This window comes from Pezoporus wallicus, unplaced genomic scaffold (genome assembly GCF_028554395.1).
Source record: "Pezoporus wallicus isolate ANWC-B61680 ecotype Strahan unplaced genomic scaffold, APGP_CSIRO_Pwel_v1 contig_10389, whole genome shotgun sequence".
Classification (NCBI taxonomy): Eukaryota; Metazoa; Chordata; class Aves; order Psittaciformes; family Psittacidae; genus Pezoporus; species Pezoporus wallicus.
Window position 1 is genome coordinate 328278 of NW_026637666.1, and position 70937 is coordinate 399214.

Genomic DNA, 70937 nt, shown 5'->3' on the forward strand with positions numbered 1-70937 from the left:
GTCTGACTGGTCAGGGCACGATGGGAGCCCAGCACATTTTTCTTTGTGAAAGCATTTCTCCTTGAAGTAAATTTCCAAATCAAAGTCCTTTTAACTCCAAAGCCTTTCCAGACTTCTTCCTGGCAAGTGCAATTTGTTCTAAGGGGAGCTTTAAAAGAGATGTTACCCAGGAGAGTGAGATCTCCCTGCTGCTGGCTTTCACTGCCATCTGTGAAGAAAGTAACCCTGAATTTCCATTACACTGTAATGAGAACTGAGGTCTCAACTCCAACCAGTGCCCTGAAAAACACCTAGGATGCAGCCTGAAGTCCCTTTTCCTGGTTGCAACTCTTCACCTCCTCAAATAGGGCTGCTTCTGTGACAGAAATCATCCCCAGCCCCGTGTAAGCCTGGCTTTCTCTTGGGGCTGGTGCTTCCCTGCAGCTCAGCAGATGCAGTAGAAGAGTTGGAGAAAGGCCTGCATTGAACTTGGTAGTGGCACAAGCCATAAAGGAAAACTGATTGCTCACACCAGGAGCTGCACCCTTTCTCATGCACAGCTGATGCAGCACACACAGCCACGTGTGTGACTCAAAGAGAAGCACTCTGTGCCACGTTTAGAGGCCAAAACAGTCTCCACTGATGCACAGTTACAGGTGCTGGGCTCATGGCAGGGGCGAACCCAGCACCAACCAAGAGCCTCAGAGATGCCACCAAGCTCCCACATACGCAAACAAAGAAAGCAAGGGACATTTCTCTCCCATTGCCTACAGGAGCCATTGACAGCATTGAATATCCTGACCACTACCACCAAGGGGAAAATCCAGGGGGTTCTGCCTATTTTCTTAAGACCAGAAATCAGTGGCAAAACTGGGGAGCAGGGGAGAGGTGACTTTGCCCCAGAGGGCCGTGGTGGTGTGGGGTTGGCGGGTCTCAGCAGTTGCCATTGTTGATGGAACTTAGAACCGGTGTCCGGGTACCCTGGTTACCCCAGCACATCTTGGTGCAAACATGGTTCTCCTTCTACGTGGCACAAGTGAGGTCCCAGGGAAGGGAGAGGAGGTCTGCGTGCCATGGAGGAGACAGGCTTTAAGGATGAAGTGGATGGAGCCATGGCCAGGGACTGCAGCAGGGACAGCACAGCTGGCCAGGTGAGCAGGGGCATGGAGACTGGCACATAGTGGGAGCAAAGCAGAGCCCAGCTTCAGTCTCACCTCTGAAATGTGGTTTGGGATGCAAGTTGCAGAGAAGTAATCTTCCAGTGGAGCAGAGCATGTCAGAGAGGAAAGGACTTACCTTCATACACACTTCAGCATGTTTTATAAGGCAACGCAAACTTGTGTTTAAGTCAGTTATGTAGGAGTTGCTTTCCAAAAGATGAGTGGAGGAGCTACCTACACAAATGGTGACACAAAGGAAACAGCCATCGCCCCTTGCAAGAGAAAATATCCCCCTTCCCAGACTGGGAGATGCAAGTTCAGTGGCTGAGGACTTTTGTTTCCAGTCTGGCTTTGCAGCAGGTTGGCCACAGTACCTTTGCCATCAATACAGCTGTGCTTGGAGCAGTGTGGCATTTCAATGAGCCCATTGTAACCACGTATTTCCACTTAACAAGTGGCTCTCAGCCCATGTTTGATTAATGCCATTAGAAACCAGTGGCCATTGTTTACCTTGTAATTTATCAGAGGTAGGATTTCCAAAAGGGATTTCAAGTAGGCACCTTGAAAAGTCTTACGGACTTTTAATTACAATAGAATACCTAGCTTCATTAAGCACCTTTGAAAACCCAATCTGAAATGATCTGGCAGGAAGAGAAATGCTTCTGAGTCCTAGGACAGGGGTTGTCCTTGGCAGCTTTCAGAGAGAGGATGCAAGATGTGTATGAACTGGAAAACTAACCTATGCCTTTGGCAATTTGCAGACCGCAGAGGAGGACCTGTGTGGCGCAGCGAAGGAGGCAGCCCTTGGAACAGGCAGCGAGAGTGCCCCACCACTCAAGGCCCCGCTCATCTGTTGCGCAGAGGGCCTTGATAAGGACACCTTTAAAGTTGTGAGATACTGGGTAGCTTTAGCTGTAGAAAAAGTCAGTGGAATCCCAGGGTTTTGAGAGGGAGGGAGCAAGTGGAACGCAGGAGCCTGGCAGAGGGAGATAAAAAAGAACACGAGACTTCATTCCGTAGCTTTCTTCCATGTCTAAAACCTTTTACCTCCTCATTGTTTTCCAGTCTTGGGCACACTGCAGCACTTTTAGTTTAAAAACAAAAAAACAAACCCCAAACACACAACCTCCCCCCAGAAAACCCCAACCAACCAACAAATAATCCCATTTCACAAACACAGCTTGGTTTATGGGAACAAGTACTGCTATGTTATCACTTCTCATGACACCATGTGCTTCCTTGGCTAAAGTGGTTTGGTTCCTCTGCATCACTTACACTGCAGCTACCAAAGCTCCATCCCATCCCATCCTCCCCCAGCATGGCAGATAACCTTCCTGTTCCTGGTATATGGCATAACCACACATGGCCCCATTCATGGTCTAGTGCATACAACAGACAAAAAGACACACAAAAGGGAGGGCATCCAGGCACAGGGTTTGCTCTTGCATCATGTGTGAATGTTTGCACCAGGTCCCAGGTTTGGCCACAGGAAGGAGCAGCATGAGAAGAAGCAGGAAAGCAGTTTCCTTTCCCCCTCCTTGCAGAACAGCAGCTAGTTTGTAGCCTGAAATTTATACCTTTCACCCCACAATGTTAAAAAGGAATTCCCAGTCTTGGAAATCACTCAATTCGCTTTCGCATCACCTTTGGCATGCTTTGCCTATGGCATCACCAACCTTGGGATGTGCAGGAGCAACTCCTGCAGAGCAGTGGGAGTGCTTGACGGAGGTCCTGCTGAAGACCCACGTCAGGTCCCCCATGTCTATACAGGAGACACTTAAACACAACACTCCTTCAGGGCTTCCTGCCCAGCTATTTAATCAGTTTATTTAGTGAAACGGAACGCCTGACACCTGCATTTGAAGTGCTGAACACCTATGCCAACAATTTATATAGAGTGTTTTTTTGCAGTGCAAGGAGGTTTTGAGACCCTTTAAGTCATCCCTTCGGAAACTGAATTTGTCCCAGCACCACCTCATGAAGAAAAGACTGAAGCACGTCCAGGAAAGTTTGGCCATAACTGGGAACTGCATCGATCAGTTTCTCCACAAGTTCTGCAGAGCCTCAGAAGTCGCACGCTGGCAGAAGTAAGGGTCTCCTCTTACCTGGCATGGTGGTACCCCACTGCGATGCTCCCACCGTGGTCGGCTCCTGCCCCTGCTGCTCCCTGCGGGCGTTTAGAGGCTTGCTTTGACCATGTATTTGCAGGCACTGGAAATCAGGTTGGGTGTCTACAGGATGCTTGTAGAGCTGCTCCAACTGCCAAATACTCACAGATCTAGCAGGTGATTTTAGCACAGGCCATGTGGTACCTAGTCCTGCCCAGCACAAGGCCAATTTTAATGTGCTGCCCATCAGCAACATCCCTTTGCAAGTAAAGGGGCTCCTACGTAGCCACCTGAGTTAGTAGGTAACCCTTCCCATGCTTAGGGAAGCAGTTCTTTGAAAGTTTATATGCTTGTGGGGGGGAAGGAAATAGGGCAAAAATCTGTGCAAAGGGTATGTCAGTGGCTACACTTGCCAAGCCAGAACTAGGGAGCAGGCGAGGAAGAGGATGAAGTTTGTACTCACACAGTCCACATGTCTTTCTTTTCCCAAGGAAGTTATGGCAGTTTGTCTCCCTCTTCTCAGAGCTGGAAGCAGATCAGTTGGAGAAGATGTACGTGTGCATCAAGAAAAACCAAATGGATAAGTTTCAAGTAAGCAAATAGAAAAGTTAATACAGCCATAAGGTGTTCCTGCTGTGATAACTTTAAGGGATAACTTCCATGCAGCTTACACAGATTGATCCATGTCAAAGGAGAAGGCCACAGATCCTGAAGATATTGCCAGTTCCTAGCATAACACACGCACTGAGCTATCACAGGCACCAGTTGCCTTCCCTGGCTGGCACTGGGAAGCAGAGCTGGTGGCCTCAGCACAGTGGATTACAATTTTGGGAGCTGTTTCTGATGCCACGTTTCTAGTCAGGCTTTACAGACCAGATTTGATCCATAGTTTTATCTAATGGTGTAATAGTTAAACTTTGAAACAAGCGACTAGTTCAGGTGCAGCCTGTGTTAGCCAAAGCTGATTTCTGTGTCTGAGCCTCAGCTATAAAGGGAAACTGCAACCAGTGGCTTCCCGAGAGCACTGACTCCAAAGGGTTAACCCATGTGAGCAGTCTCATAACCAACCATAAACATATCTGCTGAGCAAAGGCTGAGTACACCAGGAGGTTCAAAGGTCCACGAGAAACACACACTTTCAGAAATTCATTAAGAAATAATGAAGACCAGATCTACAATGAGGAACAGAAAGAGAGGAATCAACTGGGAAATTGCTCCGAGTAAATCAGAAACGAGCAGCAGGCGAGAGCTTGTTGGGTCACCAGGACACTGCTTGCTTCGTGTTAAAAAGGGAGCTGTGGTCATCTGATAGCTGGCAGTGATAAGGCCATAAATAAGTTTGAGGCCACAGGTAAACAGCTCTCTCCTGCAGTCAGAGAGCAAGGAGGAAGCCAGCCATGCAGGTTTTGCTTTTAGTTTACGGGGAAACAGAACTATTTATTTATTTCTAAGGCTCCATAAAGATGTTCCAACGCTGAGGAAATCAAACCGATCATAAAGAAACAAAAATGCCCAACAAATGCCTGTTGCTGGCACAAGACGCAAGAGATTAATTGGGAGATATTAAAAAAGCAACTGGCAGTCCCAGGAGGGAACAGGCATTCCTGCTCCCTTCCACTTGTGAGTGCTGGGGAGGGGGAAATTGAGCTCCATTTCCAGCACGGCCCTTCTCAGAGGCCTGGCTAAGGACAAGCCCCACTGCTCCTGCAGCACACAGAACTGATGGTAGCTCCCCACTGCCACCTTGGAACAAGTATTAAAGAGCCAGGACCACCCCCCCCCAACACCTTCCCATCCTTTTTGCTCCCCTAAATAAAAACCACAACCAAATGACACATCTTAGTGTCCAAGGAGGAGGGGGGGAAGAAAAACCCAAACAGTGGGTGACAAGCATTAGTCACGCTGCATTGTGCGCTATTGGGACGCTCCGGCGTGTACCGAGGAGCCATGGCTGTGCCACGCTGGGGACCAGGCTGCCTCCTAAAAGAAGTGACAAATCCTGCCGTTATGTAAGGGTTGACAAATGCCTTTTGTTATGCAAGACAAGTGGGAGAAAAATAAGCATCTTTCGCCCTTTGTGGGAAGGGAACAGCAGTCGGCTCCCTGCTAGAGCATAAACAACAGGCTGTGGATCCAGGGGGGATCGGCATGCTCGGCACAACAGAAATAGGTTGTTTGGAAATGCCTCGTTCTTTAGATGAGTGAGCATAAGAATGCAGAAACAATATTTAATTAGCAAGCGATTGAGGTTGTCAGTGTGGTGATTTGACAACGTTGTGAGGTTTGGTCCAGGAGAGAGGCAAGCGAGCAGCCATCTGTTAGTCTTGCTCACCCGTCCTCTTGAAATTAGGGAGCTGAGTCCCCTTGCCTCACATTTGGGCTTTTAGGCTTCTGTTTGTTTGCTTGTTTTTAATTAGAACCAAACCAATCAACCACGTCTGAATTCAAACACTGGTCCCAAGTCCCTGCCTTCAGACTTGGTGAAAATACCAGGGCTGCTTCTCAGAGCTAGAAGAGAGCATCGTTTCCCTTTGCAACCCGCTGGTGCCTGTGCGCTGCTCAAAGCTGTAGAAATCAGCCCCATGTCTCAGCCTAAGAGAGTAAAGAACGAAGTCTTGTGGGCTCTCTGAGGCTTTGGAAGCATTGCTTGTTTTTTTAAAGCAAGTCAAACAGCACGAACACTGGCAATGCAAAACCCCTTCTCTCTGGGATTGCCTCTGGGAAGGAGGCGCAGCGCAGCAGCTGCTCTGCACCCAGCTCCATGCTACCCTCCCGCCACCCTTAGGATGCCCAGGGCAGGGACCCATCGCCGCCCGTCTGCCGCCCTCCCAGCATACAGTGCCATAAAGCGACAGTGACATCCAGCGGCAGCGCACACCCGTCCGCAGCAGCCCCCGCCCGGGCTGAGCGGGGCTGAGCAGCGCCCGTGTCCCATCGCACACACTCGAGCCTTTGTTCAGATGCAGCCACCCAGGAGCGCTCGCAGCCACTGACGAGCCGCCCGAAGCGCCTGAAGAAGGACAGTGCTGTCCCTACCGTGTGAGAAGGGCTCTTGTGTCGAAACACACATCTTTAGGTGCTTGGGTAGCCTGGGCTGTGTGAGCCAAGCTGCAAAGAGAGCTGAGCTGAGCTGAGCTGGGCACCAACGCAGGGGACCAGCGACAGCACAGAGAACACAGCTCTGCAGTGGCTACACCAGCACTGGCTGCTGGGTCGGATGGGGTCTCAGATCTCAACTGCAAGGAACAAACCCTGTCAGGTGAGGATTTGTGCGGTCAGTACAGTCATTTCTCAGCTGGCCACGCAACAGGACCACGGTTAAGCAAGAGTTATTGCCCAAGCATGAGTCAGTGTGTGGTGGTTGCTCATATAAATATCTTTTAAAGTGTTCTTTGTGGTTGCTCCCTTCTTGTTTTTAAGCAATTATGCTGCCCTTCGGAAACCCCATATTCAGAAGAGGAACTGAATTGGCTTTACACCAGACGGGGTCTCCAAGGAGGGACAGAGAGACCTGCAGGAGCAGCCAGGTCAAAGAGACAGTCACCATCAGCACAACTGCCAAGTCAACGCCCAGCGGCAGGAATGGCAGGTGAGCTCAGGCAGTGGCATCGGCACCAAGCAGGGAAAGCATCTTCCTGCCCCAGGAGAGGCATTGAAACTTGGCATTTTTGCCAGAGGCCCAGGAGGTGAAGAGCAGTCAGTGGTGGAGCTGGAGGAGCCGGGCAGGTTGAACTGCTACTCAGAGAAGAGACATGGGAGTAGGGAAGACAGCAGTAAGAGAAGCTACTATAGCACAAGGCAGTAGTAAGGAAGAAGATGCCTCTTTGTTGGCGCATGTCAGTCGGCATTCATTAGCGTGTCTTTACATAGCAGTCTGGATGCTCAGAGCATAGTTGTGGTTTGCCTTTGGGCCCACCCAGCAAAGCCACACACTTTGTCTTCCAGAGCAAAAATGCAGACCAACCTGTAGGAAGGGTGTTTGCAAAGCAGTCACTGGGAGCCTGTTGACTCCAGCCAGGACTCCACCACACGCAAACCCTCAAGGGGGGATGGAGAAAGGGACATTAGAAGCAATTGCTGACAAGATCAGCTTTGCCACAAACAGGTGCCACGGTCTGCCTGTGGAAGGAGGATTTGTCCCACATAAGCCTATTTTCAAGCTGCTAAAATGCAATCACATGTCCTGTGGGAGTTCTCATGCACTCATAAGCATCTTGCTTTTCATCTCTTTCCTCCCCAGTCTATTTACTTCTAAAAAGAGTCCAATCTGGTGTGTAACAGCTCTGAGGGAGCACTTCACATCCAAACTCATAAACCAAGTCAGAAAAGCAAGAGCTAGACGGCCTGATGCAGGAGGCTGAGTAGGAGTCCCACAGTAACCTGCTGGCTGTGTGACTCCAGGCAATCCTCCTCTGCTTGTCTGCTCCACTGTAGGGATGGAGAAAATACCACCCCACCGACCCCTACGCTGGTGAATGCATCGCGGACACACAGCGCGTGGAACACCAGAAATTAGCACAGCTGAAGCGCAACGACCACAGCAAGGGTTTGGGGCTGGGGGCTGCTCGCCAGCAGGAGCAGCCCAGTGGGATTGAAGGGATTGGGATTGAAGCACGTGCAGGCTCCAAGCAGTAAAGCCCCAGGGGACGGCCGGGGCACAGCCGAACCAGCTCCTGTGGGAGACAAGGCTGCCCAGAGGAATTACACCTTCCATTTACTTTGTGTCTTTTCTGTTGTTTTTAAGGTTCCCAGAGCACTGCAGAGGGAAGGGGAGCACAGGAGCTGGTTACTGCAGCCTCAGCACCGGAATAAAGAGCAGGGAATAAAAACAGTCTCCATGGTTCCCTGAATCCACCAAATACTGAAACACCCGCAGCGTCGTAGCAACAAGCCTGGACCCAAGCGCAATGAAAACCAGGTTGTTTTAAACCATGTGATCTTATTTATTCTTATCCTGGAGGTTCCTAACAGTGCATCAGCACTGAGGCTCAACAGGGGATGTGTGAAGTATCAGATCTACCTTTCCTACATCGTTCTTTTTGCATAAACCCCAGTAATGGAAGAGCAGTGCTTGTCAGGAAGCAAACAGCTGCTTCTTTCCTTACTATGGCAGAAACCCTTTCCTGAGGAGAGCAGGATCTGTTCCCTGCTCATTTCTGCTCACACACACACACAAACCCTACACATGGTCAGCAGTCACTGACTGGGGAGCAGGGAATGAAAGAGGGAAAGAGACCAGTATGGAAAATACCCTGGTTAAAAGAAGTTTCATAACTGCTCCACACACACTTGCCATTTGTAACTGTTCTGGGCAAACAACAGCCACGCGTTTGGCCTGTACTCACACCGGTGTCCTTGGCACATCTGCAGCTGGCACCCATTGATCCACACTGGGGTGGCTGTACCCCTGTTTGCCTGCTGCCGCTGCTGCAGAGACTCATCTGAGAGCTGATGCTTCAGGACAGGAATAGCGAGAAAATAGCAACAGAACTGGTTGGTTGGGGCTTCAGGGTTGGCTAGGTTTGATTTACAGCGGAACCCAGGACTTAAGGAAGCATCTGAGAGATCAACAGCTTGGCATAGAAATCCTACAGTGTGACCAGTCAAAAACCCCAGAGATCCTTCCTTCCTGCGTGCCAAAGCAGGGATGGGTGGGCAGGGGCTTAGTTACTGGCCTCAACTCTGAGCCCAAGCAAGAAGAATCCCCCCTAGCTCCCAGTGGAAGGGCAGACGACGCAGGCCATTTTTAGAACCAAAACAACAGATTTCCTTCTGAAAAGGCATCTTGGCTCGCACCCACAGGCCTTGGCAGGAGCTCTGCCACGGAGGCACCGCTGCCAAGGGCGCGCTTGAGGCTGGGAAGGAGGATGGCACAGGGCGCCTTCACCGGGCAGCGGGTTCAGCTTCTCCCAGACCTGGCTCAGCAGCAGCACACGAGGAGTCTCCTTCAGGTAATGGAATGCTTCTTCCAGCTGCAGGTTGTGACCTTCCTCCGGAGCACACGCAGTGACCCAAACACAGAGGTGCACGTGGCCGCTTCAGAAACATACTGCGTGCCCTCGAAGTGCCACCGTGGGTTAAGACAGAGCTGAGCAAGATTAAAGCCTGCTCAGGACTTGGATGTGTAACGTTTCCAGTAGGACTTGAGGTGACTTAGACACGATGGGAAAGCTCTCACGGAAAACTGAGCTCTGCCAGCAATGACCTCAGTTTCCTGACCAGATGACAGAGGGAAAGGGAAAAGGTTTCACCTTCGGAGCTCCCTGCTCTAAGTGCACGGTAAGAAAACCTTTGGTGTCAACTAAAGGATGCACCAGTGCTACTCACGGATACTACAGGGATTGCTTTTTCCTGCTGTTTAATCGTGGAAGTCGGCAGCAGGGGTGCTACCAAGGCAGTAGTCCTCCATGCACGTTTCCTAACTCGGGCTGCTTGCTCTCTTCCATTGAAACGGAGCACCGGGGAATTCAAGGAAGCGTTGCACAACCCTGGCTCAAAGAGTAACGCAGAACCAAGGGAAAAGAGACACAAACCCCCCCCCCCCCAAACCACAGCCTGAAGAGATGCCAGCAGAGGCCACGGCTGGCAGTTAAATCCGGAACAGTAAAGCCCACATTTTGTGCCATAGGAAGCTCTGTTCAGTGGGGAACCAGAGCTATCAGGCACAAGCAGAAGCCCGCAGCCGTGGCGCCTGGTGGCAGGCTGTCACCCTGCAGGGACACCCCCGGAACAGGAGCTGCTCCTGTCCGGGATGCACCAGACCTTCTGCCAGCCAGGAGGAGCTTCCTGTGCTTTGGGACAGCCAAGGGAGCATAACCCCAAGGCCACCCCACCTGCAAGCAGCCAGCCTGCCCCAGCGGCTCGCTGCAGCCTGGCTTAGGGGGAATTATGGTGAATTCTGTTGGCACGCGGAAGAGCCTGATCCTTGCCCATGGCAGGGTTTGGGACTCTGCTCCAACTGACCCAGGGAACAAAGTCATTGCTGGGAGGCAGCTTCGCTTAACTCCACAGGCAGCAGTAGGACGGCCTCGTACCTCCATGTGTTCAACACCAGGTCCCTTGTGCCTGGGCAGAAGCAGTTTTGGGGTTGCTGTTGTTGATTCTTCCTTCTTAGTGGCTGAAGCAAAGACGCTTTTGTTGTCTGCTTTTGTTGGTTTGTGCCGGGCAGTTTGGCTTCAGCACTCCCCAAATATCAGCGTTTCCCTGGGGAAGAGGGAAAGCGTTGAGGAAGCTGCAGGAACACACGGAGATGCCCCAGGCCTGGCATCCTTCACCCATTTCCATTTGCATGGACCCTACAGACGGGCTGCACAGCCGCAAAGGGCAAGGCCACAGCCCTGAGGATGTCAGCACGGCTGCCTCTGGAGCCAGCCTTGCTTCACAAGAGCTGAACCTGGCACAGACCTCACCTGGGCTCCTCAGGGTGCAGCATCTCTGGGCTGCACTCGGGCTGGGTGTTCGGAGGCGTTTTTGGAATGGAAATGGCAGACCTGTGCCAGGAGCCCCCGCACGGCTGGGGGGTTACCGCTCATTTACCACCAACACACACCTCTCACACCTGAGGGGTTCACAACAAAAGCTCCAGAAACGCTGCCTCCAACCCGTCCTGTGCTCAGGCAGACACAGAAAATGCTTTTGCCCTGTGCCTGCTCACCTGGATGAAAGACTCCGCATCCCCGTGGCCACCTCAGGGGAAAGCATTAGTACCAGAAGGTCCTCGGTGACAAGGCAGTCACGTTTACAACTCAGTATAAAGGGTATCAAACACAAAACAAAGGGGACAGCTACAATGGAAGTACCCCCAAAGCTGCGTGGTCAGAGAGCTATGGAAACCCAGACATCTTGCTCAAGAAAGCTTGGCCAGCACAGCCACAGGCCAGGACAAAGCTAACGTGGGCAACAGAGCCCAAAGGAGACAACAAAGGCAGCCCCAGGAGCTGGATCAGCTCAACTCAACTCCTAACCTCGCTCTGGCTTACTGTGACAAGGCAGAAACAGCCAAACACCCACTCTTAGACACGTTGCGGCAAGGGGCAGCTGTTTGTTGGAAGCAAAGTTTTAAGCAGATTCAATGCAGATACTTGGAGATGCGGGAAACACTCCATTTATTAGGTCAATATTTCATTTTAGCAATACAGTTACAGAATATCACAATGCTGGTTACAAACATAGTGTGGTTTGATGGGTACAAAGAATGCTGGGCACTGCAGTCCAGGAGGAGGAGGATACGGAACGTTAAGTCTTGACACGACAAGTAAGGTGGTCTCCAAGGTCTAGTAATGATGGAGATACTTTCCTATCAATGAATGTGGCACTACAGGCAGAGATGGTGGTTTAGAGGAGGGGGTTGTATAAGTAGTTTGATTTATTCAATGATACAGTTCAAGCAACATCTTTTTTTTAAAATGCTATTAAATTAAAATCCCCTGTAGTTCAATAAGGTATAAAAATAGTACTGAACCCGGTAATATTCAATCAAATGTAGAGTTCATTCACATCGTTGAGTCATAAAGAAATTGTAAAGTTGTAGTTACCATGGCAACATCGCTTCCCATCACGGGATATACATCAAAGAAAGGAAGTTACACATATGGTACCTGCGACAATTACTGAGCGATCCAACACTGAACTTGTGCACCACAAACCAAGTCTCTAAATAGCTCTATATATTTATATAGTATATATCTTTGTCATCTTTAAACTTTACTTCTGAAGAAAGGAAAACAAAAATGTGCACTTCAACAAACTCACTAAGGCCACTCATGCTATAGATACTGAGGATTGCAAGGACAGATTGGTACACAAGACCCTAGAGCACGCGCCTTTCCATCACAGAAGGGAAACCGGTTTCACTGCCTAAAACATTCCTGAGATTTAGGGACAAAAGCGTTACCAGTGCTGCCAATTCCTCACACGCAGTTTGAGTTTGTTTCCAGGTCAAGGAAGTTTCCTCCCTGCTACTCAAGAGGGGTCCTTGCAGGGCCACGACAAACAGCGCGCCACGGGCCAGTTGCGGTGAATGGGGAGAGACCCACACCGAGGAGTCGGATCCGCAACTGGCGTTTGGGCAGTCACTGGTGTTATAGAACAGAAAGGAAAAGAGAAGGGGGAACCACAACCTTTAGAGGAAATAAAGTGTTTTCTGCACAGGCAGCAGAGGGGAGAATCTCTGCTTAAAGACTGGTAATGGCAACATCTCCACTGGGCTACCCGCTGCTGGCCTGCGGCCTCAAACCCCACCAGATCAAGTGAAGGTTTTGTCAACAGCTTCAATCATGTTTTAGGCACGATGCATTCTCCTGTCTGCACTCTCCCCATATGTAGGACTACAAAAAGGAAACCAAGTTAAATGTGCATTTGTTGTACCATGAGAAGCAGCGCAACGGCACCTGGAGCAAACTTCACACTGCAGCGCATTGAGAGAAAAACTTCATTCTTTCAACTTACAAAAGAACATCTTTGTCCTATAAATCAGAACTCGACAACAAAACCCTTTCAACATTACTTAACAAGAACTGTGTGCAAAAGGAAGAGTCCCAAACAGCACGTACCGCTGCAGGGCGCCTGTGCGGGCAGGGACACTGTGGCAGACACTTTGCAGGTTGTTATTTGGAGGCTGGGGAGGGACTCTTCATCAGGGACTGTAGTGACAGGACAAGAGGTGACGGGGTTCAAACTGAAACGGGAAGTTCAGGCTGGATATAAGGAAGAAGTTCTTTACTGTGAGGATGGCGAGGCCCTGGAACAGGTTGCCCAAGGAAGTGGTAAATGCTCCATCCCTGGCAGTGTTCAAGGCCAGGCTGCACAGCGCCTTGGGTGAAATGGTTTAGTGTGAGGCGTCCCTGCCCATGGCAGGGGTTTGAAACTAGATGACCTTAAGGTCCCTTCCAACCCAAACCATTCTATGACTCTATAATACTGTGCCATCAAAGTGACCAAACACCCGTTAGGGACCAACGGTCACAGTTGTTTTACTTCAAGTAGCTGAGGGATACACTGATTTTCAAATCTTCCTGCAACTTTTGTCAGCTCTTAAAGCCTTCGTGTACTTCTTCCCTTCCCCAAACCACACACAGCAGCCCCAGTCCCAAGAACAGTGGAGAAACCCTGATACCAGCTTCCTCCCTCCCTCCAACTGCAGCGTCTGCGTAAAGGAGCATAGAGATCATTCACTCAAATGACACTGTACTGAAAACGAAATGTTGTTTAATTTAAACAACAGTTACAATCATTTACTTTAGGTGACCCCTGTCCTCACCACTTGCATCCCATGACTCTGGTGTGATTACATGACTTACCTTCAAGATGCATGCCCCTGGATTTCCACTCTCGGCTCTCCCCTGTCAATGCAACCCCAACCAGCCTCTGTGCAATGCCAACAGCTCATTAACTTCCTCTAGCACCTGGAGTCGCAGGGGCAGGAGCTCTGGGGGCTGTCACACAGCTCCCTCCCCAGTACTCACTCGGATGTACATGGAAAGCCTGCTCTGGGGCACGGTAGGAGGGGAACGCCCCAGCTCTGCTCCCAAGGGAAAGCATGGGGATTGCACCCTCTGCTCCCATACTCTGCCTGGTGCCCGTGCCATGGAATCCTGCAGTAACACCAGATCTACTCCAACCACACTGGCACGGAAGGACAGGCATTTACCTTCCTCTGAAGTCACCCAGCTGGACTCCTACTTTCTTAAAGGTATCAAACTGTAACAGCAGATACAGCAATCACTGACCAACGGCACCACGTTTCAGTCACCAGATGCTGATACAAACGTGTTCACAGACCTCAATTTCGGAGGCACAGAACCAAGAACTAGAAAGGTTGCATTTAGGTTATTACATGGAGAAATAGCACACCCGCAGCAAGGACAGCATCAGGGGAAGGTTCCATGCTCTGCAGAGCAGCAACAGAGCATTTTGGAGGCAACTGCAAAGTTGTTCCACAAACCCACGCTTGAACAGCTTTAGCTACTGGCCACTGCCACCCTTCTGCATCATTTACATGCCTTGGTGTGACTGGAGTTGTGGACATGCTACAATGAGGTCAACTCAAGAGTCCAGTCAGGATTTAATGCAGCCCCACGAAGAGCATGCTACAGGTCTTACAAGGATTGCTGCCAGCTACTCTTGACCAAGTCACGTCTCTTAGAGTCTGCTACCAAGGAGATCCTGGGTGACATTTAGGACCTTAGCTCCTTCCAGACAAGCCAACGCACCAAGGTATTAATGTGCTGGTGAAGGAGCTCAGGGAAAGAAAGAGAAGTCTACCAAACCCAGCAAGGCTGGAGAGCAAAGCTACAGTTAAACCAACTGAACTGAGGCGTTTGGTTGTCAGAGACAAGCACGACACCTCCCTGTCCTGCCCCGTGCTGGACACTGTCCTGGCTGCCTTAACTTGAAGGCAAACAGTGAAAGGCAAACACAAAGCAGAGGTGAAACAACAGCAGTGGTTCATGTAGGCCACTGCCACTGGTGTCAGGCAAGCAACACCCCTCACCCCAAACACAGAACCTTGAGGTCTTTGAGATCCCTCAGTCAATAGCTGGAAATGGAGAGCCAGGACTGGAAACCCCAAGCAAAGAAACAGTCTGCAGATAAAGGAAGCACAAATCCACGCACCCAGCCTGAAGCTTTTGAACACTTCTGCAGTACAGGAGATACAACACAGCTCCTTGAGGACAATTCTAGGCACGCCGTCCCTGCCCAAGTTCTGACACCAGTCATACACGCTTCATCCAAGCAGTTTTAATAGGACATAGGAATTTGTAAGAACTTTGTAATTCATCATTCAGGGATAAAAACATTCTGCCTTGAAGACAGCTGCATGTTTGTAGCACCTCACACAGTCATAAACAAAATTCCTAGAAATACATTAGAGGTTAAATCCACACATAACTAAGTTGGATTTTCACTGAAGAGCCACTGAGGTTATACTGCAGTCTTAATACCGTGGGGATGTTTTGTAATGCAAATACTTCTTTTCACATCAGTGAAGATATTCCAAGCATTCAATAATCCTTAACTCTGCATTCCCTAATCACGTAACTGCATTTTAAAGATGGTATTATTCAGCCTTTTCCCACAAAAATATACTTGAAGGCACCAGGATATGAACCATCGGTCTGTTCAAGTTCAGTTCTTAAGAGTCATGGCTGAGATTCCTATTTCTGCTCTGCACTCTGCCTTGAAGGCCACCACACAGCTTCCCCTGTCCCAGACTTCATAAGGGAATTAAAAGCCAGACCCCAAAGATGCTGCTCGGACCAAGCCCTGGAGGAAGCGTGCTCAGAGCCCCAGCACAGACTGGCCTTTGACAGCCCGGACACAAACCCCTGAAAATAGGGGCTGTGGGGAAGGAGAAAACCCAGAACTGACAGAATGTGAACTACAGGAGCATGGTTTGTGCTGCTCTGAGAGGAACTGAGGTAACAGCAGTGAGTTGTTCCTAGTTAGCTACGTTACACAGACCTTCAAATGAGATTTACCTCAACATTAAAAAGAACAAAGAAAGCCAAACCCAACACCCAAACCAAAAAGCCACACAACCAAGCACCCCCCCCCCCCCAACAGCAGAAAAATTAAGACAAGCTAGTGAGATAGGCATTATAAGAGGATCTTTACAGCTCTTTATAGCTCTTCTGCTTTTTCAATTAATATAAAGGAATCGGTTTCTGGTTGTACTCTTGTTTAATGTAGAAATGAAGCATCACAAGAAAATAAAAAGAAAAGACCTGTTTGTGCTTTTTGGCATTTTCCACTGACCCCTGCGGACTGTACAAGGAGTTGTGTTCTCCAGAAACACAGGTTGAACTGGATTGGAATACAAAACTATTAACTGGTATAAACAAGTTACTGCCTCAATTATTAGAGTAAGCCCATTCAAAAAGGAGAGAAAGAAAAGAGATGGCTGCAGGAAATAGTTAAAGCATTTCTAGTTTTTGCTTGTGGCATCGACATTAATATTTGTATAAGCTCACTAGGTAAAGACATGCCATCGCAACCGCTAAAGAACGTTCACTTCCTAGGTTTGTATCTATTACATGAATATAATTTTGCACTGATCATACATCTAAATGAAATAATCCTACTGTAAAAGTGAATGCAGGGGCAGAAATATTAAATTAAAGCCACTGGTCCAAAAACTGTTTCTAGCAGGCTGGTCCACTTTCAATTTTCCTGGTCCTGTTCAGAAGATGAGCACTCTCGGTTGGTACCAAAGAAAACTACGACTGCTGGTCTACTGGATCCTCTATCACTGACCGATGAACACTGGTCCAGTTCAGGGTGTTCACAACAACACATGGTGGTGACTGGCTTAACCCCCTGGCATGGTTCACAAAGAGTGTGTTGCTCTCCAGAGTGGTTCTTTGCCACTTTTCTTCATAAGGCAGACCCAAGGCTAGGGCATCCTTCCCTTCTCTTGATATTTACGATTAACTTTGCTATGTGTACAGTAGAAAGACCCTTCTCCTGTAACTTCTTATCGTACAGCGTTTATTCTTTCTATGTAACAGCAGAAAGCTCTTGATGAAACCTTCCATTCATAATAAGAATGCAACTCTTTTGAGCTCAAACAGTTTTATTTAAGGTTTTCTTGCAGACTTTCTGCAAAGTAGCTTCTTTTGAAAGAAGAGAGAAAGAAGGGGTTTTCTGGAATACCAAGTTCAAAATGTGAGCCGAACTAAACATGCCATACACATGCTGATAAGAATTTAACACACATTCATCCGTATGGGCACTCTTCAGTAGACTGGACCAGTGTTTCAATGCAAATTCCAGCCCCCAGAGAACTACATGGTTTAGATTTCACAGTATGACTTTTCCCCCTGTAACCTGGGGGGAAAAAACCTTAACTGGTTTATTGACCAAGTTCTTAACTACTCTGTCCATCAACGTTCTGAGACATCAGAAAAGACTGGACCACTTCTTCAGTGGATTGAGGGCTGGTGCTTACGTCCTCCAGAGCATCTGTAACCGAGAACTGCCGATCCCGCAACCGGTTCCAATTGGCCAAAATATTGTGGTATTCAAAGACTTTCTCGTAATTGCCAATGGAATTGTACAGTTTAATGAGACCTCTGTAATCGTATTCAAGTCCACTGTATCCTTCCCCAAAAAGCTTCTTTCCTAAAGAAATCCAAAAGAAAACAAAATTAAAAGGTTTCATCTTATTTCTGGTGTCATTTTTTAACCGACACCACAAACCTTTGTTATGGTCAATCAAGAACCCCAATAACATGCAAGCTTCCTGGAGGATGCTTTGAATTCTATCTATCTCCTACTTTCAGGATATTGGAACTTGTCCTCAGGGACTCTGTGACTGGATCATTAATTGCGCTGTAGCTTTACATGCACAGTCACATAAAGGCTCTTCTGTAACGCACTGTACAGAACTGTACAAAGACAGACAGTCTCCAAGCTGAGCCACAGCATGGCCTAAAAATGCATTTGATTTGGAATTATAAGTTTACTGCAAATGATAACAGGCAACAAAAATATTGAATGAGAACACAGGCTGATGGGCACAATAGAATAGCTCTCCATTCCTTTCACAATTTAACTACATTCTGCACTTCCAGCCACAGCTCCAAAATGTAACCTAAAGACAAACATCCAAGCTTCTGATTACTCTGTTTCCAGATGCTTTCAAGAACAAATTCTGATGAAGCACTGAAAATAATACAATTCCAGAATTCAATCCCTGGGAGAACATTCAAGAAAAAGCATTATATTTAGATTGCAACCACATACAAAATAAACCAGGCTGCATTGCAGTTAAGTTGTACTAAACACTTGAATACATGACTTAACAATGTTTCCTGCAGTACTAAACCTTCTATACAGTCATACATTTTAAGAATCACCTACCAATTGCTATGGACCTCAAATAGAGCTTTTCAGCATTTTCATACTGGTTCATATCATAGTTATAGAGAGAAGCTAGATGGCCCACTGACAGGGCAACTTCATAATCTTCTTGACCTAGAAGCTGCTCCTTAATCTGAATTGCCTTGATGTGCATTTCTTCTGCTTCCTATGAGGATCAAATTCACAGAGGTCAGTCAGACACCACACAGCACCATAACAGAGGAGGAAAACAAGGCAGGTTCAAAGAAATGTAACTATGGAGAAGCTAAATAGTCGGTAAGTATTTTATAAAAGGAAAGAAGCAAGAAAGCCAAAACTTCTTCAAGCTCTTAGTCAAGTGGATCAGCAAGCAGTACTGCTATTTCTGTCATAAAGATTGCTGTCACCCTGTCTCTGAAGGCATCATGCATCTCAGTGGATTCTTTTTGTGCAAAGCTTTAGGGAGATGAATTATAAAGCACAAGTTTTCCAGTTGTAAAGCTACCAACTGACGTTATGAATCATGGACACTGAAAATCATCATTTGTTGTGACAGATTTATAGATGTCTGCAGATTTTAAGACCTTAAGGTCAGTATAATCTTACCTTAAACTTTCTCATGGACTGATACAGTCTTCCAAGGTTGCCATAGTGTTTTGCTGTTTGTACATTAAACTCCCCAAAGGCTTTTTTAGCTAACTGGAGTGAGGACAGATGTAAGTCATGAGCTTCCTGAAGTAACCTCTGCTCAGTTTCCTTGTTGTGACAGTCTATTGCAATCTCCTCCAAGATAAGTGCTGAATGTGGGAGAGGAAAACCAACGTTACTGTGGCCCAAACACAAAGAGGTGTTAACTGTAGGCAGCAGGAAGCCTTCTATCCAAGACATCTCATCAGACTTTGTGTTTATTACAAACTGTTTTCAAACAGGTTACACCAGATATCAAGCTCCCAACACATTTTTATACTCTCTGGTCCCTCAAAGGTGAAGTTTTAAAGAAAGGATTTATGTATTTTACAAGTGTGTTGGCAGAGGACACTGAGGGCTACAAATATTCCAGAATGACATCCATTTGAGGAAAAAACAACTCAAGTGACATTGCCTCTGTTTGGGAACCAAATAAACACACCTGAGCAAGTGATTTCAAATCATCCCTGTAACACAGTGAAGGGTCCTACCTTTAACTCGCTTTGAAGATGCCAAGAGAAGATGGTCTTCTGGAAGAATGTGAGTTATAATGCCAATAGCACGTTCAGCATGGAATCTGAAAGGTCAAGTAACTCATTCAAGATACATATATACAAGTTAACAGCTGACTGATAAAATATTAGAACACTAATGCAATTAACTGAAGCAGTTAAGTTCTAACGGGACAGTCCGTATCATTTAAGAACATTTTTCTCCCCTTACAGGACTAACTTTGCTGCCAGTGCCTCAAACACTTGTACTCACAGTGCATTGTCAAATTTTCCAGAGCTGTACTGGTGAACATATGAAGAGTAAGCCAAGTCTTCATGAGCTGTAGCTACATGGATGTTTTTACCTCCAAATACCGACTGCCGGATATCAAGAGCTGTCTGAAAGAGTTACAAGAAAAGCATTTAATCTGTCAACACACAACAAACCCCCTCAAATCAATCTCACTTGTTAAAAAGGGGGGAAAATAATCAACTGGTTCTGAAATTCTGTGGGCCTATGTACTTGAGACACTGCATATATAAAAGCCACTTTAGAGTCAGGGGGGTAAAAAGCAATACCCCCCATTTGAGGGTACTTTGGTGTTTTGTTTTTAAAGAACAAGTATTGCAGTCACTTAATCAACTACTATTTATCTCCACAAATTAATGCATGTGAATTTCAGCAGAAACATTTCAGAGACTATGAGGATTAAGGGAAACTGAAGACACACACTTAGTCCTGCTGCATACCTGATAGATGGCAACAGACTGGCATATATTGTCTACATTGAGCAGGTAAAATCCGTAGTCTAGTAGCGTATCGGAGTATTTGGGGTGCTTGGCTCCGAAATGCTCCCTGTAGGAATATATTTCTATTACAAGCTGAAGCAAGAGAAAAGTAAGTTTGAAAGGTTTGGGTTTTTTTTGGAATGCCACTTACCTGGCAAGGTATACTGCATGCTTTATCAGCTGCTCAGCCTTCTTAAATTCACGTTTTACAACACAAGCCTAAACAGGTTGAAATGAAGCGTGTGAAGAGCTGCACACTCCCAACTCATCTCCTCCAGACACTGGTGCAGTTCCTAACTACTATTTGTAATTTCAAAATATGGTTACTAAAAGACTTCTCAGTTATTGATGAAAAGGTTGACAGATAACATTCATAAACTTCAATGTTATCCTGACTAAAGGGCTGGTGATGTACCTAGTCTAGATCAAAGAGGGAACGGAGCACCTTTCCAGGGAATGCTCTCAGATTAACTTTGTCATGATGTTCATTTGAAGAGCTGAAGCTCAAAACCAACCCTCCCCCAGGTCTGAGACAGAGGTGGACCAATGAAACACAACTAACAAGCCCTAAGGCTCATGAAATGAACCTGGTTACCCAGCTATATTGGAGGTACCTATGCTCACCCATTCTTGGTAGCAATTTAGTTACAAAAGAAACATGGAAGAGTTTTAATTCACCTTTGAAGCTTGTCGTAAAACATCCACTACTACTTTTACAGGCAGGCCAACTGTGATCTCCTTCATGGCTTCTATGCACCATTTATAAGCCTGTTGAACAAAGTTATCAGCAAAATGAAGCTGGAACTTCACACGGTTGCAATATTAAGAAAAAACATTACTTGGCTGTGAACAGTACAATGGTCATTTACAGCACAAAAGGTAAATACTGTTGATTACTTCTATGTAACGAAACTTGTTCAGAGATGTGTTACAGGACGGACTTAAAAAGCACTCTTACGGTTAATACTGAATGCTTAAGTATTTTATGCTAGCCTAAGGCATGTATTATAACAACTTGCACTGACAAAATGGGGTATTTTATAAACTTCCAAGTAATCCTCATGATTCCTATTGTGTAGGACAACTTCCTGGTCAGTGTACTTAAGAGCTAAAGGAAAACCACAGTTTATACAGCGGTTACACTTCAGGCAGTTTTTATAAGATAGGTGCAAAGAATTGTTAGCTGTGTTCAGCTATTCAGTTTTACCTATTAAAATCAGCTTTTTAATGTAGTATTTCCTTTACAGATGGCCAACACATACCACTAATTATCACACATCATTTCTTAATGTTGGTCAAAGTACTCAGAACAGCACATAGAAAAACGTCAATACATCAAGTATTCCTCAGGCACTGCCACACAGGGACCAAAAACAAGGCTCAGGAGCTCCAGCTAGAGAGATTAAGTGAATACTGAGCCAGTCATGGAACATCCAAGCAGATTTCATGACCAGTTTTCTGAAGCAAAACAAAACCAAAATCCCACTCACCTCATCGTAGTGGCTCTTGGCAAAGAGCAGTGCACACAGCTCCCCGTAGAGCGCCGCTTTGTTCGCCTGCTGACCATGCTTTGCAAGCTTGTCCATGTAAGACTGAGCCAGTTTGAATGTTTCCTCTCCCAAGTGATATTTACAGTTACCATTTCGAACGTGCAGCAACCTTGGGGATATGTAAAAAGATCATCTAAATGGTGTCTGAATAAACCACCTCAATGTACAGTAGTGCCACGGAGCTGCAATTTGTACTATACATACCATAGAACCAGGCTGTCATCCCAACAAAGCTGCAGAGAGTTCAGTACAGCAGAACTATTTACTGTGTAACATTTCAGTACTCCCCAGGCTTTGTCTCTTGCATGGCAAGAGCTGCTACTGCAGGAGATGTCAACCGATTTTACATATTGATGCACTTCTACATATTCAGAGCTTTAATCACTTTGGTGTGGTGGGTTTGTGTTTTATTTCTCCTAAAACAGTCTTCTCAACACTGATAAAATTCCACTTCCAAACCCCTGTAATATACAGTATTAAAACCCTTCTACCTCCTTTCCACAGTAAACTGAAACAGACACTGGGTAAGCACAGACACTGCCAGCTCTTACCCGTCTCTGCACTTCTCCCTCCGACCTCAAGTAGCCCAGCACTTCACAAGGGGGCATTTGTTGTTTAGGGGGGTGTCTTCACAACAGGTTCAGTCACATCTATTTAAGACGATGTCCAGCACTGGCTCAGCACCACCAGAGAAGACTATTTTATTGAACCAGGTCACAGCAACTCTAAAACCCCTCTCCCCCACCTTGGCCCATCTTCCAGCCTGCTGCCTTCCCATTTGAAGGATTAACAGAAGCTTCATGAAAAGCAACAGCCAAATGCACACAATAAAACACAGCACTACTGAAACACACTCTTGTTTCTGGAGAGAAATAACAACTTCAGCTTCTGGCACTGATTTAAAGCAAAAGTAAAGACTTTTTTCTTCTCCCTTAGTGTAGGCTGATGCTTATTTACTTTAAAGAGATACATTCAAAATGTGTGTGTTATCATATTCCAAGCCTAAAGGGCAGAACTCTATTCCCACCCATTGCAGGCTAAGAAGAGACAGCTGTTCCTTCTCCATTGCAAATGCCTGCCATTTAGCACACATGAAATGTTGGTAAATTAACCTCCATTGTCCCTCCTGCAAATCTGTTATTAGACAATGAGTAATAGAGACTGAAAAACATCAGGCAGGCCCTCACAGACTGAAGACAACAGGACACAGGGAGAGAAATAGAGAGTGAAGCAGACCTAAAGCCGTACTGCAGAGGCTACAACTCAAAGTGGGAGCTCATACATAGGTACAGCATTTTTTTTCCTTTTATGATACATTATGATAGATCTTCCAACAAACTGGTAAGGGAGAAGAAGGAACAGTGAGGTTTTTGATCAAATGTTTCTCTTCTCTAAACCCATTTCCTGTTAGCATTTGCTCCAAGCAGAGATTTAAGCTATTGTAGCCGAGCCTCCTGCAGTAGCAAAACAACACATTGAAGCTTGCCTTCTGAGTTCAGCCTGCCTCTAACTTAGTCTCTCCCTACACCTTCCTAAGGAAACATATCATGAAACTCAACCGCTAACAGGAGAGGAAATCAAGTTCATGTTTTCACAAGAAGGGAGCACACAGCAGATGTGTGAGCCATGCAAGAGAACATCAAAAGAAATGACAAGACCTTCAAAACCCCCCTGAAACAAGCTACATAAACACCAGCTTTTCAATGAGAAATGCAGCAACACAGCTCAAAAACAGGAAAAAAGCAAGAGCCACATTTTTCCTTAAGTTAGGTCTGAGAACTAAACACGATGTAGAAGTGCACCATGTTCTGAGTCACAGGCAGCAGAACACTGTCTAGCATTCATGCAATGAGAAAGGAATATGAAAAGAACTTGAGAGCAAAACTAAGCAATTACAGTTTCCCTAAAGAAGGAAACTATTTTGTCTACAGCATTCAGTTGGGAGCTGCTATGCAACGTCAAAAATAAGCAGCCCAAATCCCATGTAATGGTATAAGCCAGTAGGGATGGTGCTGCAATTTCAATAAGCGCCTTCGAAAGATAATATCCAGTATCTGGATGCTGCAGTGATAGGGTCTAAAAACAAAGAAATCAACCAAGAAAACCAGGCTAAGCCTAACCCAATCCTCTAGGATAAGCAGAGTTTATGTGATCCAGTTTAGAGTCACAAGAAATCCTTTATTAATCCAAAGGAATTTTAGAAGATAAAGCCAAGAGGAAGAAAAAAATGCCTTAGGACATTTATGCTAATAGCCATGAATCATTTTGCTGTCTGCCATAATAGGTTTTGGGGAATAGCTCCCCCCCTCCCTTCTCTAAGAGCATACAAACATAGCAAACAATGTTACACAGCAGTTTAGAGAGCCACATATTTGTAATATATATTTTACCCTCTCGTTTAACATCTAATAATGAGGGAAAGGAAACCAAAAGGAGCACACACATGCAGGGAAGTAGTATACAGGCTCATAGAAATCTCAGACCTTCACATTTTCTCAAGTTTCTCCATACAATTTACTACTGCTAGTACAAACAAGCACCAAATTCCATATACATAACACTAAACTTTGCATGTTTCTAAACTTCATTCTATCATTAATGCAATGCATTCGTTTCCCAGAGATCAGACTTTCGAGCTTTTAGAGTAAGAGCAGCCACTTGTTTTTTTAAAGAGTGTCATATTTTTAAAAGCTGGACTTGGACTTATTCTCTGGAAATTCCACCTACCTCTGGTGCAAGCACAGTGGTAAGGACAAGATATTCCACAGCAAGGATTAGACAGCAACAACAAAAAGATTATCTTACTGCCTCATGACTTCAAAGCTGAGTATAATGACCGTGCTCTCCCACAAGAAGAGTGTTCTAAATTCCTTCTATTATCATTTCCAAATAAATGATGCTGTTATTTGACTGTTTGGGAGAGGCCTGAAAATAAAGCAGTGTCTCCTCATTCACAGTGCTGCCCAGAGGGACTTGACATTACAAGGCCAGCCATCAGCTGCTCAAACTGAATTAGCATCCCCAGTTCATCCTAATATCAGATGGTTTTTCCTAGCACAAAGTGAAAATCATCACCCCACAGCCGGGTGGGCTGTACACAGCTGTCCAACAGAGTCACCTTTTTGACTTCATTTACCTTCTCCTCATTCCCCCCGCCCCATTTGGAGAAAGGGAGGGAGTTCATTTTTCAGGCACCTTCTCCAGCTTGTCAAGCAGCCTGATACAACTTTTAGATTAATTAGAGAATGAAAGACTGAGTACTAACAGTGCTACTATATATATCATCCCCCAGCTCTAGGAAGGTGTGCATGTGCCCAGTCTTTCCCTGGCATCATCTTATTTCTGGAAGAAGACCCAGTGGTAGCTGGCAGGGCAGAACAAGGCAGAGCAGCAGCCACTGTCAAGGCCCTCTGGTTGGCACATAAAATAAGTAGCTACTGGCAAAGCCTATTTATCCTTCATATTTGTCCAATCATAACACGATGCATGGATTTTCTTTTTGAGCAGCTTCCCAAAACAAGCTTTGCCCTATATTCAGATAAATACAGTACATACTTTGTTGCTCATTACAACAGCTAAAAAGAAATAATCCTATTTTAACTAGGCTCACTAGCACACACCTATTCAAACATATACCTGGAGCATGCAAAAGAGGTCAGTCATGGTGTTAGCAACAAAAACAAGCCAGCTACTTACTGCTGGCTGCAGCAGGGCAGCACACACTGCGGTACAACTAAAAACTCAATGACAATTTGAGGCCTCTGTGAATGGAAGCGGAAGCTCCAGGGACAAGACAACAGCCTTAAGAAACAAGGTACAAATGCCAAACACCTCCAAAAAGCAAAAATTCTTTTCCAAATGTTTAAGCTGTGGCTAAAGGCGTCCACAAGAACTGGACATTTAAACATCTACCCCATCACACAGTTCAGTAGCACAGTTATAGAGCAAGAGAACTCACTGGATCTGCAATCAGGAAAGGTGTGGTTTTCTTTTATTTCTGTCTCAACTGTGTTTACATCACTTCTGTTTGGATTTGCCAAATTCTCCTTGTAGTAAACATAATTTCAGCAAACACCAACACATAACACTCCTTCATATGCAACCCCCCTTGAAAACACCAAGGTGCTGGACCACTCTCACCACCCAGCATCTGTTACCCATGACACATTAAGCAGAAAGGCAAAATGGCTTTTTTTTTTCCACCCCCACTGAACTGTGCTGGCAGTTTACAATCAGAAAACCAAGAGATTAGCACAAAACAAGCACCTCCTGAGCTTCAGCTCTAGCCAGGAAAGTATTCTAGTGCAGCAGAATACTAAAGAGAACACCTGAAGCTTGATGGCTCCAAAGCCATATTAATGGCTTTGTCCAAAGACAAAGACATCTTTGGACAATTAATGTCCAAAGACATATTAATGTGTATTTCACAGTAAGATTTACATGAATTAAAGGTGAACTCACCTTACACAGCATTCTACGGCACGAAACCAGTGAAGGATTTCATCGTGAAGGGTGCATAACTGAAGGCAGGAGAGAAATACCTTCTCAGCATCACTGTACCAGCCTGCATCTGATAGGAACCCCCCTGGAAAAAAAAAACAACAATATAAATCAAGAAAAAAGAGAAATCTGAACAGCAAAACACCTTTTTAAGAGAAAAAGGGGTTGCCCAAGTCTTGTAAGGAAACATTACTTATTCCACAGAACTGCATATATGTAAGAATCCTGTCAATGTTAAACCCTCCAGTCATGAATTGAAAAGGATAAAATGTAAGAGTAGAAGAATTCTCCTTCAGTTGGAAATGACTTTTTGGTATTATACAGCCTTCCTACAGTTTTCTGTCAAGAAATATTTACCAATACTAAAGTTATTCAAAGTCTTAATGTTAAGACTTCACATCCGCAAACAAATTTTAAATCTAAAACATGTGAAATAACAAACATGAGCCTAAATATTCTTAGATATAAAAATCCAAGACATTTTTCTTAAGACACCAAGTAGTTTTCTAAAAATGACATTCCAAAACCACGTGTGCTCTTTAAAAGGAAGCCACAGACATTAACAGGAAAAAAGATAAGCATTAGCTTAACTGAAGCTTGCATGAAAGAAAGGATCACACTTTAAACAGCCTATCATCACCAGTTACCTAAAACAAAACCAATCTGGATTGCTTTCTCTTTTACAGCAGAATCCGATTCTGCAATGTAGGAGCACCGTCTACTGAAAGAATAGGCCAGTACAGAAGCAACTTTTACTCCATGGTCCATCAAAGCCTGGAAGCAGTGATGAAGCAGATGCCTGAAACAAAAGAAAACAGAATTTGATTACAGACAAAGTTTTTAAAGCATTGCAGCCAGTTGGCTCTTGAGTGCCATGAATTCAAATGAACAGTGATTCAGAGAAATAACTCCAACCCTCTCTCAAACCAAAACCAGATGAATACAAGCATAGTTGTCAATCTCAAGGCTAATGGACTACAGTTGTTGGATTACCCAACAAATAAAGTGAGCGTACACGACGTTCTTTACTAGGACACCCTCCACTATAAGCAAAACACAAGCTAACCACACAATACTAAAACTGGAAAACAACATTTTCAGCTAAAGCTTCGTGGGGGGAAGCCTCAAATCCACCCTCACCCCACAAGTCCCACTGAAATTGCAAACAGACTAGCAATGACGAACCCATGAACATCACACACACACACACAATGGGAAGGAGGCATGTCTAACAACTCAAAAATTATTCCAGTTACAAAGAATGTCAAGTTCTGAGCATAACACTACAAATTCAAATACTGAACGACAGGAAAACTCTTTAAACTGGGGCGATTCCATCAGCTTGATAACCCTTCACTTAGGATTTGGTACAACAGCTAACAAGTACTTCGGCACTGCTCAGGACTGGCTGAGTATTGATCAGTTGGTGGTGAGCAACCGGCATCTTTATGCATTGCTTGTTTTTCTTGTTTGTGCTTTTTTCCTCTGTTGTTTTCTTCCCCCCTCCCTCCCCTTTTAACAAAAATTTATTATTAAATTAACTTTATGTCAACCCACGAGTTTTCACACTGTAACCCTTTCAATTCTCTCCCCATCCCACTGGTGGGTGAGTGAGCAGCTGTGTGGCTCTCAGCTGCCTACCAGGGTTAAACCATGGCACAGCAACAACAAAGAAAGCACTCTGGGGACCAAGTACCACAGATGACTCCACACATTTACATAGAGGTTCTAATTGTTTTATTTTTTGGAACAGAGAGAGAGAAAGACTTTGTAAGTTAAAAGCTCATCTGTAAATCTAAAGAAATATTCTTATGGTTAACAGACGGGCTAGTAAGACCAAGAAAATTAGAGACCTTCCGAATGCAAAACCTAGATCAAGAAAGAGCTGAAATAAGATTTATCAGTATATACAGATACTTACCTTTTATCTAAAGCTCGAAGCACCTTTGCAAAAACTTCTAGTTCACAAAATTCACTACCCAGCTGACATAAGCGGCCCTGCTGGTAAAGCTGAAAGAAAAAGACAAATACATTTTACAGTTTAAGAGTGAGTTCTTTCTACAGTTTAATAGAATCATAGAATCATTAGGGTTGGAAAGGACCTTAAGATCATCTAGTTCCAACCCCCCTGCCGTGGGCAGGGACACCTCACACTAAACCATGTCATGCAAGCCTCTGTCCAACCTGTACTTGACCACCACCAGGGATGGAGCATTCAAAACTTTCCTGGACAACCCATCCCAGTGCCTCACCGCCCTTACAGTAAATAATTTCTTCCTTATATCCAATCTAAACTTCCCCTGTTTAAGTTTGAACCCGTTACCCCTTGTCCTGTCACTACAGTCCCTAATGAATAGTCCATCCTCGGCATCCCTATAGCCCCCCTTCAGATACTGGAAGGCTGCTATGAGGTCTCCACGCAGCCTTCTCTTCTCCACGCTGAACAGCCCCAACTTCCTCAGCCTGTCTTCATACAGGAGGTGCTCCAGCCCCTGATCATCCTCGTGGCCTCCTCTGGACTTGTTCCAACAGTTCCATGTCCTTTTTATGTTAAGGACACCAGAACTGCACACAATGCTCCAGGTGAGGTCTCACAAGAGCAGAGTAGAGGGGCAGGATCACCTCCTTCGACCTGCTGGTCACGCTCCTTTTGATGCAGCCCAGGATACGGTTGGTTTCTGGGCTGCAAGTGCACACTGAAGCTGGCTCATGTTCATTTCCTCATTGGCCAACACCCCCAAGTCCTTCTCTGCAGAGCTGCTCTGAATCTCTTCTCTGCCCAACCTGTAGCTGTGCCTGGGATTGCTCCGACCCAGGTGTAGGACCTTGCACTTGGCATGGTTAAACTTCATGAGGTTGGCATCAGCCCACCTCACAAGCGTGTCAAGGTCCCTCTGGATGGCATTCCTTCCCTCCAGCTATCAACCCAACCACACAGCTCGGTGTCATCGGCAAACTTGCTGAGGGTGCACTCAATCCCACTGTCCATGGCAGGGACGAAGATGTAAAACAAGACCGGTCCCAACACCGATCCCTGAGGGACCCCACTCGTTACTGGTCTCCATCCAGACACTGAGCCATTGACCACAACTCTTTGTGTGTGGCCATCCAGGCAGTTCTTTATCCACCGAGTGGTCCATCCATCGAATTGATGTCTCTCCAATTTAGAGACAAGGATGTCGTGTGGGACAGTGTCGAACGCTTTGCACAAGTCCAGGTAGATGACACCAACTGCTCTACCCCAGTCCATCAGTTCCATAGCCCCATCATAGTAAAGACTTATGATGAAATCCAGATTTCAAAGTCTTGAAATACAGCAGACGTGTATTTGCTGTATTTCAAGTTTTGCTGTGGCTCGCAGACAGTGGAAGTAACAGTCCCGCTTTCTCCATACAGGAGCACAACTTTGATGTTTAAACACTGAGCACACAAGCTATTATAGCTCCATAGGCAGTTTCAAGGGGGGGGGGAGAGGGTTATCTATGAATGTATTTAAGTGTCTATGTTCACCTCCATCATCAAAACAGTAGATGACATACACTAGAAAGCCAAGATAAAAATCAAGAAACCTCTAAAGTCAGCAAAAAATACAACAAACAGCTCGTTTCATACCAAGTTCTTTGGAGACATTTTAAAATTACATAGAATCTAGCATACAGGGGTACAAATAGATTTTTTTTTGTATATGTGTGTGTCTGTATGTACGTAAATTCCAAAAACACAAGTTCTACAAGGAGTGAATCACGAATACCCAGAGCTAAAGCCAGGCATGCGCCCACACCCATTAATACCTGAGCTCACACACATAAAGCCTGCCTCAGTAAATAGGAGAACTCAAGTGAATCTGTGCATCCATTTACTAAAAGCAGTGGCTAGTTTTATGCCCAAGCTGATTTGTGTCTACAGATAAGCAAATATATCAGTTGACTTACTCATAAAAAACAAACTGTGGAGACAGTTCTTTATGCAAAGCACAGTTAACTTGCAGAACTATCTGCCACATTATGCTATAAATACTGAGAATTTACCTAGGTACAAAAGCAACAGTACAAATATATGTCAAAAATCCACTGTAGGCTAGTAATTCCTGATGTCTTGAAGCCCCTGAACCACAAATGACTGCAAGTGGGGTATGTAACTGAAGGTGGTTCCACTATACACCTGCCATAGTTATGCATGGCATCACCAGCCACTGCTAGAGGTACAGTCCTGGGTCATACAGGAATGGTGCAGTACAACTGTTATTTTAGCCGTTCTAGTAAAAAAAGCCCACAAACATCACACACACCCTTTTAAAATTCAAAAAGAGGAATAAAAGGGAGAAGCTGGTAGCTCACGTCTCTCAGACACTTCTCTATGAGATCCTTTTGTGTTCCTCTGTGGTATGTGCTACATGATGCTACATGAGAAGTACGGCTACCCTTATGTAACCAAAGGTAAGGCCAAGAGAACACATTAGAGACGCTCAATTATAAACATATTAACTGAGAGGAATATTAACACTTTCAGTATTAATAATTTATAATAAAACATTTTATTGTTGAGGATCTTGTGGCTGGTTCACCTTTTTCTCCAACGAAATTGGAAGCAGATGAATTGGGTATTCAACACACAGCATGTGAGAAAATCTCCTCCAGCCAGAAACTTAGTTTTGGTCAACTCTTACAAAAGCACATGACACTGATTCTACAGCACAGCAAGTTTGTTATTTTAACAACAGATCCTACAAAAAAGACTTTAAAAATACTGTGACCTAATAATGTCAATTGCCAGAAATGAATGTTTTCCTTTCAGTGCCCTATTTTGCTGGGAAGAGGAAAAAAAAAAGGAAGTTTTTCAAAAAAACAGTGCAAGTTTGCATGCAAAGTTACCCTTCAGATAAAACAGTGCCATGTCCCTATACTTCAAAGGGATCAGTTTCTTCTGAAGCCATATTCTCTCTGGCAGCAAAAGAACATCCAGTCTAGTGTATTTAAAAACTACAGGCATGGTTAAGTGTCCTCATTTTCTTCAGCACAGCTGTCTAACGGTAACTGTTCTATAAAACCTAGGACATATTTTCCACAGTCAAAAAGATGATTAAATCCTGCCTGGCATTCCATGCCCAAAACATCAATAATTGATGAGATCATTTCTGGAAGAAAATAAGACTCAACCTAAGCTATTTTACCAGGACTTAGGACAACTGGAAGTACTATCGCAGGTTCAACAATTAGGCTTTCAATCAAGTAAATCATCATTTCCTCTTATCACCTCACAGCACTAACTAAAAATCCCAGAGGTTACTCTGATACTAGTTTACCAAATAGTAACTGCAGTAAAAGGTTTCAGAATGAATGTATTTATGAGGTTACATAACGTTATGTGCACACTGCTACATGTGATCCTTAAATTGCTAACAAATAAATGCCCTGGCTGGGTGGGAAGGAGGGGAAGGTCCCAAACTACAGGCTCAATTTCGACACATCAATTATTTTCATGTAAAATTTGCCTTATGGCCCAAAGGTCCAAGCCTGCTATCTGCACATATCCCAGTTCAAAGATAACTACTTGCACTATTCTGGCATACAAAAATCCTAACCTACTTTTCACTGGTACAACCAGAAATACAGTAGCCCTGGGACACTTACCATGCTATTCACCCCTTCCCTTGACACACTGGCAAGCATTTCTAAGGAACTAACTCAGCTTGAAGTCTCTTGAAACAACTGGAGATGTTACAGCAATGTTTTCAAGCAAAATATGACATGGAAATAGCGAGTATACGTCAAACTGTGAAGCAATTCCAGGAGATGCAGCAACACTCATTTGTTCATTGAGAAGCAGTTGCAAGCACTGAGGAAAACAGATCTCTCGTTAAAGCTCTAGAGAGACAAAATTCCTGACCACAAGCCTTGCTACAGAACATGAAAAACAAAACAAAATAGTGATTAAAGAAAAACATGTCCTGACAAGAATGGCAGAGGTTTGGACTTCTGAAGAACTATTTTTTGGGGGAGAAACAGATGCCTTTTAGACACAAAATTAACCTATTTGGAGCTTATGAGATTCATTTTTCTTTAACTATGGAAAAATGAATAAAAGCCTTCTAATTTTGTCAGCTCACCCTGACACATTAATTCTGGCACTCAAGACAGGAACCAAGGGATAAATTTAATATACAGGCTTATTACATACATGCACAATCAAGCTGTTTTGCATAGAGTGAGAGAAAACCACTGCGTTTCTCCTCCAGGATCTGAGGCTTAGTATTTGACTAGTAACACATCCACCTAAACATGCAAAGCTGCATATAGTGTTATCCCCAATCAAGTATATTAATAATGCCAACCTGCAATTTATCTATTATTATATCATCACACGTATAATTCTAACAAAGTACTTGTCAGATTTCTCTCTCTGGAGAGATTAAGCTGAGCTCAAACTGCATCCTAGCAAACCCCTGGAAATAAAAGGCAAAGATGTGTTAAACTGCGAGCAAAAGCAAACCCTAACACAAAGAAAAGGTAACAGGACAGTCGTAGCACCAGGATTCTGGGCTGTTTCACTGTGCACAAGAGAAAAGACTTTCCAAACCTTAGGAAAAATATTAATAGTAATTTCTTAAAGCAGCTGGAGGTTAATTCTAACCAGTTGTAGAATGACCCTCAAGAAGAGGAACTGTAGCATACACAACTTGAAAAATATGTTCCTGTTGCTCCAGTCTGGAAGAAATAATATGGAGATTTCAGTAAGAATGAAAGATACAAGGAATTCCAAGTAGCTCCCAGCATGTTTAGTCATATCTAATTCTAATGGGGAATTTTATGCCAAATTCAGGAAGGACTGTATACATAATCAACAAACATCAGTATCTGGGAAAAGAGGCTTGGCTGTGAACACAATCTTCTTCCCCTACTCAACAAGGAAGGAAAAAGTTTCCCCAAGAGTCAACAGTGGAATGAATCAATCTGTTGACAAATGACTCTATAGATGGGGTGTGGGGGAACAGCCTTAGAAAATAATCAGAAATTTAAGGACATCTGATTCTTTTCAATCAAATTCAAAACCATCTGCAAAGCTTCTGGACAAGCACTAGTTCTACTGGATACTGTTTGGGGCGTAAGAAATGCAAGCTTCACAGCTCTGAGAAAACACTGCTAAATACTGGGCTTTATGAACCTCCCTCAAATAATAATCAGGAAAAAAAAACCAAACAAAACAACCTTCTTGAATAAGCCTAACTTCTGAAACAACTTTTGAGCCTACTGCTTTCACACACAGCACACTTCCTCTCATCTTCCCACTCACTCTTCCTTCTGTACATCAGCAAAGCTTTTTGCATCACATGTACACAGAGTCCAGCACAAGCAGTATGAAGCCTGAGCCTTAGTCACACACACGATTCTCTGCAGCAGTAAATGGGAAACCCAGCTTGCTTTGAAGTTAAATCAGTACAAAGGAAATGAAGTGGAAATTGGAATTACTGTTTCAGCAGGAGCTGAGCACCTCTGTTCAGATGTGACCTCATTATCTGAATTATGATGAGTTCTGGTGTTTAAGACTCAACAACAAGGATACTGAAAATATGGGGGAGCTAGCACATATCAGGGTAAGAAAACACGCCCTATAGTTAGAGGTTCAAAGAGGAAAAAAGGAAAAGAAAACCGAGTAATAGGAGTTAGAAGATGTGACAAGGAAAGATGGTTCGGTTCTAACCTAAATTTAGACTACAGAACTAAGGCACGTGTTAAAATTAAGAGCAGTAACTGGAAAAAACACTCATGAAGTGACAATTCTCCTTCACTATGAGGCTTGAATTTAAAAAGGTGATACAAGGACATCATTTAATTCAAGCAGGAGTTGGTGAAGTCCTACTGCACACACCACTCAGAGTCTAACCAGATCACCAAAATGGTTGGACGTGTGGGCACACATGAGGAAATCATGATCATTTCCCACATATACAGTTCATTTCTGACCCCTGAGAATCCAGCAGCATGACTGCAATCAGGTCTGTGTGAAGTCACACTGGTCAATCACAGCAGAAGTCATACAAAATATGACCTATTTGCTCTGGGATTTTTTTCCTCCCTCCTGCATCACTTGTACCCTCTGATCAGAAAGCCTCAGAACTAAAGCAGCAAAGCTACACTTTATTTCATGGGCAGTTTATCCTCTTCATTCTCATCAAATACCCAAGAGATTGGACAAACTGGTTTTAATCTAATTTAGAGAAATTATGCTTATAATGAACCTTCATCAGTAAAAACACCAAACCCCAACTCTCTACTGCAATGCAGAGAATGGATGTTCTATTGCTTGTTGTGAACAGTCAGCAAATTCCTGTTTATTCATTTTATTTGGTTCAGAGAATATCTAGATGCGACCCAAGAGCTTTTATTAGCCATGCTTGGGCTTTTTTGTCTTGGCAGGATACAGTGAAGAGACGTGATACAGGAGCTACACTCATTGTTACAGACTTTGGAGCTATCAGGATGTAAACTCAGAATCTGATGTTTTGATTCACATCGAGGTAGGAGCACTTCAGAAGTTTAATCTGCCACTTCAAAGAGACAGCATAATTATAGTCTTTTGGATTTTGCCTAAAAATTAAATGCAAAACAAGTTAGAGTGCAATTACTAAAGGTTACAGGTCTGCACTAACTAACAACAAATTAATGGAATCTCCAATTGTTCCTGTGGTTGATGATCTCATCACAAAACATGCAAAGAACATTAAAAATGATTTTCAAGGAAAATCAGTGTAAAAAGAGAAAAACATGATCCGGAAAAGACATTCCAAAAGGAAAATAAACACTTCATGAAACTCTTTGTTAGCCAATATTAGACCAAGGCCATTTGGCTAGCGTGTAACTGCAATAAATATCTATGAACCAAAGAAATGAGATCATTACACAAAATCGAATGTAAAGCTGAGGCACAGGGGAAAGAACTGAATTCTGTATAAAAGGGTAACTGAACAGTCATCAGACTGGATAGATCTTATTTCTATCACCAGAAACAAGATTCTTTACATTACCTCCCTTAAAACACTATCCTCTCCCCAACAAACGACAAAATATTTAATTTTATTTTCCTCATTTTTTATTTCTTGAGGATTTACAGTTTATTCCACCTGTCACCTGCTTTTTAATACGGAATTTTGGCATTTGCAAGTGCTGCCTGCTAGGCATATCCTATTTAACATGAGATCCAGCATATTTTTTCTTTGGCTTCTAAAAACTACACCTTCTCTCTCTCTCTTTACCCCCAAAGGACAAGAAAGAGAACCTAACTAGTTCTACCAGGAAACAACACAAGCAGGATATACACAAGCCTGGCAAAGACACAAAGGAAACAAAATATGATATGTTTGCATATCTGTATTCCCCCCCCGATGCAGGTGTGACTTGTAACAATACTACTTATCAAGATCTTCAAAATGCAGCTGAGATTAATAAGACATTTACATATTTTTAGCACAAATGTAGACTTGAAAATTTCCAATATATATATATATGTATATTTCCCAAATTCCAAGCATCCTGCCCTGTCTCTATTCTTTTTCTAATGGTTGCAAAAAAAAGTTAAATCCAGTACCACCCTTCTGGACCACTAAAGCTGTGTTGTTTTACTACAATCATGATTATTTGATCCTGCCTCATTTTAAACTTCAGTCACTGCTCAAGAAAACTACAGAAAGATAAATACACTTACTACAAGGAACCTGCCTGCTTCCATCACCTCACAGCAGGGCCCATTTCTTACCAAGTCCACAACAAAGAACATTCTGCAACTATGCCACATCTGATTCCTTGTTAACTGCACAGGCTTATGAAGCAAGCCCTGGAAGTTAACAATTCTGGAATTTTAGAATTAAAAGCAATTGCATTTCTTAGGGAATGGGAAATAAAGGCAACGCATCATGACAACAGAGCCAACGACTGCATTAGAGGGTGCCCTGGGGAAAAAACAATGACCAAAGACACGCTGATAGCACTTTTCTCCCTTTGAAATAATAACACATTGATTATCCCTGCTGTGGCAACAGTCATGTAGCTTACCTTGTCAATCAATGGGAACAGGCTGGCAAACTGTGCAAGACTGGCAAATGTTAAGTTTGAGTGTTCATACCAATATGTATTAATAAAAGAAAAATATGAGCATGATAAAAGTAAGTTTTGTATTGCCACTTTCAATGAACATCTGCGTTACCAAAATAAAATCTGACTGATAAGACCTTTGATTTCTTACAAAATCAGCAGCAGTTTCTCCAATAGCCCAAACTATGATTAACACTTGGATAACAAACTATTACTTAAAAGTTGTTTCTAGTCTTGAACATACATTTTTCTTCCTTTTATTAATCACAGAAAGTGATGCTCTGCTTTTTTTTAAGGTCTAAATGCAAGTGTATTAATACAAATCCTCAATTACAAGTCACTTTTCCTCAGCTGTATTTAAAGAATAATTACTATTCCATATGATACTAACAACTAACACCCCCTCAACACAGCAGCAACCACTACCACTTAAGTCTTTTGGCTTGTCTAACTTGAAAAACTATTGGTGAGTTTGGAAATTCTACTTCTGTTTTAAATAACTTGCTGGTCAGGATGAAGTGAACACAGCTCAAGAACCTGAAATGGTGTTTAATATTCACAGGTTTTCGAAAATAACTATATCCAGATCCAAAACAATGAAACAAGCACCACACACAACACTGTCCAAAGGTGTGATGCTGTCCTCATCCTAACCTAACTCACTATGTCATTTGTATTTCTGTAGCCATCCAAATATAGACATCAAGAACCAGCCACTAAGCATTGTATAGGTGCATATAAAATGCAAACACTGTTCCAAAAGACTTGTAATCTGGGCTAGGCTTCAAGCTACTCATTGCAGGCAGACATCTCTGCATATAGAACACCATTTAGTAAGGGCAGAAGACTTCCTGTCAGCATCCCATCAAAGATTAAGTTACATTTGGTATAAACTAACTTGAACGTGACTATTGGAGAGGACAGGTCACCTACACTGGAAAAGTGTTAGACCCAAGCAGTGAAGACATGGAAGACCAGCCTACCATTGGCAGCAGTGGCAAAACACCTGCACTGTGTAGCCAGGTTTTATTTACTCTGCATGGGGACATCTCACAGACGTGTATTTGTAACAGGAATATGGGTGCACCTCACACATTTCAGATTACCAAAGATTGTCCTGTTGTAAACCACAGAAATAACAGGAAAAGCAATGCAAATTGCTGTCATTAACAGAGATTATACTGGCTAGTGATTAGTACAATGAAACATTATTTTGAGGATTTAGCATGTTTATCACCTGCCCAACGAGACGATATACCAATGCACGCAAGCAGAACAAACAGATTAGAACGTCTTTAAAAGTCAGATATACTGCTGGTTCATTTTTCATCACAGAAAAGCTCCACATGATTCTGATTCAACACAACCACTGAAGAGTGCGAATAAAAGGATAAGAAATCAGTGATCTATTATGCTCATACAGAGATGAGGTTTTAAACAATCTGGGAATAATACATACTTGGATATACCAATACATGCCAAGTATGTATTGGGGTGTTTTCGTTTTATGCTTTTAAAAGCCACCAAGTGCCATCCTTTCATCTGAATGAACACCAGGACAGGCAATGCCAATAAAGTTTATTTGTCAATGGTGGTACGTACCAACAGTTAAAATTAAATCCCCAAATATCCTTCCACATTATTAGCTCCATATCTTTAGTCTTGGATAATTGCTATATGTGAACCACATAATTATCCGTAAACATGCTTGTATGTGGTAAAAAGGAGTTATGGTCCATGTTTCTCAACATATAAAGCAGACAAATAATAGCTAGTTTACAGAAAACATACATGCCTCTTTCAGTGCTACAGAAACAATTCCTGCCTCTAGTGAAGATCAGCCTTCCTTGTAAATACTACTATTACTCTGCATGTGAGGGGCCAGTACGCCCAGCCATAAAGATTCATCTAAAGAACCACTTCATTCAGCATATCCTGTGTTTTTTTAGAAATTTGCTGACAGAGGAAAGAAGGGTTATCCCCCATCTTAGGGGTTTCCTTTGTCCAGGGTCATTTGGTGTGTTTGGTTTGGGGTTTTCTGTTTCTCTCCTGGTGAATGCTCATTTCCAGCTGTTCCTGCACACGGATGAAATGCCCGTTTAGTGGACAATAGAAATTAATGGACCATCTCAGTGTACCTTTAACTCGGGATATTTTAAAGGCAGCTGAATGAGAAACAGCTCTTTCAGGAAAGAATGATTTAACGCTAATAAACTGTATCATTAAATGCGTCTCAATTCTTTTCATCTGGTTCCTACCGTATCATTAAAGAAGATATAAGAGCACGGCAAACTCCGCTCCTTCTACCACTGACATCACCTTCTCCAATACATTAAAAGGAAAATATATATTCCGGCACAGACAACGCGGCCCCATTCTGCCCATACCCGATCTCCGGCTCCAAACGCGAGGAGGTCGAGGAGGCATCTTCCCCGGCCCCCAAGGGCAGGCCCCTTCCCCATGTCCTCGGCAACGGCGCTGCCCCAGCCTCCGTCCCGCGGCCCAACGCTCTCCAGCAACGCAGGCACCCACAACCGGAGGGGGAAGCCGCAGGCCCCCGGCCCTGCCCGAGCCTCCTCCGGCGCCTCCCCTCCTTCAGCCGCAGCCCAGGCGGCCCCACATAGGCCCTCGCTCCCCCAGCCCGTCCTTCGGGCCCTGCTCCGCTCCGGCGTGCCAGCAGAGCCGACGTGGGGACGCGGCCCGGCGCCCCCTCACCACTCAACCCCCCGGGGCAAGGCCTGCAGCAGGCCGGGCGCGGAACTCTCCTCCTCCCCCGGCCCACTTCTCCTTCCATCTCTCCCAGGCCCCGCCGGGCCCGGCCGCGCTCGGCCCCCCGCCACCTCCCCGTACCTTGTAGTACACGTCGAACTGGATGTTCTCGGGCAGCGAACGGATGTCCCTGCGCCTGGCCCGCCCGTAACTATCCACCACGGCCGAGATCGCCGTGTTATAGAGCGTCTCGGGCACCCACTCCAGCTCCACCGCCGCCATCTTGGGTGTGCGGAGCCGCCTTCCCCCCACCCACCGCCCCCCCGCTCCTCCTCTCGCGCCTCACGCCCCGGGGCTCCCGCCGCCCTGCCCGGGGAGGGAGCGGCGGCGGCCGCTGAAGCCTGGGGGACGTGGGGGAAGAACGGAAGGGATTCATCCGCCTGAACGCGGGGCAGAAGGGGAACCCCAGAGCAGCAATAAGCTAATGTAGTGCTATGGGGTTGTGTCGAGGGGCTGAGGGAGAATACCGGGGAGGAGGGCATGGGGGTGAGGCAAGAAGCGAGGTGTTGTGGTAGGGCTGCGACTTGTGGCAGGATGTGGCCTAGCCTTCAGATGACTGCCACGGTCAGGAATGGTGTCTTCCCCACATCTGACGTGGGGCTTGGGGCTGGGCTGCTCTGGGGGCTTTGTTTGCACGGGGAGAATGGGGTGGCCACCCCCGGAGGCCTCAAGATGGGGGCCTTGAGTTATCCCCTCTCCAGAGCCTGCCCAGCCCCAGACCAAGCTGAAGTGTGGTAATTACAGCTTAACTTGTGGTAATACACTGCTAATATTGGGCCTTCTGTGGCTTTCAGGTGTGTTGGCAGCTCAAGGTGAGCGTTATTTGGGAGCCCGGCGTTTGAGGGGAGTTGCTAATGTACCTGAAGTGCACCCGCATCATCTGGTGTTCCTCGTTGGCTGCTGTGTGGTAAAAACACCCTTTTACCCGTGTGAATAGACTCTGTGACCCAATGTGGAAATGGCACTCTATTTTGTCAATATCTCGTTTTTATCAAGCGGTCTCAGGCATGTTTTTCTTCCTAATTTGCTTTCCGTGCGGGGCTTGCACACACCACTAGGAACATATTGGGTAGCTCTCAGACACAGATGGTAGATTTTTAGGCAGAGGCAATTAGGATCATTTGGTCTAAGCCAGACTTGTGCTGTGTTTAGCCAGTGATTTAGCCACCCCAGAACAACACAGGCAAGGACACTGAGACTACTGCTTAGTGTAGATTTTGGCATTGTAATAAAGTAGTATCACTCAACTTTGGCTCTATTATGGCCTTAAATAAAGCTTTTATTGAGAGTTAAATATTTTTCATTTTTCAAGCTTGTTATCATGCACTGGATAGAAAAAACAACCCCAAACCTAGGTGCACTAAGTATACGGGGAGCTTTTTCACCTTCTATCAAGTCTTATTTTGGTTTTCTTAGCTAATACAGGACTGCTACTGTGATATCTTGTTCTTACTTTTAAAACTATAGGAGGCAGAGCTTCTGCTTTTCATTTTGGGGACTGCTTTAAATAAATTGTTATTCTTTGCTCTCCCCATTTTGCGAGAGGACATTATTCTTTGTCTTTTACTTAGAGAAAGAAATGTTATGGGGTGGGAAGAAAGGAATGTGACATAAACAGACCATGGAAGATTGCTTTGTCCTCTTTGCTTTTGCCTATTGCTGGCTTCAGTTTTTTCTTGTATTTTCTGAGGCAGTGGGGATTTTCTTCAGTTGGGGAAAGGCAGCTGGTTTCTATTGGCAATTAGCCCCTCAAGAGGCAGAGGCTATTTACTTCAGTTACTTTGTAGTGAGTTGGTTTGGAAGGGTTAGCATTGGAGGCCTGTTAGGAGGGACAGACAAAGCGGTTTTCCAGTGTCTGAAGTGAAAAGTACTGATAATATGTAGAAAGTGATAATTCTTGAACTTACAGTGTTCTTTATTTTGTTTTAAAAGAAAGTCTCCAGTGAGAATTCTGACAATAACAGCTAAGGTAAATAGACCTTTAAAGACAGTGCTGTGGCAATGAGCTTTGTGATAAAGAAAACCTTTTGTCTTGGAAAACCTTTTACTGGCTTGTATTTTTTTTGTAGACAAAACTATGGGATACATATTAAAGGAGACGAAATAAGCATATCTATGAAAGAAGGACATGGTGCAAACTCTCTCTGAAGTATATTGTGTTATGTATTCAGTCTGTAACTCATGTTGGTAAATTTTGAAGCATAATCTTTATGGCAAAAGTGTTTAATCTCTAGGTAGAAATAAAATTTAGCTATAGTAGCATTTGGTATTAGTACTGTATGGTTTGGTATATTTGTGTATCGAACAGCTTGGTGATCTTGTAGACACATATTTTGATTTTAAAGGTATTATTAGAGAGTTGGTGGAGTCTTTGACTCAGGGTATGTGTGTTTAATGTTAAAGTAATAGGTAACTGTTCAGAGTAATAGCAAAACAGACTTAGAAAAGTCTGTTTTTTTTTTTTCAAGTAATTGGTTAGTTCTCCGAATACATTTAAATTTAAGGGGTATCCTGTTTGAATGGATTCTTTTTCTTTAAGCTGTATTGGCAAAATAGCTTCATTTAATGATGTGCTTTTCACATCCGTAAATTATTTTAATGCAATTACTTGTTAATAGTTGCAGATGTTGGAAAGTCTCTCTGATTTCCAGCATTGTTGGCAGAAGTTCTGATGGTTATTCTTATCTTTGTTGGTATCTTTCTCTTTTGTCTTCTTTATATAGGGAAATATTTAAAGGATATTTACAAATGCTGCTGTGTCTGAAAGCAAAGTGGTACTGTATGTTGTTTAGGCAAAAGCATTTGGTCAGTCTGTCTTCTGTAATCTTAGCTTTTGAAGATGCATCTGGGTGTCTGAACTACTCACATGTAAAGCGTATGGAGTGCAATGGCTCTCTACATCTGTGTATCATTGCAGTGGATGGGGATGCAGACAAGCCTCATAATGGGTGAGTGTATAAAGAAAATCTAATCATAGACTTTCATTGTAAAAAAACTGCCCCTAGAGATCAAACAGCCTTTTGGTTGTCAAAATTCCCTTTGTTGAAGAAGGCCATATAGAAGAGATTTTACATCTGCAAAGAAAGATGGTTGTGTAATTTCAGTAGAATATGGTTAGAGCCTGATGTTGTTCTGCACCACAAAAAACATTCTCAAAACTCTTTAAAAGGAAACAAAAATCCCAACCAGATATTGGTATTACCAAGTTACTATTTCTGGACAATGGTGAACTGCTGAAGCTTACCTCTGCTTTAGGAGGTAGTTCACGTAACTTTTCCAAACCTGTATGCAAAACCATGGTTTCGTGACTAACAAGTCAGTTTGGTCTGCAAATTACTGCAGAAAGTATCAGTGTTGTCCTTGTCTCACAACTTTTGACTCCATGGCTAAGCTGCAAGCTGAGAATGTGTGGTGTGGTTTTTTTTGTTTGCGTTTTTTTCAGTTGTACGTAGATTTATATTTCAGTGAGATTTCGAGCTGTACATTTTTCAGAGGCTATGCAAGAAGCAGAAAGATTGCCTCTTTTACTGGTATGTTCTTAGGTCACATTAAGTCAGCAGCAGTTTCACCTGACTCATTTTGAAGTGAAATTAATCAGAAAGTGCTCACATAAAGAGTGTGTTTGGTGGATAGGTGTAGATGCTGATTTTTGTCAGAAAGGTGATGATTAGCATTTGTAAGTCCTTTCACTGACTCAGTGAAGAACTGAGGTGGGATGCCTGCAGATGCTCTGCCTTTTTATACACTTAAATGATTTTGAATATGTGATGTAACAGCATAACTACTGCAACTGTTATATCATTTCCTAGTCAAAAGAATAAGCAGTGCAACATAGTTTGAGATGTATAAGTAAAAAGTCCTGAATAAATACTGTGTCTGCTTTGCAGGAATATTGATCTAGGAAGCCTGGCTGAAAAAGATGGAATCTGTTTCATATGCCAACAGTGCAAGATTGTTTTTTGCCTGCTTTCATTAAAGGTAAGGTACTTGTCAAAAAGCATTTAATGTGTTTGTGAAATGGATGTGTTAACATAGATGAAGTTTGGTATGAATGTAGTTGAAGATTCAAGCTAACTCATCAATGGAAAAATTGGATTTGTGTCATAATCTATCCTAGTTTAGGCTATTTCAGACCAGAGGTTCTCATTTTCTCCTGGCTTAAATCTGAGCTCGTGTATGTGAAAGTTTTATGTTTTTAATTACTATAACTGGACGTACTTAGCGTGGGGGGAGAAAAAGCTCTAAGTAGACAATAAAAAACCTGCTGAATTTTCCTGCAATGTGCTTATTTTGAAGTGGGAAGGAAGTGAACTGACATGGGTAACATATGAACCTACTATAACTCCTTGATGTGGATATTAAAGGAACCTTGAAAATAGTTTATGGGGAAGTTGTTGGAGGCTTCTAATTTTAAATTCTTAACAGGAAATCATTAAACTGTAGAGGAGCCAACATAACAGACTGTTGCTCTAAAACAAGAGCTAAATGCAGAGCATTCACATGAACTTGACAGATCTTTTTCTAATGATGGTATTTTTTTTTTTCCTTTCATGTTTACTGCAACCCAGATAAATACATTTTCTTTTTTGTATTTTTCCCTACGCATTGCTTCAGTAGTCACATTCTGGATGAAATGTTAAAGCAATGCCATTATGGTCATACCTCAGGGAATATGAGGAAACTGAGATTATACTCCATCATTCCCAGAGGGTGTTAACTCCTTGTGTGGTCAGGTCCTGCACTCCTTCGTTGGCCAGAGAAAATCCTTTAAAGATGCGAATTCTGTTCAGTTGTAGTTTCTTCTTTTAGGTGAGATTCTCGTGTTTTATCTCAGATGATCAATACGTATCATATAGATTATCAGGAGCTGTAAGAGGTAAATAACCTTTGGGTCACTATGTGCTTGGCTTGTTGAAGCTTACTCAGGGGCTGGAGGAAGGAGAAGAATCATTATGTGGCTGTAAGCAGTAACACATGAAGGTGAGTCACCAAAATCTGCTGAGGTGCTTTACAAATGAAGGTTTCAGGAACTTAGGTTTGCCAAAGCCAGATGAGCAGTGCTGCTTTTTTCTGTGCTGGGATTCCTGAGGTTATGAGCTTTTTATGTACCTGGAGCTATTGAGAACTTGGTATTTTTCATCCATCAGACAAAACCATGGCTTTTACAAAGTAGAACTCTTGTGTAACTTTAAAGCATGCTGCTAGAAAAGAAAGGGCAGGAATCTGCCCATCCACTGGCCTGTGGTGAGGAATTCAGCTGAAGTTGAAGGTATCTGTCTCAGTCCTTTTTGTTGCCTGATGCATGAGAGCGCGGCTGTGAAAAATACTAGTGTCTGTGTAAGCCTTCTCCCCTGCTGCTCCTGCTGAGGAGGTAGTTTTTGATTCACCTGCTTGAGTGTAGACCTGTAGAATGTTTAATTTCTGACTCATAGGAGCTGTCATTTGAGGAGCAATGTGGTGTGTTGGTGCACAGCGCGGTGTTCTGTCTCTGCTATACTGTGCTTCTCCTTTCTGCAGTGTTGGGATACCTTGTGCATCTTGTTCCCTTTTGTACGTTTCTCTGCGTCTTCTTTTTTCTTCTCAGTTGTTGAGCCTGTGGATGTGTAATGCTCAAAGGTACCCTGGTGAGATGGCTGAATGTTAGATCTCACAGACTGTAGGATGTGTAGCCAAGTCAGAAAGTAAGAGAATTGCTGGAAGTTGTGGCACTTTGCTGATGCTGCCAGCAAACCTAACAGCTTCATCTGGGTTTAAACCATGGCTGCTTAATCTATTTTGGCCAAAGATGGGGTCATTCTTTTTTTTTGGAAATGTAACTAATTTTATTTAGCTTCAGCCTATTTGAGAACTGTTTTAAACTAAAGTTAAAAGCAAAACTAAAAACTTCCCATCCATAAAAGAATTTGTGGCCTTTAATTTTGAGAAACTATTTTAATTAGTTAAACCAGCCCAAGCAATAATAATGCCTGTGCAGCCACTTTGAAATGGATTTATTTCAGTAATTGTTAGCCAAAAAAGAGAATAAGCTGTCATCAAAGTCAAGTAAATATCTGCTTGTGGTTGTTTTACGAACATTTTGCATTAAATGATTGTACCTCTACTTATATAAAAAAAGCTTTTAATTTTGATGAGCCATTTAAGCTAACTTCTCTGTATGGAATTGCTGAGGGTCCATGGGTATTTTTTGCTTAGCATGTCATTCCTTTAAGTATAAAACCAAGAAAAGCACTCCCCATTTTAATACACAAGCGAGAGGCACATGAGAAAATGCCAAACTGCCCTTCAGTTATTGTCTGGTGTTTGTCCTGGAGTAGAGAAACTGCAGTGGCACACTCCATCAAGCATCATCTTTATTTAAAGCTTTTCTCCCCACGTCCTCAACTTTCATATACATGTTCCTATTTCTGCAAGTGTCTGGTTTAGTTGAGTTGAAGTTTCTTGTGAGCTCAAGGACTTCGGGAGAAAATGAGGAAATATGGTTTTAGTTGCTGGGGGATCTGCTGGTTGTGTGCACTTTGAATCTTGAAGTACTTTTGTTTTCCAGCAGTGGTTTGGGGAATGCAGTTCTTGCATGTGAAAACATCTTTAACGTGTTTTAATTTGGTTAAATTGTGAGTATAGGTATGTTTTATAGATGATGGTATTGTCTTGATTTTAAAACTCATGACAAAAATGAGGTGCTGTATTCTAATTGTAAAAGCAAAAGGAATACTTGGATGTGAAAAGGAGGTACAGAAATACCTTGGAGTTGGAAGAAGAGTTTCTTCCATTATAACTAATATTTTTTCCCCTTTTCTTCCTTAACCTCTTTACAAACACCAGACTACTGAGAATATGTCTACATGAAGTGTAGGGGCAGGAAGTGGTCTGGTTGTTTCTGTTCCTGGAGTAGGCTGTGATTTTTCTACTCAAAATCGTTTAGGAAAGCATTACCTCTGTGGAATAGCACTGATCCCGATGTAATGATACCTCTAGCTGCATTTATTTATTCAGCTATGTAATAGGGATATTGTACTTCCCAGAAGTAGTGGGCTTCAGTTGTCCCTATGATGATGTAGATCTGGTAATATTATTTTGTCCTTTTTTTTTGTTAATAGTTTCAAGTTGGTTTCTTTGTTTTCCGGCTGCTTTGTACTAAAAAGGAGTTGAACAAAATCTGTTCACCCCCTTTTGTGTGCGTGGGACTGCTGCAGCCTGGTAAGTGCTGAGCTTCATGTGTCAGTGGAATGGGAAGTGGTGATTTGGGTTGTATGAAGCTCAAGTTAGTCTTGGTCTTCTTTATGCATATTTCATCATTCGTGTGGCAAATATATAAAATAGTTATGAAACTGAATGGACAGAGAGTTAAAGCAATTTTGTGTTGAGCTGATGATCTGATGATTGATCTGATGGTCTCAGCAGCTGTAACCTAGGAAGGGATCGCTATCTTATCGGATTAGAGCGGATTAATTCATTAATGTTTGTAACAGGTTTCCAAATCCCCTGGTGCTCTAGAAATTCAAAGCTCTGTGGATGCTTTTCTTATTTTTTTAAGTACTGTTGACTTTAATGTGGTTAATGGCAGGAAATCCAAAGTACTTGCTGTACTTGAGCCAAACAATTACCTTCCTTCTACTGACAGTGTCGGTGCTTTTGCAAGACTCAAGTCATGGTTTTAGCTGGCTGGAGCTTGTAGTGGGAAGGGACTCGGGGAGTTGAGAGCAGTAGTAGATCACAAAGAAAAACAATGTCGGGGATTTCACCTAGAAAAATGAAATGCACTAAACCTTCCACTATGGAGGGAAGGTCTTAAATAGACGCAAGCGTAAACAGTGCATCAGCGTGTCCCAGAATTACACATCCCACAGGAAATCACTGTTGGGAAATCACAGCTGGTTATCCTCATTGGCCAAGCAGGACAGCAGGGTGTTGCGGCCAGGAGCAGGGAAGGATGGGGTGGAGGAACGTGCTGGGGTTTCTGGAGCAGCACGGGGAGTCCCACTTGGTAGCTGACACCCTACTGAGAGCTAGTGACCTGTGAACGTAGCCTAAAGCAGAGCGGTAGGGCTGCCCCGCCCCGCCCCGCCGGCTGGCGCTACCTGCGTGCCCTCCGGCCGCCGACAGGGGTCGCCGTGGTGCCCGCGGACGCGCCCGGCCGCCCCTTCCGCCGCGGCGGGGGCCTGGCGAGGCGGGGGCGCGGCAGGGGGCGCTGCGGCGCGGCAGGCTGCGCGCCCGCCGATCCCGCGGGGGCTGTCGGAGGCGGCGCGGGGCCGCGGACATGCCCGAGCGGCGCCGCCGGCAGCAACAATAGTGCGCGGCGGGCGGGGAGCCATCGCGGGCGGGGAGCGGCGGGCGCCGCCGCGCCGAGCCTCTCCCCCCCCCATGGAGGGGTATTCGCTGGGGGTGAGCGTGTACTCCGACCAGGGCGGCAGGAAATACATGGAGGACGTGACCCAGATCGTGGTGGAGCCCGAGCCGCCGGCCGAAGCGGAGCGCGGTCCCCCGCACAAAGGGGGAGCGGCGCCCGGAGGCCCGCGCGCCACCGAGCCCCTCGCCGAGAGCGGCCGGCGTAGGGGAGGGAGCCCGCGGGCGCCGGAGGAGGCAGCGCTGCCGCCCGGCCCCGGCTTCGGCCGGTGCCCACGCCGATCCGTGGCCTTCTTCGCCGTGTGCGACGGGCACGGCGGCCGGGAGGCGGCCCAGTTCGCCCGGGAGAACCTGTGGGGCTTCATCAAGAAGCAGAAGGGCTTCTGCTCGGCGGAGCCGGCCGAGGTGTGCGCGGCCCTGCGCAAGGGCTTCATCGCTTGCCACCGGGCCATGTGGAAAAAGCTGCGTAAGTTACGAACGGTTGGCGCCCTCCAGCACCCCGCTCCGCCGGGCCTTTTGCCCACCCGCCTCAGGCCCCGTAACGCCGCCGGCTCACGGCCATTTCCCCCGGCCGTGCTTCCCCTTCAGGTCTCGCTTCCGAGACCCGAGGGCACGGCGGACCCCCTTGTCCGCCTCCCGTTCCCCGTTTGCCGGTGTCCCTTGAGCGCGGGACATCCCGCTTTTAGCCGCCTTTTCCTCCCCTCGTCCGCCCCCTCCGCACTATTCTGAGCTGAGTGTTTCAAAGCCTCCCTCTTATCTCCGTTTAGGAGCGGGGCACCCGCGCTGTTGGCGGCATCGTCTCCGTCTGCAGGGAGCGGGGAAGGGAGAGCAGGATGTGATCCGAGGTGTTAAGTAATTCGGTATAACAAGAAAAACTGGAGAGCATACTGTGGGAGGACACGTTGTAGGATCAATGCGCTGTGTAGTGTGATGTGGTTATAGAGCTGCAGTGTGTTCTCGGGGTGTTGCAAGCCGGATCGCTAAATTCGGTTTACTGGGAGGTCTTCATCTCGTTCCCTTGATGGAGCTCGCCCTTAGATTTCCCTTGCGCAAAGTATCATGAAAAAAAGTAATTTTAGCAAACTGAAATGGGCTGAGACAGTGTTTTTTATCTTGTACCTTCATTCCAACTGTTTTCTGTAGAGTTCTGTTGGAAGGGTTCAAAATCTGGCTGTTGCAGAAAGGGTAATCGTTTGCTCATTCTATATTGTTTGAGCATTAGGAGGTATGTAGTGTACCTGCCAAAATAGGAAACGGTCAGTATCCTAAAGATTTATAGACTGTTTACTTAACTGTAGTAAGATAGAAGTTGCGGTCCTAAATAGGTAAGGGTAAAGGAGAAGAGAGTGACAAGACAGTTGTTCTTGTAGCCTTCCTCCTCCCTGAGATAGAGTGAGATTGCAGAGTTGAGTTTTTGAAAGGAATTACTTTTTTCCTCGGTAAGGGAAAGATTATGGTTTAGAGTATGGTGGTTGTTCGTATATACTGTGCAAAGTATGTGTTGTGTATGCATTTATGTCTTCGGAGGTCCCAGAAAGAGAAAATACAAGAACAGTGAACATTTGAAAACAGGCAGGCAGGAGCGGGACACAGTACCACTGGGTCAGAAACATAGTGCTGCTGACAGTGGGCTTGGAAGGTGAACATAAAAAGCAAGAATTGCACTTAGCTCACGGTGGGGTTTCAGCGAAGTGATGGGGCGGGGACACACATTACAGTGTCAAACCAGTTTCATTTTCTTCCTTTTTCTTGAATAGCCACACAGAGAAGTTGTGTGAATGTCTGGTTCTTGAAAAGATACGGGAGACGGCTGAGGGTGCCCTGATACTGGGCAGATAGGAAAGGGCGTAACGTTTAGAAGCACCAGAACTTGACCACAGCCTTGAGTGGTGTGTCATCCCTCGGGGCTGCAGGATTGCATGGGGAGGAGAAAGATGTGTGAATAGGGGAAGATGGTATGGGGGGGGGAAGGAAGGAGTTTCATTTTCTGGGTGCAGTTCCTTGCTCTGTTATTTGTCACTGTAACTATATGTGAATACAAGATGCAGAGAGTTGGAGTGGAATGACAGAATACAGGAAGTACTATTTTAGTAATGAGTGTTTAGCAAACAGTACCTGGGTCGTGGAACCAATTTAAATTGTTGTGGGAAACAGCACAGCTCTGGCTGTGAGCACTTGATGATGGGTTTAGGTAGGCTGTATGGTAAACTTCTACGTAGCATGCTTGGGCTTACTGGTTTCTGCTGCATGTGCCTGACAGCTAGAGTTTTAGTGGACAAAAGCATCACTATATCTAGTTTATAACTTCTCATGCAAGTTTTACTTAAGGTAAATAGTGCTCCATATCATCAACTGTAAGGCACATCTTTTACCATAATTTGGCAACTCTATGAACTTGAAAGGGAGACTGGGGATTTTGGTGTCTGGAAACAGGGGTGGGAAAACGGTTTGGATTTTTGGTGTAAAGGATGAAGTTTTTATTGCTTCCAGTTGATGGCTGCTGGAAAAGCTCATACTCTGCTGCTTTGTCAGTTCTTGGAACCTGTGGGTCAACCCAGTGGCCTTCTCTTGTGAAAAGAAACATTCTTGTGTAGAAAAGAAACACTGATCATGAGAGTACCAGAAAAATACCCCTTTGTCATTGCTGATAATTTTTGCCCTTAATTATATAGTAATAAATTTCTCTGTATGTGAAAGGGCTTCCGGAGTAAAAGTTCATGTTTGAAGCCTGTTCCTACAATTGGCAGTGGTAGGAAAGGTGTTTACGAGAAGTGTTCTCAGGAGGTCCCAGATTTTGAAGTGACTCTTCCGATGATTGTGCAGGTTTATATTTCTTTGGTACTGAATTATTTGTATAGCTTGATACTATTAAAAACATTTATTTCAGCGTGACTACTTATAGTTTAGAGCTGTGTGATTCTGCTTTGGTTATAACTCTTCCCATTAAATTTAATCAAAGCAATAGAAGTTCAATAGTATTTTCATCTCTCATGAAATAGCAAGGGTGGGTTGTAAATTTTCACTGCAAAATAATGTCAGGATTATTCGTAGACATACTGAAGTTTCTGTAATGTATTGTAATCTGTAAAGGGCCTGAACCACTTCAGGCAATGCAGATTTCCAGGATAATGTAAAGTTTTTAGGGTCTGTTGCTGTATTAAAAGTTCATATAGCATTTATTTTTTTGAAAGTTTAACAAGAATTTTAGAACAAGCTAACGTAACTAAGGTATTGTAGTTAACCTGTATAAAACCAGGGAGATCAGAATGAAATGTATTCCCTAGCAGGTTTTGATTCCCGGAATAATTTTGAATCATTCTCAAAAAGGAACTGGGAACTTCCGCATGCCTGTTTTGAAGCAGTCTGTATGTTTCAGATCACACACCAACCATCATAAGGGAATTTGCTTTTTAGACTGCCAGAGTATTTCTTTTTCCATTACAGATGTGGTATCCAGGTGTAGGATCCATATTCTGGTGTAACAGATACTGTTTAGGATGGGTTGTTTTAAACCAGTTACTACCCCTCTCTCCAGCCCCTCCACCAGAAGAAGGGTGAATAAAGTAAGAAGTAATTGCAAGTTGTGTATAAACAATTTACGGTCCTGGAAGCTGCGCGGATTTGCCTCTTGAAACTGTTTACTGTTGTAAAGGACAAATTGGATTATAAATCTGATAGCTTTAGATATCTTGAACACTTAATGTGCCTTTTCTCTTTTTCCTTTAATCCTCTTTCCTTGGAAGAGTGGGGAGTACATCTGCAGAACTGGAAGGTGTGGTATTTTGTGGGCAGGTATTGTGACAATCTGTAACAGGCAGTGCTGCTGGTACCCAGCTAGACACAGATGGGATTTACCTCCTGCTCTCGTTTCGCATCAGCTGGGTCAACGTGTGCTGCGCTGTTTCATAACGATGGGATTTTTGGATGGAAAGCTTCCCAGCTGCAGTGGAGTTGTGCCCACTTGTCTTATAAAAGATCTTGTAAAAGAAATATGGGGCCTTGATGGTAGTTTCCTGTGCATGTTTGTTCTTAGGGGTTCCATTTAGTTTGCACTAAATGTTTTTAAATGCAATCAAGTCAAATTTTATGAAGCAAATCCCTTTGTACTTCTGTCCTAGGCAGCAGGTGACAATTTCATTTTCGTCAGCTACAAAGGCAGCTCAGTTTACCAATTCCAAGTTACAAAGCTGAGTGAAGGGCAGTGTTTTTCAAGTGGAGGGGACAAATTGTGTTAGAAGATGTCCCATTGCTGGTTGTATGATTGATAAAAACATGCTGTGTGGAGGAGTCTGGTAGGAGACTTCAGTTTTAATGCTTGTGCTCAGAGGAAAGCGTAGCAGTTCTGACACTTTTGTTAATTTCTGACGAGATGAAATCTCTAAAGAAAGGAATATGCTGTGCTATATATAATACTTCTCTCTAAACAGGAGCAAGGCATAAACTAAAATCCCTTGGTGATAGGCATATCTAATTTCTGTTCTGTTGGAGCCTAAAACCTGAGGCTGCTGTATCATTCTTTTTCTTGTAAGTGGGTGATTTCACTCTGCTCTTCACTCCCATAAAGACTGATTTGACTCTCTAATATATTTTACTGCTATTGAGGGGTTGTTGTACTGACAGAAACTCATTAGTTGCAGCTTGTTTTCTGTTAAGTGCATGGTTGAAGTCCTCATTACCACTTGGCTTCCTCCCTCATTTGCTTTCCATTTGAAATGTGTTAGATTTAATATCCGCAGCTAAAATTGCCAGACAAAGTACTTCAATAAGCTGATTGAATGTTTGTGTTCTTGAAATAAAGCTTCTCCTAGGGAGAAAGTGTAGTTTAGTATTTAGAACACAAAGCTAGAACTCTGTTAGATCTTAAATGTTTGAATTACACTGTGTTTCTTGGTAGCTAACACTGAGGAAATGAGCTTTCATCATCATACTGCACAATTCTGCTTCTCCTTCATCATGTCTTCCATGCCTTCTCGTCTTGAGCTTCTGCACATCATTCAGTGGCCCTAGAACCTAAGTTCCTAATCTTTTGCTTCTCTTTGAAACTTCTGAAGTTTAAAATACCTGTTTCTACAGAGGAAAAGGCCTTAAATTATTTCCTTCCTTCCTTCCCCCCCCCCCCCCCCCCCCCGTGTTTGTTGTGCTATAGGAAAATAAGTAATACAGTGCTTTAGCAGTCTGGCTTGGGTATTTCCTGCAAACAGAATGTGTATCATAGTGGAATTTTTATGTTGTGCTGTGTGAGCGTGACTTGTGAAGTGCAGAAGATAGAATGTGACAAGGAGATGAGTCTCCCTTCTGAGTTTGAAGACAGGAGTGGGTGCAGTGAGGAAGAAACATGAGGTTGCTGTTGACAGTTGAAATCAGCCGATAACTGGAAACTTGAGTTCTGTTTTCTGAGGGTGCTGAAGTAGGGAGGAGGACTGGTATGGCTAATCTGGCTTAATTAGGATGTCGTCTCAGTCATTTGGTGGGGTTTTGGAAGAAGATGAACTTGGGTGTGTAGACACAAAAATAGACAAGAAAAGGCATGAAAGAGAAATTTGGATTGGACATAAATGGGGAGAGAGTGTTATGTGTTTTGAGGGCAAAACAGTGGGGAAAGATTTCTGTAACCATGTGTAGTTCACACTAGTACAGGTATTTTGCTGTTCTGAAATTAAGGGATAATTTTTGCAGATTCGAAGTTGGGTTTTGAGTAGTGTACTTAAATCATCTGCTTCATTCAGTCCTCCAGAAGGAAATGTGACTAAGGCTGTTGAGAAGTTACTCAACTTAAAATGTTCTTCAGCATATCAAAGTAAAATAGCATTTTCTTTCCTTCTGAGGGCTTCAGGAATGTCCAGAAAACCTTCCTGCCACTAAAACGTCCAGAAAAATGACCTAATCTGTAACATTGGTACCTCTTCATCCAGGGAAGTGAACAGCAGAGCTTAACAAAACACTTGATTGATCTCCTTCAGCACTCCAGGAGCACATCTTGCCCCATACTCTTCTAGTAGTGCTTAGAACATGAAACCAGAAGAGACAGCTTTTTGACTCCTCTCTTGGTGCTTTGACACTGGCTTTATCTGTGTTAATTGAAGCTCTAGGTAGGGGAGTGATGTTATGAAAGTGGGGGGGATCTGAGGGCACTGGTTTGCCTGGCGGTACTATAGTTAAACACGCCCTGTGTTGTAATGTTACACAAGGCTCTGTGGCACACCCTCCTCTTGAGCCTCAAAACGTTACCAGTTCCACAGAATTGAAACCGAAGGTATTCTTACTTGTTTGTTTTAATCTCATTGCAGCAGAGTGGCCAAAGACCATGACAGGCCTCCCTAGCACGTCGGGAACCACTGCCAGCGTGGTAATTATCCGCGGGTCAAAGATGTATGTTGCTCATGTTGGTGACTCAGGAGTGGTGCTGGGAGTCCAGGATGACCCCAAAGATGACTTTGTGAGAGCTGTGGAGGTGACGCAGGACCACAAGCCAGAACTTCCCAAAGAAAGGGAGAGAATTGAAGGCCTTGGGGGCAGGTAAGTGTCTCTGTGCTTTTTACTTCAGTTTTGGTCTCTGGTGCTATTTCTGTCTTTGCACTAGGCTTAAGCGTGCTTGTTTTGGGGGGGGGGGGGAAGCAAGCAAGCTGGTGAATCTCATGGTCTATTTATATTCCTTCCCTGTCTGTGCTCTGTGTTTTTTTTTCCTAGCTTGTTGAGGGATAGGTTAGTGTGATCTGTTGTTGCGCTGTTGTGCTTTTTGCCGGTGATTTATGGTGTAAGCAAACTCTTCATTTCCTGGTGGATCAGGCAGCTGAGGTGCTGTTCTAAATGAGATGCTGTTCTAAACTACAGTTCTAAATGTTCACTGAAAACTTTGGAAGTGGAGATATTGCTATTTGACCTATTTTTCATTAAATTCTGAGGAACCTGGGGGGAGAGGATTGCCTTGCCATAAAGATAATGAGATGAGCTCTGGCGTATCTGGTTTGTCAAAGGGTGGAAATGCAGCAGTTTTGACACAAAATACTCTGTAATGTCTCCTGCATTCTGCATTGTTCCTGAGGTGACAATGGCAGCTGTTGAGTAGGCTCTCCAAAGCTTCTGTTTAAAGAATATAAAATAATCTTAGATTTGAAACAAGATACTGTATTTGCCATGTTTAAATATATGCTGAAAATGTTAGAATACCATGTTTTAACGCATATTAGTAATTTCTTCACTGTCAGGAGCTGGCAGATGTTGGAACATCTCTGAGTTGTGGTTGATGTGTGCTCTTGTGACTGAGGAGGAAGGCTGGCAGGTTTGTCAGATGGCACTAATGTTTTGAGACAAACCTCAGGGCTCGCATTTGGCGTAGCTTCACAGGAGCTCTGTGTTCTTTTGCTCCGCAGTACGGCACCAGATGGATGGGCATGGTTTCCTTCTCTTGCTGTTCAGAGACAGATCACTGAAGGTTTTCCTGTTGACATCATCCATACGAGAACCCTGTCAGCTCATTAACCTTCAGACATTTGTATCTCTAGCAGGTGGAAGTTGATCAGTTAGCTCTGTTGTAGCTTTTCAGGAAGGGTAATGTGCAGTTTTGCTAGGTTAGTACTTGCAAGTATATGGGTTCCCAAGTTCTGTATCTCAGAGACTGAAAGTCTCTGAAGCTTCAAAGAAGCACTCCCTGGAACTTTGCATCAACAGGAATTGTTAAATCTTATTTTATTCTTTTTTAAATCTTTATTTTTACTGGTCCTTCTTCTGTGTTTCCCAGGCTGGCTGCTGCAGGCTATTGTGAAGCAAATGGTAGGAGTGAGGTGGAACATTGCAGCTCTGCTTATTAATGTCCTCTCTTCCATGAAAGCAAATTGGGAAAAGTTAATGGGAGAGCATAATTGAATCTTGCATTAAAAATGCTATTTTCCTAGTGACAGTGTATGAGCGTGGGATGAGGTGTTTCTGATGGTGGCTGAGGTTAGCTTTGTGAGGTTATTCTTGTACAAGTGGATGAGATGGCTTTCTAGGATGTGATGTTTGTGACTTTGCTGCACTGTGCATGCGAAGGATGGAGCTAAACATGCCCTTGTTGTTAAGGCCTTTGAAGTCTCAGGAAGTGAATCTTGAATAGCTTCAGTATGAGGAAACTTGAGGGTGTTCCAGAGCTTTTCAGTTTCTAATTACCAATGGCTGTTCCTTGGATAAAAGCTAGCTTATAAGTATCTAGTTCTTAACTTTTTGGGACCAGGCTTTGCTAGTTCCTTGTTCCGTTGCCTTTTCTTCCTCAATCATAGAATCATAGAAAGTTAGGGTTGGAAAGGACCTTAAGATCATCCAGTTCCAGCCCCCCCCCCCCGCCATGGGCAAGGGCACCTCACACTAAACCATGTCACCCAAGGCTCTGTCCAGCCTGGCCTTGAACACCGCCAGGGATGGAACATTCACAGCTTCCCTGGGCAACCCATTCCAGTGCCTCACCACCCTAACAGTAAAGAATTTCTTCCTTATATCCAATCTAAACTTCCCCTGTTTCAGTTTTAACCCGTTACCCCTTGTCCTGTCACTACAGTTCCTAAAGAAGAGTCCCCCCCCAGCATCCTTACAGGCCCATACTGTCCTGTAGCTTCTCCTTCTAATGTCATTTGTAAGAACTAAAACCAGTGCTGGGTGCCTTAGGGCAGGTGTTAACATTCAAATGCAGAGCTGTTTCTTCCTATCTCCTGGTTTCAGCAGATAGCAGCTATGAACAATTCTTCTTTTATATCTGCCTCACGTTGATGCACCTTTAAGGAAATCCCTACAGAAGGCTGTGCTCTGCTCTCTTTTGTTTTTTTTCAACTGCACTGTGCTGCTCCTCACTGCCAAACTTTGGCAGATGGAGAAAACTGAAGGAAGAACTACATGATTATTTCCACCCAAGTGAGTTGACGTTGATGCTCCTCATCTGAGGAAAGCAAATTCAGATCTGTTGTTTCTCTGACAGATTGAAAAGATACTCTTACTTCTGGTTGTTGCAGCCAGCCAGAATTTCTTCCAGGTTTTCATTCCCTTGCTTTTTCTTCTGCCCTTCATGTTCCACTTTTCCATTTGGCTTAATACGGAATGAAACTATCTAAGTGATACCGTGTGTTTTGAAATATTTAATTGTGCTGTGGACTTCCCTGAGGGTGCTGTCATTATTGACTCCATATTTGCATATTAAACCGGTTTTGTGTCATTGAAACCAACTTCCATGCTTTCATTTCCATTCCTTTTTAACCCCTCCTTCTTTCTGATGGATTTAGTGTGATCAACAAGTCTGGTGTGAATCGTGTTGTTTGGAAGAGGCCTCGCCTGACTCACAATGGCCCTGTGCGCCGCAGCACCATCATCGACCAGATTCCCTTCCTGGCAGTTGCCAGAGCGCTCGGTAAGTTGTGCCTGTGTCTGGGAAGTGAGACACTGCTGCATACAGAACTGGATTATACCCTGTTTGCCAAAACATCCAGTTTAGAAGGGGCTTGCTTGCCTTGATTACAAGGCCTTCTGAAAGTGTGGCCCTTTCAAAAGTGTTTTTAATAGAATATGGATTCCATTTTTCAAATAAAGCTGTAGAAGGTGTCATTGGTGAGTGAAGGACTTGCCCTACAACGTGCTGTCAGACTCACAAGGATGGTACTTCATCCCTGGGCAAACAAAAATGTACAAAGCAGAATGTGTCTTCAAGTTGGAGATCACATTTGTGTTTTACTGAAGTAATAAGACTGTATTTTTTGACTAGATGATGGTAAGAGTAAGTTTTGCTGTGTAGCATATGAAATACTTTGGTCTTCTTTTTGTGGTGGATCTGTTTTCTTTCAAGGCTTAGCATAGAATGAACAAAGCGATGAAAGTCAAGTCTGTGTTACATCTATAACTTGCCGGTGCAAGAGTATAAGTAATGAGAAGCTATCTTTGAGGAACACTTTATTCAAAGGTCAAAAAGGCATGTTACAGTACCTAGAAAACTTGCTAGAAAGTGGTTTTGGGAAATACTTCATAATTAAATCTCTGGCTGGTTCTTGCCCATGAGTGCTAGTGTTTTCTGGTCAGATTTTTCCTTCAGTTTCCTTGCAGAATTCCAGTCTTGTGCAGTTCATCTTGTTTCCCTTTCCCCGGTGAAGAATTTTCTATCCAGACATACCCAATGTAGGTTTGGTTTTTTTTTTTTTTTTTTTTTTTTGGCATCATGTTTTTTACCTGTGAAAACTCTCCTGTGACTTAATTTCTTCTTGGCAAGCTTGACAGTTACGCGATAGTGTTGTCAGCGTTCCGGGGTCAGTTGGCAGCATGTCATGGGGACAGTCTGTTCTGGGACCACGATCATCTTGATAATTGCATAGCATTACTGTGTCTCATTTCAAAGGCAGTGATATCTGTTTCACATGGCTTTATCCAGTGTTATGAAGAACGTTGCAGTGGTAACTAATGTTGTAAAATATGGCTACGTATGAAGGAAAGAGTCAAAGGCTAAAGAGGCTGAATAGAGATCTATCAATAACAATAAAGTTTGAATTTGATGGAAATTTTTCTCTGTATCTTTAAAGTCTTAATTCTGTCATATTTTAGGCAAGATGCTTGTTTTATGGTTAGTAAAACTGACTTGAATAAATCCTTTGGAGTCAATAGGATCTTCATCTGCTGAGCTATGTACCCCTCTTTTCTCCTTTTCTGCATAAGGGTGTGTGTTCCTCATAGAGTACAAAACGTCTGTCCTTAATTATGATGAATCTTTACTCCTATGATTGCGAGTTTGTTGTTTGTCTAAACAGCTCAGTGACTTTTGATCTGACTCCTCTCGGCAAGTTGAACAAAAGGATTTGGCTGGGGTTTGTGTGCAGATGGGAATTCAAGGAATGATGCATCTGTTAGCCCCCTATTGCATTCTTTGCCCTATTGCATGTGGATGAAGAGGATTACTGGAGAGTTTCAGGTCCAAGAAATGAGAACACTTATCTTTTAACAATTCAGAAAGCAGATTTGAAAGCTTGAAAGAGTGCTTTGGCATCTTCAAATCACAGAGAAATGGGTTTACGATGTGACAGTGTTGTGGTGTTTGCTTGCTCAAGGAGCCTCCTTGGCCTTTTTGCATCCCCTTCTGAGGAGGTATGACAAACCTCCTGGAAAAGGGAACACAGCTGCTTCGCTCCCTAGGACCCAGATGGTGCACAGACGCTCACAGTTTGGAAACAGGATTTAACTTCTTTCTGAGGCCAGCATGCCCCTTACGCTGCTTACAAAAGACCTACCACGACTAAAGCCATTTGCATTCATGCTGCTGAGGCCTGCTCGACCCCTTGGCTGGCTCCCAGGCTGCTACCCGGGTTGGCACAGAGCAGTCACACTGGAGCCTGGCCAAGCGGGGTAATGTCAGTGGTGACACATACTGGTTCCCAATACTCCAGTCAATCCCACAGAGATCTAGCACAGTGATTCTTTTTGCTAAGTCCAAAATGGGTTGTTATTCTTGCAGAAATCCCAGACAGATCCCAGACTGGACAATAATTGCACAGTAATTTTTAGCAGGAAAAAGAGTCTCTTTGCACTGTGGAGAGGAGCCTGGAGTTGTGAATTTACTGCCTTTAGAGTGGGAAGATTGATTAAAAAGGCTAAAATTTAGAACACAGATGTTTTGTTGTTTTTTTTTTCTTTTAAGTTTTACTTTCTCTAACAAAACTGTACAATATTTTTGACTCGGTCTAATCCTTCATCCAGTCCTGAAGTCTGTCACTCCTCGTAAGGAGTACATCAAATGCTTTGGAAATAACAGGACTAAAACACTGTGGAAAAGCTTTGCATTGGTTAAATAGTTGGTCAGCAGACAGAATACTGGTGCAACAGAAGTCCTGCTCAGATTACTTCTGTTGCCATTCCTTTTACTGTTCTGATTGTATGCAGTGTCTTTCTGCCCTAAAATAAGCATGTGTGGTATGCACTTTTTATTACCACTGCTTCTCATGACAGTATTGGCTGCACTTAAGTCACATTTAATTTAAGTAACATTTAATTTACCTCTAGCTCTATAACAAGTCAGGATATTTAGGCTTCATGCTGTCTCTGTAAAGTATCTGTGTGCTGCTTGTAGTGTATACAGATTTTTAAGTCTTCTAATGAAATAGTTTATAGTGTAGCGGAGTATTCTGCATTTTCAGGGTAGCTACTTCTGCTGACCTCTGTTGGGCAATGGAAATGCAAAATTACAATTTGCCTTGTAATAGATACTTAGGAACCCTGTGCAGTCTCAGAATTGTTCAGCTCGGGACTTGCTACCTGTTCTGATCAGAAGAGCATTTTTGTTCCCTTAGAGTATAATCACTTGAGTAAGCTTCCTGGCACTCGCAATTTCATGGTAACTGTCCATTTATCTGCCTATGCCTAAACCAAGTGTGAGGTGACTCAAATTACTTGAATCCCCTTGTGTAAGGCAAAGCTCTGAGTGTGCAGATTGCCAGATACTGTAGAGCAGATGCTCAGGGGCAACAAGCCGTCATGTAAGTTGCTGTGTGTTTTGGAGAGTCCATGTGTATCATTGCATCATCTATTAGTTATCGTCTTCCTGTGGAGACAGCATCTCCCTCTTGCAGTCAGGAGGGCATTGTAGATCCCCGTGAGTGTGCTTACACATACGTGTCTTGGGGGAAGAATGCTGAGAGGTGAAATAACCTGCTCTATGTGTAACATAATGGCCAGATACGTGCTAGGAGGAAGATTACATTTCAGGTACGCCATCTGTCCAAATACATTAACTTGGACCTACTTCTGGGATGATAAGCAGAAAGCTGTAAGTGTACAAGATTGCGTGTTTTCTTCCCATGTGTTGAACCCATTATAGAAATACGGAGTGAAAAATTTAGATCTCTGGAACCCAGTTTTGAAGTAAAATCTGGCCATGTGTGTAACTTTAAAAGGTTGTATACCAAGCAGGGAAAGCACAGAAAAGCTACGGTCCAAGCTCTGAGTATCTTGTGATAACAACTTGAAACAAGAACAGAATGGAAAAGCAAGTAGGCAAATGGTGTGATTGATCACTGAGCTCTGTGGATTGTCTGTAAGTGCAACTTAAACACACTGTGGCTTCCTTAATTTGCTGTTTAAGTTGACATCCTCAGCTGTCTCCCAGACCAGTCAAGTTGACTGGTAATGCCTGGTGGGATGGCAGCAATGGCTCTTGGTTGGTTTTTAAATCATATGGAATCTCTTGATGGTAAATCAGGTCTAAATCCGGTAAATCTTTTATGGATCTTTTTTCCCTCCTCCTCCCCTTTTCTTGGGAACTAATACAGAGCCAAGCTCTGCAGCTGTCGAAAGGGTTATGTAGTAAGGGATTGCCTAACAGTATTGTAGCTGTTTGTGTGTGTGTGAGGGGTTTAAATTAATGAATGATGAAACCTGAACCAAGAACCTGTTACTTAAATACTTCATGTAGCAACATGAAGGATTTTTTTCCTTTCTTTATGTAGAAATGTAATAGATTCACCCCCATATTTTAGATGGAGTGGCCTCTACCACACGGGCTTGACTTTTTATAAGAACATGAGTTTCCTACTGACCCCTGTACCGGACCAGTAAATACTCGGTGCATGGCTCCTGCAGGCATGGGGGCTCTGTCAGTGACAGGGAAGCTGTTTCCCAGAGCAGCTTACTGGATGCCAGAATAGTTTGTGAAGCTTTTGAACATGCATACTGTGAGACCCCAGAGAAGAGGGTATGGCTGACCTCAGATGATCTAAGTAGATCCTGTATAAGCATTTTGGATTTCCTTACATGATTCAGTTTCTGTAAGTTAACCAAATGAAATGGGCAGAGTCGCTGCGCAGTGTCTGCTGCTTAGTTCTTCCTTCCTGCTCCTTAGGAAGGAATGAAGATCAATCAGATTGAATTGCATGAGCTAGGAAGTTGTGTTGAAGTACTGTACAGCATTTTCCAGGTTATATTGGTAATAGCTTTTTTTAATCTGTATAAACCCAGGCAAACTGCAGTGCAAAGTGAGGTGCATTTGGGATTCTAGTCTTGTCCTGGGATGTCTGGCTCTAGCTTGTATAATTTTTTTTATCCCCCAAGACAATATATGTATGTCTGCCTGTATAAAATGCAGAGCGTGTGCTTTAGTTTTCGGGTCTGTGCGTTACACTGGTCATGTGAAGCACATGTGGATCCATGTAGCTCAAATGAGAGAGCCTGGGGCTCTCCCCTCCTTGGCAGACTGGAGGTGTCTCTGTGTGCCTCTTCCTCTGTCTTCTCTAGCAGTGTAGAATAGCAATAATAAAGCTTTTCTCCTAAAGGTAGAACTTTATCTAGGTTTAGTCAGTTCATTCTTCCAGTTTATCCCATGTCTTTAGCTAAGCAAATGCTGTCTAGGATTGTCTTTCAAAGCTTGAAATTCCACCTTAGTGTTCATTTGAAGGATTTCATGCAAGGCCAGAAATTGCAGAGCTTTCTGCGTGCCAATTTAGTTCTTCCCCTCTACTTTTGCATACTAGTTCTTGCAGGCTTTTCTCACGCTGTGGTGTAGCCCGAGGCAGACACCTTTCTTTCTCTCTTGCCTGTGATTTTTGCCAACATGCAAGCAGAGATGAGCAGTCATGGTGCAGACTGCCTTATAATCGGCTTTTAATTCACCATTCATTTTAAATGCATTGATTTGTTTAATTTTCTGCTGAAGTGCTGCTCTCTTGCCTGGGCTTTCCTTTTCTGTGTAACATTGAGGGTGGCATTCATTCAGCTGATTTGACTGAAATGGTATGTAAAAGAAGCTCCTGAAGGAGTAGTGAAAGTGCTTCTGTGCAACTTTTCTGCTTCAGTTCTGTCACCATCCCTCTGGTCTTTAATCATTCCTGGGTTGTATAAATGACATTGCCTTGCAGTCGTCCTTAGACTGCTGTGAAGATGCCCTCTCGTGGCTATAGGACTGGGTTGTCAGTCAGCTGACTTCTGGTGAAAACATTTTCCACCACAGCTCAGCCTGCATGGTTTTAAGTGGTTACTGTCTCTATCTTTGCTGAGATTTGTCTCACTTCCTAGCAGCACTGCCTCATTGGCAGTGAAGAAAGGAAGTTCTGCAAGGCTTCTCTTTGTACTAACAGACCTTTTAGATAAAACTTTGATTTAAAAAGATCTGGCATTAATCAAACTGAGTTTTTGTTTAGGACTGACTTATAAAAGTGAACTTTTCTTTCCTCTATTAAAACCAAAAGATATTTTTGTATTTAAAACAGCATGCTCCAGAAACACAAATTAAAGATTTGATTTATATATGACTTCTGGACACGCTTTTGCCATAAGCAGGCTTTGGGCTTAATCCAGTCCAGTTTACTTACACAGTGGATGTTTTTGTTTGTAACATCAGTTACTTTCCTGGAAGCAGCTGAGTTACAAGTAGGGTTTGGGTTTTTTTCTCCTTTTATTTTAAAAGGTAATAGTAAGGAGGTAAGATAGACAACACATTTGGATATAATTCTTACAGGTAGCTAAATCGGTTTCCTGCTCCTTTAGTGTAATGATTTCAAGCATCTGTTTTTCATTTTATAAGCTGCAGTGTCATTTTTGTCTAGATCCCTGTACACTGTTTCGGTTCGAGTCATGACTACGAAACCAGTGTGGTTTTTCTTCAAGAAAGGGAAGGAGGTATATTAATGTATTTTTTTTTTTTTTTTTTTTGTTTGGAAAACGAATACCCAAGCTTCACACTAAAAGAAAAGTTCCTGGTCTGTAAGTTTTTAGAGAAGAAGGTTGTTAAATGTTTGGGTTTTCATCTGGAACAAAAATAGTATGGTTCTCCAAGTGAAGTCTGAGAACCTGGCATTCCTGTCTGTAATAGTAGCCTCTGGCATATCACATCATCTTGCTATCTTGGCTTCCCAGTCTGCTCAGGGGTCACTGGTCCGTCTGCTTCCTTTGGGACAGAATTAAAGATTTCCAAGCCCTTTGAAATGCTCAGGGAAAGGTATACTCTGCTTTCTGGCTTACTTGCATCTCCCTTTTTCCTTCCCAGAATCATGCCAGAAGGTTCCAGGTAGAGTGACTCTTCCTCAGTTTGTCATCTCTTTCTCAGCCACTGTGGTGCTGCGCTTTCCAGTTGGCCAGGGGAAGATAGATGGGTGACAGGAGTGTTCTATCTGTGTAGCAGTCCTAAAAAGCATTGACTTAATTTGTGGTGCTCTGCCCTTTAGGAGAGAAAAAACCTACTAAAATATAGTACCTCACCCCAGTGACAAGGGTTGGCGTTTGCTGGTTAGAGTTGAAGAGTCTATGAGAATTACTCTTAAAGTACTCTTCATACAGTCCTGTGCCAGCATGGTTCACCTGCCTGCTGGGTCTGTAGGTCTGTGGGAGCAGACTCACAGCAGCTTCACACTGAAGACATTTTACCCTGTTCTTTAGGGCAAGTTTTGGTTGTTGCCTTCTAGGCTGAGAAAGGAAGAATGTGGATTTTTCTGTGTGCCTCTGGCTTCACATAAAGTTTGAGGAATTCTTCCTGGGTGAAAGAACAAAAGCGTTTATCTTTTTTATTTATTTATTTCAGTTTGTGACATCCAGAGCTCCATTTGGCTTTCAGCAACTCCAGCCAAGTCTGGAATTGGTCTCACTGTGCTTTAGTGCCACTCCATCATACAACTTTAACTAAGTTTTTGTCTATTCTAAGAGATTTTTGAGCTTGAATAGGTGATGAGTACATTTGAATTTAAAACACGTGGAGATACAGTTCTTGCTGTACATTTGCAGCAGCCTTGGAATGCTGCTTTGAGAGAGGTGATGCTACGGGGGATTATTTGGAAGAATGCATTTTGCCAAAATAATGCATGTTTAATAAATTTAGTCTTGAAGCTCAGTCCTTGGACTAGTCTAGCTCCTCTTCACTATTTGCTTTCAGGAAAACTTACTTTCCTCTTGTGGTGTCTGATTTCCTCTCTTTCTGATCTCTCCTGCCCCCAGTTAAAAATGATGGTAGTGCTGTAGGGATGTTGCTGCATTGCAGATTTCATGGAATCACAGACTGGCTTGTTTTGGAAGGGACCTTAGAGCTCGTCCAGTTCCAGCCCCCTGCCACGGCTAGAGCAGGTTGCTCCAAGCCCCATCCAGTCTGGCCTTGAACATGGATTTGCACATGGATTCTGCCAAGTACATGGACTGTTACTAACAAGTGGAGCAGCAGCTTTTCTAATGCAAGTCACACCGTGCCATCTCTTAATACCAGTGTCAAGCCCACACCTCATTGTGTAGTTCCCCCATGGCCTTCAGAAAGCAGCTCACTGGGGAGTGGAGGGACTGAGGTTGGAAGGCTTTCAACTGCAACCAGGACAGCTGGGCTCTTGGTCTGGGGTTTGGCCTGTAATTTGGGAGGCATGGCTTCATCCTGGGTGTTCCCAGAATCTCTTGTGTGCCCTTCAGCATGTATATAATCCTCAGAATCCTCTTATAACCAGTGAGATATTCCCAATGATGCCCATGAGGAGCCTTCTTCCTCTTGGAGGAAGATTCACTGAAATCAGTGCACGGATTACTCAGCTGTCTTCTCAGGAAGAGCAGCAGATGGGCAGTGACATGTATGAAGATGAACCAAAATTAAATAGCATCAGGTTATTTTTATCGCACAGCACAGCTAATAACATCTGTCACTTCTCCTAAATGAATATGAACAAACTAGCAAATCAAAGCATAAAACCATGATGCATGTTGGCAATTCATGCTGCTGCTGATTCCAAGGTCTGGTTGCTGTAAGATCCCAAGCTCTTGTCTGTTTTACCTGCTGTGTCCCCAACAGGGATGATGTGAAGAACTCTCAGCGCATGAAGACTTTTTATGGCAATTTCTATACAATAATTGTGCTGGAGCTCAGCTCTTCTGGTACACTATTTATTTTGATCTCCTTGCCAGCTGCTGGCTTTGTTGTGAGCCTGGGGAGCAGAGTGCTCCTTTAGCCAAGCAGGCTGGGCTTTTAATTAGCACTTATTAGAAGCATGTGTTTCTGTCTGCTGCTGCTGCACTGAAGGTGAATTGAGGCTTTAATAAGGATGGACCCTCCATGCGTGCTGCGGTGAAGTGGAGTAATTGAGTTGAAGTATTCCCTTTCCCCATTCTGGAAGAGTCTTTTCAACTGGTTGATAGCTTAAGGCAAACCTAATGGAAGGAAGTAGGAAGACAAAAAGCTTATTTATTATTATCTTTGAAAGGGTGGTGATGGACGTGGAAGAAGGCTGCAGCATGCTTTCTGAAACCAGCAGAAAGGAAAGGAAAAGTACCCTGACAAAACCTTACTCTTAAACTGAAGTTCTTAAGCTTCTGTGTGCTTTTCAACTCGGACATTTTAATTAATGTCTACTTCTAAAGCCATGTGTTCTGCACAGAAAAAACATAGCCAGTGCTTGCTAATAGTAATGTTGCTTTTTGTTGCTTTTTAATACAGGAAGCGAAGGTGTTAGTGCAAATTAACACTGTTCCTGTTTGAAAGGCCCAACCTTAGAATGAGTTTTGTTGTTTGTTTTTTTCCAGGTATCCTTGATAAATGAAATTAAAATAAATTGATATGGGAATGCTTTCTTCTGATGGAGTGTTTTTTATCAAAGGAGGGTTTGGAAGAAGCACTTGAACCAGTAGATTTTGGATTTGAATGTGTTACTCAGATTCAGTTCAGGCCATCCTTACTGGTGAGGTGACCCCAAACTCATTTGCACAGCAGGAAGGCTGTAAAAATAGAAAGGTCCACTCATGAGGCCTTGCAAAGGAGAGGCTTTAGCTCTCATTTTCTGCTTTCCTGCTGGAACCCAGGCACCACTTGTGTTCTGTGGCTTCTTTCCAACTCCCAAAATTTGGCACATGGTGTTCAGCTGGACAGACACTCTAACACAGCACTGCGTGGCTTTGGAAGGGATGCTGATGCTGTGGAAGGAGGAAGAAAGGGCAATTAATAGGGGAAAGGCTTCAGTCTCTTCTCCTTTGCCCTCTTCCTTTGTTCCCTCTCTGTGGCACCTGTGGGTACAAATACATACACAGCAAGACATAACCATGTAGTCCTGTGTTGTTTGGATGGCTATGGAGGATATTGGGGTTAAAAGTAAAAGGCATGAAAAGGTGGGGTTTGGGGGTTTGTTCTCTCCTATAAGCAGGACTTATTAGGGTGTGCAGGGCAGCACACCATCGCGATGCAGGCTGATCTCTAATGTTGTATATGATGTTGGGGAGAAAATAGGTATTAAGTGATCCTCCCCCTCAGACCCTGGCCCTGTTCTGTTAACTGTACCATTCCCAGTGCAAGAGGTGGGAGTTTCCTGTCCACTATTTAAAGTGTCCCAGTAACTGGAAAGGCAGATTTTTGAAGATTTGGTGTGGGTTCAACAGAGTAAGGATTTAGGGTTGTTGTGTTTAAGAGGAACTTTAGTTGTTCAAACAGGTTTTAGCTTGGATATTGAGGTTTCACTGTTTCCTAGGTATTGATCTCTTGTGTTTTCCCTTTTTCTGAAGGCATTAGTTTTAAGAGGGCAGAAGACCTCCTATAAACATGGGTTGGGTTGAGTTGTTATTTGATTCTTTTTAAATTTTCTTTTTTTTTTAATTTAAATTGCTGTGTATTAATAAATACAATCAGAAAGTGACAGCAGCAGAACAGGAACTGTGCTGAAATTACTGTGTTGGTAGCTTGAGACTGGTGGTAATTGCTTGCGTGAGAACATTTTTCCATATTTTCCAAGATTCATACTCCCATGTGTAGCACAACAGCTCAAACCCACTTTCTTCTTTGCTAGGTGATCTTTGGAGCTACGACTTCTACAGTGGTGAGTTTGTTGTGTCTCCTGAGCCTGACACTAGTGTGCACACCATTGATCCCCAGAAGCACAAATACATCATCCTTGGCAGTGATGGGCTGTGGAACATGATCCCACCTCAGGATGCTATCTCCATGTGCCAGGATCACGAGGAGAAAAAATACTTGATGGTGAGAGCAGTGGCTATAAGTTGTCGTGGAAATTTAATACTTATTTCCTCTAAAAACTGCTTGGTCTCCCACGTATGGAAAGTACCTACCATAGCTTTGCCACACCATATTCGTTGGCTGATACTGTGGTGGCATATACTGTCAGATATCATGGATGTCAGCATTGTTTAAATTACTTGGTTGTCATCTTAGGGGTGGTATCTGAGTAATAAAGCTGATAACATGTCCCTTCTCAAAGGAAGTTAAATAAATGTCTGAAAATGAAATTTATGTCACATTACAATGCAGACAGTTGTTTATTGGCTTTTATGTGACTTGTACGAAGTCGGAGTTAAGTTTGGTTTATTTTGCAAACCAGTCAAGGATTTATATAGTGGAGCATCTGGGCATCAGACTGTGAATACTCTGTAAACCTCTTGAGAGACTTCAGGAAAGACTGTAGGATGTGTTACAACCAGGCTATTTATGCAAGTCATTGCATCAGTTCTGTGGTTTAAAGCACTCATGTGTACGTGGATTCTACAGTAAACTGATTCTAAAGTGAAGATACATTTCAGTTAATATTTCCTCTTGTGTTTCTGAATCAAGCTTCAGCACGTGATAAGTAGGAATATATAACTGAGGCTGTGGCATGTAAACTGTCCATCTTCCATTTATAATGTCAAGTGGGTCTGATTGCTTTCTCTGTCCCTTTCTGTGAACATGAAGGGAGAGCACCGACAGTCCTGTGCCAAAATGCTGGTGAACAGAGCACTGGGCCGGTGGAGGCAGCGTATGCTGCGAGCAGATAACACCAGCGCCATCGTCATCTGCATCTCGCCACTGCAGGGGAGCAAAAGCAACTTGGAAAATGAAGAAGAATTGTATCTTAACTTGGCAGAGAGTCCCTGCTACAGCAGCCCTGATGTGAACAGCATGACGCCCTCCCGCTGCTGCACCCCACCCATCAAGGTAACAGCTTTATTTAGATGTTTTCAGTGTTCCACTTTTGAGCATGGAGCTCACTAAATAGAGAGCAGTCTCCTCTTTCTCCCCTTAGGAGTAATTTCTTCCTACACAGCTTACTTTGATGTGTAGGATTGGGGCAATGGTGTAGGCAGACCACTGCCAGTGATGGAAGTAGTACTGCTGGGAGCTACGGGCCTGTCAACTTAAACCACTATTTGATGTCAGTTTTAGTTTGGGGCTGTATTTTGTTTGGTGGGATTTTTTTGGTTTTCTTCTGGTTTGGGTTTGTTTTTCTTTTTGTTTTTGTGTCCATCCCCCCCCTTCCCCCGTGGGTTGTTGTTTTTTTTTCTCTTTTCCCCTTTTTACCTTTTTCTAAACTTGTATTTTTATTTAACTGCAAAGGCCTGGGCAGTACCTATGTCCGGATAACACATTTCATTTGCAGGGCAGTCATTTGAGAGCAGTCACCTGGCTGTAGCCTCAGTACTTCCCTGTACAAAGCCCTGGAGAAAGGAATGGACTTTTAATAATGTTTCTTGAAAGACTTTGGGACACCAGAGGCGGAGTATTATAGTCTTAACTTCTCAGAATTGCTGGGTTTAGGGATACAATGTTTTTATGACTGGATATCTGTTAGTAGCTGTTGATCTGTATTTCCTCCTTAATGTAGAAGAAATTCTTACTGTAACTTCATGCATATAATTCACACAACTTTAAATGCTCTGTTTCTTTAAAGTAAGTTTTCCAGGATCCCCCCAAAATCAAGTAGGCTGTTGAAAGAGAGGAATGGGACTGTAGGGCTCAGAGATTTAAGAGAGAAATACACCAAACACATACCCTTAGAGAATAAGGTCAGGCTGCAGTTTCTTTTCCTGCCTTGCCATGCTCAGCTGATGGATTGCAGGCTGCTTGTGGACAGGTTCTTAATCTCATTGTAGTTTGTTCAGTTTTGTTGTGGCGTGTTCTTTTGGCATTTGTTTTTTGAAGGTAACCCGTGGGTTAATGTATTCAAGAACACTTGTTGTAAAGAATGCTTTCTTTCTGGATTGAGACATCATGTTATCATCTTCTGGTTGATCTAATGGTCTTTGTTAGAGGAGAAGTTGTTATAATACAAGGTCTTTCTTCAGGTTATAAGCTTTAACCCTTAACATAAGGCAGAGTTGTTCAGAAAAAAATGCTGGTTTTGGTGTTTTCCTCCCACTTCTAAGAACTGGAGTGTAGTTGGGAGTGGATGTTTGTTCAGTAATTACCAGCTGCTCCTGATTTAAGTAACTGTCTTTTGATGTTGTGCAGTATCTTTGGATAACTGTCCTTTGGGTAAAGTAAAAAGCAAGCAAAAATTGGAAAGGGAATTCTTAACAATCTCTTGCTAGAAACAAGCTGCTAATAAAATGGCAAGCTGAAACTGTCCCCTTCCGTTCAGTGTAGCAAAATATGTGGAATTTCAATTCTAAATACTTCTGTACTTTTAAATTGTGCCATAAGCTTTGTGTGTGATCTGTTACCAGTATTGAATAAATGTTGAGCTACATTGGCTTCAACAAACCAAGGAAGCAGAATTTCTGCATTAGGACTTGGTGAAAATATTGGGCTTTTCTTTAGGATTTCCCCTTCCCTTCAAAGTAGATTCAGTGAATTGTGTTGTGTGACTCTTGATAAATTGCAGCAGGCAGTCGCAAAGAGTTAAAGAGATCCAAACTTACAGGTTTGGTGTTTGGAGTTAGGGCCTTATTTTATTTTTATTGCTTAATGTGCAAAGCCCAAAAGCAATTTATGACTGGCTACAGGTCTTTGTTGATAATATATATATATATATAAAATCTATTTTAAAGCAAAAGTTTTCTCCTCTTGGATTAAAATAGAACTGGTGTCGCCAATTTAAAAACACAGATCCCATTTTCTTATTACTTTTTTATTACAAATACTCATGTCATAAAGGTTTGTGCTTTAACAACAGGCATCCAGCTGTCCTCACAGAGTACCTGTGACTGCAGAGGAAAGCAGAGAAGGAAGCTGGAAATAAAAGAGACAGAAAAAGACCACTGCACTGTCAGAACAGTTTTGAAATACTTGAGATAAAACCCCATGTCTCCAGGCAGATGCTGATGAATGAAATGTCTTACAGTGGTGTCTCGTTTTTTGCAGAGCAAGAACTTTGTGTAGTTACTTGTTAAGTATATTTGGTAACTACACCATCCTGAGCAACAGTATATTTTTCATAGTACAGAGATGTTCATCAGTTAGAGAAGAGCCACAAGGGAAGGAAAGACCTATTTCCATAAATTCTGGTTATGTGATGGCTGTAGGCTTTTCCTTTACACAGCAGTTGGACTTTGTGTGAGCCTTCTGGGTGACAGTGGTGCAGGAGTGCTGTTGGCTCAGCATTTTCTTTAAAATGAACATTGACATGACACAGCATTTGAAGCATTTGGGACCCTCCCTTAAAATGGTTGAATATGTGGTTTCTTATGCCTTGCCTCAGAACGTAAACCAGTAGCCTTCTTGCAAGGTGGCAGTTTCCCTAAGGAGTACAGCCACACAGGTCCTTCAGGAGATGCGTTTTGGAATTCTTTTCTGATGGTGATAACTTGAGGGATTCAGGAAATGCCCTTATTTCATGATCCTGTTTGATCCTAGTGTCAGCCTTGCAGGAGGGAAAAACCCCAGTTTGCTGATTGCACAAAAGTAAGTAGGGCAGTGCATAAAACCCTTGATACACAAAGCTGCAGATAAAGATATGATCTAATTTAGGTCTGTAATTAATTCATCTTCTTA

The 70937-nt window shown here is 43.6% G+C and overlaps 3 protein-coding genes across 3 annotated transcripts in view; 2 read left to right on the top strand and 1 right to left on the bottom strand.

Moving 5' to 3' along the window:
• Positions 1–999: 999 nt before the first annotated feature.
• Positions 1000–10127, top strand: CHCT1 (CHD1 helical C-terminal domain containing 1). Its single transcript, XM_057407144.1, has 7 exons — positions 1000–1130; positions 1901–2029; positions 3051–3226; positions 3739–3838; positions 6668–6836; positions 9050–9198; positions 9876–10127. The coding sequence occupies exons 1-7, from the start codon at positions 1053–1055 to the stop codon at positions 10125–10127; spliced, it is 1053 nt and encodes a 350-aa protein (XP_057263127.1). The 5' UTR covers positions 1000–1052.
• Positions 10128–16802: 6675 nt separating this feature from the next.
• On the bottom strand, positions 16803–39203 carry APPBP2 (amyloid beta precursor protein binding protein 2). The gene is made up of 13 exons (XM_057407136.1): positions 39041–39203; positions 28027–28115; positions 26753–26904; positions 26067–26190; positions 21546–21714; positions 20734–20823; positions 20207–20274; positions 20017–20122; positions 19541–19665; positions 19267–19352; positions 18695–18885; positions 18110–18275; positions 16803–17368 (listed from the first exon to the last, which is right to left on the bottom strand). The coding sequence occupies exons 1-13, from the start codon at positions 39179–39181 to the stop codon at positions 17115–17117; spliced, it is 1761 nt and encodes a 586-aa protein (XP_057263119.1). The 5' UTR covers positions 39182–39203; the 3' UTR covers positions 16803–17114.
• Positions 39204–47159: 7956 nt separating this feature from the next.
• Positions 47160–70937, top strand: part of PPM1D (protein phosphatase, Mg2+/Mn2+ dependent 1D) — a 27351-nt gene continuing 3573 nt past the window's right edge. The window contains exons 1-5 of the mRNA XM_057407135.1: positions 47160–47768; positions 53590–53818; positions 56548–56672; positions 67021–67211; positions 67920–68162. Of these exons, the coding sequence (XP_057263118.1) occupies positions 47321–47768; positions 53590–53818; positions 56548–56672; positions 67021–67211; positions 67920–68162 (1236 nt within the window). The 5' untranslated portion in view covers positions 47160–47320. The remainder of the gene's footprint in view (positions 47769–53589; positions 53819–56547; positions 56673–67020; positions 67212–67919; positions 68163–70937) is intronic.

Excerpts from the sequence above, each read along its gene's own strand:
- APPBP2 (XM_057407136.1), bottom strand. The coding sequence starts at position 39,181 with ATGGCGGCGGTGGAGCTGGAGTGGGTGCCCGAGACGCTCTATAACACG. Across the intron at positions 20,275-20,733 it reads TTTTACGACAAGCTTCAAAG|GCTTGTGTTGTAAAACGTGA; the intron begins GTGAATTAAAAC and ends CAACCTGTTTAG. Across the intron at positions 18,886-19,266 it reads ATCTTCAAAGCGAGTTAAAG|CACTTATCTTGGAGGAGATT; the intron begins GTAGGACCCTTC and ends TCCCACATTCAG.
- CHCT1 (XM_057407144.1), top strand. The coding sequence starts at position 1,053 with ATGGAGGAGACAGGCTTTAAGGATGAAGTGGATGGAGCCATGGCCAGG. Across the intron at positions 3,839-6,667 it reads ACCAAATGGATAAGTTTCAA|CAATTATGCTGCCCTTCGGA; the intron begins GTAAGCAAATAG and ends CTTGTTTTTAAG. Across the intron at positions 6,837-9,049 it reads CCCAGCGGCAGGAATGGCAG|GCCTTGGCAGGAGCTCTGCC; the intron begins GTGAGCTCAGGC and ends TCGCACCCACAG.